This window comes from Cupressus sempervirens, chromosome 1 (genome assembly GCF_028749045.1).
Source record: "Cupressus sempervirens isolate cs-2001-9-10 chromosome 1, ASM2874904v1, whole genome shotgun sequence".
In the NCBI taxonomy this organism is placed as follows: Eukaryota; Viridiplantae; Streptophyta; class Pinopsida; order Cupressales; family Cupressaceae; genus Cupressus; species Cupressus sempervirens.
In genome coordinates this window covers 5,685,374-5,757,462 of record NC_143118.1, presented here as the reverse complement: position 1 = coordinate 5,757,462, position 72,089 = coordinate 5,685,374, and the positions used below count along the sequence as shown (strand labels likewise).

The following is a 72,089-nucleotide window of genomic DNA, read 5'->3' as shown; positions in this document are numbered from 1 at the left end:
ACCTTGACCATGGTTCTCCACCATTACTAAGAGTTTAAAAGCTTCTTCTGCATTTGATTTCGATGAACTTGCTTCCAATCTGCTCCCATGACTTCGAGCTTGATTCTTGTGAACTTAATTTCTATTCCTTTAGATATAGAGATGAACTTTATTGACTTTGACTATTCTCTTCTTGTTGTCATATCCTCTTGTTTTCATGTGATTTTTCTCCAATTATGACCTGTCTTAGAATGAGCATCCATTGAATGTACAGTGGATTTTATCAAATAGATAACTTTCTCTTCATCTTAGGGATATGCTTTACACTTGCCCACCCACCTAGTATCACCTAGCTGACTGATATTGCATTGATTTCCCACTTGGATAGCTTCAAATGGTGTGTGTGTGTGTGTGTGTGTGTGTGGGTGGGGGAGGGGGGCGAAGATGAGAGAGAGCATCCTAGCTATCACTTAGACATGAACCTTGACTTGTTTAGACTTGACTTGACAACAAATAGGAGTTCAAAAGTAGGGAACTGAAAGTGCACCAACAATTGGCTCTGACTTGGGGACTTAGGCATTCTAATACCTAAGTAGGGACCTAGATATCTCTTGGTTTTTCAAAAGAGCTCGGCAAAGACACACACAATAGAGCAAAGATCAGTGCCTAGTACATTGGGTTGCAGAGTCTAAAGTAGCATAGGTAGATGCTATGCATTTGGGTGGTGTGGAAGTAGGGCAGCCAAACACAAGGAAAGAAAACACATAGAAATAAGGAAAGGAAGGAAGACCAACTAAACATAACATACACCTAACCTAAAATATTAATAGAGGTGAGATGAATCTCACCTTATGAAACCATCAACAAAAGATACTCAAGTGAATCCACTTACTAGTTGACTAAAGTAGGATCTCTTCCTCCACAATTGATTTTTCTCTCTAAGCAAGATTCCTACTTGTAGCAATAACAACAAGATGGCAACTCTACTTGATTCTTTGATTATCCGCACTAGTTGGCTATATATCCATTCAGGTCCAAACTATATACACTAATATGTTAGCAAGAAACACTAATCTATTAAAAGAAACAAAGCATCAACTAACAACACTAATATAACCTTTAAGAGAGACAAAGAGGAAACCAACTCAAATGAGAATGTGATCCATTGAAAGGCTCTCTCAATGAGATTGATCTCTTGATTTAGGGATGAGTCTATTTGATAGGATTTGGGATGTATGCTCAAGCTTCTCAAACTAGCTTCAATGGTGTTCTTGATGGATTTTGGCTTGGGTGAATGGATTTGATGTAAAAATTGCTCTCAAAATGGCATTATAACTTTAGCTTAAAGGATTGTGATGATATCGCTTGGGAGGGGATCCAATTTAAAGGCTAAGGGCTTGAGGTTTGAGGGCTAAGATACAAGGATGGGGAAAAGCTCATGGAGGGCTTAGATAGCATGAGAGGAGAGCACATGGATTGTGCTTCCTTATAGCCAATCAGGGAGTGACACATGTCACAGGGTGAGTGGATGGAGGAAAGGGAAAGGATGAGTCAACAAAAGGAGGCTCAGTCCTTAAAGACCCTCATAAATGGCTTGTAAGAGCAATGAATGGGTTTGTAAGAGTCTTTATGGCCTTGTAAGAGCAATGAAGGCTTGATGGTTGAGATATTTTGAGGGAGTTGAGATTGTTGACTTTGCTTGGTTTAGGAAAGTCTTAAGCTTGCTTAGGGAATGTGACAAGGTTAGGGGGGGGATTAGAGGTGATTTAAGATTAGATTAAGCTTGTTAGAGATATGCAAGTGGATGGCATGAGGGTGGGTGAGTTAGTAGCTAAGCTTGGTTAGTATGGGTGGATGGGGTGGATTAGGCTAAATGAAGAGTTAGGGATAGGTTAGGGGTTATTAGATTGAGGGCTTTATTTATCAAATAGATTTATTTAATAAATGGGGATTTTGGAATTAGATAGAAGAATAGGATTTAATTGATAAATGATAAATAATATGATTAATCAATTAGGACTATAGATGATTTAATAGGATTAATCAGCTAGGAGATGGCAAAGGATTTAATTAAATAAGAATTTAATTAATGATGCCTTTAGAGAAGCTAAATAGGATTACCAAAGCGGTGTAATCAAATTTACGTGTTTACATTTTGCCCCTCTTTGACATAGTGTTGAGACAACATTATTTCAAAGAAGTTCAAATATAAATGACACGAGGAAGATGTTTTAGCAACAAAGTTTCCCTAGTCTCGGATAAGAAGAGGAGAGACTAGATTGCATGATGCCCCCTCAAGAAGGCGGCGGGGAGAGAAGACGAGGCTCGACAGTTTCTTGAAAAATACAAGAAATTGGGATGAGCAAGGAGACTCAGATTGGCAAAGAGAAGGGGCTGAATTAGCTCAAAATCTCACTATGGGAGAATGATAAAGGGCTATTAGAGGCACAAGAGGAAGCAAGCTTAAGACTTTAGGGGAGATGGAGGATGAAGGAGCGGAGTGCTATAAAAAAGAATCTAGGATAGGGAGAAGGATGAGGGGATTATAAAGTTGATGCAACAGGATTTCAAAGAGTTAGATTGGCGAAAGATGGTTTTCGGAGATCCCTAGGACTAGGATTGTGGATCTCGAAAGATGAGGCTTGGTGGATTGAATGGATTGGTGGATTCCTAAGACTAGGATTGTGGATCCCTAAAGCTAAAAGTGAAGATTGATTCAAAGAGATACTGATGCATAAGATGGGGTAGGAGAGACAGATGTTGGATATGGATGGGGGATAATGGAGATGAAGGAAATCCATTGAAGCTTATTGAGTGGGGGGCCATGTAGTTGAGCACTAGATTTGCTATAGGACGGTTGGTTAATTTCCAAGGTTACCAAGAACATCAAGGCCTTTTTACCAACTATCCAAAGGACCGACGAACTAACTCAAAACAAACACACAAAGATTGCCCTAGCATCACACATGAGTCTAAGAGGAAGTAGTGTGGAACCGACACTGGGTAATCCACAAGTAGAAAAATAAAAACAAACGAAAGACCTGATCAAGACCTTACACTCAGATTGCCCCATTCACAGTATACCATGATATGGAAGATCGTGGCAACCTTGAGGAGGGAACAAAAAGATTGCTTGGAAAAGATACTTCAAGACCCAAAAGGGAAGATCCCAAATCAAAAGAAAGAGAAAAATCCAAAAGAGAACCGTTTGCCAACGAGATGGGTAGGACAAGGAACTAATGGACCAAGATCGAACATGAGGAAAGCTATATCCTGCAAGGATCTATCGGAGAGCACCTAAGCTAGTGGATTTGGATGAGTGATGCGTCTGGCAAGTGGAACTAAGAAGGATAACACTTTGGTGATAGGAGATCTAGCTAAAGGATGCTTGGGAATAGCTAACCAAGGGTTGTGCGATGTGTGCAAGATGTTGATCAAGGAGGAACTGACACAAAAGCTAGATAGATACAATGGTACTAAGCTAAAGAGGATGTACAAGCTGACGGACCAAGATATGTTACAAATATACAAGGTTGTTCATGTTTGTGAAGGGTGGGATGTTTGTAATAGTTGATAGGCCGATAGGTAGATGGTTTGCGAAAAGCTTAAGGAAAATGGGATTCTTTATGTGCATGTGATAGGATACAAGCTAGGATACAAGCTTATTTACAAGCTAGAATATGGTACAAGCTTTGGACAAGATTTGGATATACAAGCTATGATACAAGGGATGATACAAGATTTACAAGCTAGGGTACAAGATTTACAAGTTGAGGTACAAGATTTACAAGCTGTACAGGAGGTATTTACATGCTTCATTAGATTTTGGATATTTGGTTGGAACACCAAGGGAACAAGCAGGTGTTTTATGGGATGGTGGGTGAATGGATGAGGGATAGGATAGTGATAGATAATGGATTAGTCTTAGTACACAAGGCGCCTGAATTATCAAGTTTTCACCAAGGTATCTATCCAAGGTGCTTGAATTGCCAAGTTTTCACCATTGGACACTTATTTCTCTTTATTATTTTTTGTATTTTTCAAAGGCTGGTTATACCAAGGATCTTCAAGCATAGAACTTCTTGAGATGAATGATGTTAGTAGGATCATTCAAGAGTTCTCCTTTCGGTGTAGATAGCTAATAGGCTCTGGAGCAAAAGGAAGCAGTGACAACATAAGGACCAAGCCATGTAGGTTCAAACTTGCCTTTCTTTTATCGATCTGCTTGGACTTTCATGTTTTCTTTGAGGACCATGTCACCTGGCTGAAAGTGTCGTGGAAGCACCTTCTTGTTGAAATTCCTTTTAAGACGAGTTTGATAGACTGTGAGATGATCATAGGCTTGTTGTCGCTTCTCGTCTAAGAGATCTAGCTAGGTGAGCCGAGCTACTCTGTATTCTTCATCTGATATTTTCCCTTGCAAAGATATGCGCAAGGAGGGAAGTTCAACCTCTATAGGTAGTACCGCTTCGGCACCATAGACTAGGGAGTATGGAGTTGTGCTTGTGGATGTACGGAAGGAAGTTCGATAGGCCCATAGGGCTGGATTTATTTGTAGGTGCCAATCACGGCCGGAATCATTGACAACTTTCTTTAGAATTTTGAGGAGGGTTTTGTTAGTTGCCTCTGCCTGGCCATTACCTTGTGGGAAATATGGGCTAGAAAAGCGGTGATGGATGCAAAGGGAAGTGCATAATTCTTCCATGTTGAAATTTTCAAAGTTACCTCCATGGTCGGTGAAGATGGTGGATGGGATGTCGAAGCGGCAAACAATGTGGTACAAGATGAACTTGGAGACCTGAACTCCTATAGCTGAGACTAGGGGGACTGCTTCCACCCACTTAGTGAAATAGTCTGTAGATGTTATTATCCATTTATGTCCATCAGATGAGAGAGGTGTGATAGTTCCAACTGGATCAAGGCCCCAACAAGCGAAAGGCCAAGGTGGTGGAATAGGTTGTAGATCCTGTGCTGGAGCGTGCACAAGATTTGCGTGCTACTGACATGGGAGACACTTTCTAACAAAGTCATAGGAGTCTTCTTCAATGGTAGGCCAATAGTATCCTTCTCTAAGGATTTGTCGTACTAGGAGAATACCACTCGTGTGGGCACCGCAAAGTCCAGAGTGTACTTCTTTTAACGCCATCACGGCCTCATTTTCATCTAAACATTGAGAGAGAGTATCGTGATAACCCCGACGATATAGGGTATTGGCTATGATGACATAGCGGGATGATTTTCAGATGAGGTTCTAGCATTGGGTACGTGTGAGGTGAGGGGAGATGATACCATCTTTAAGGTAAGCGTAAATCTCATGGTACTAAGGGGATTGGGGACCAACCAAGATACAAACACGGTTTGAGTCATCATTCGCATAGGTAGGTGTGAGGAGATGCTCGACTAAAAAATCATACTATGTAGCTGCTTGGGGAATTTTCAAGAGCGAGTTGATAGTAGCCATAGCGTCTGTTGCTTTGTTCTGCATTCGAGGCACTTGTGTAAACTGAAGCTTTGTAAAATGCTGGGTTAGCTGATCAACTAGCTCTTTGTAGTGTAATAGCTTTTCATCTTTGGTTTGATATTCATTTAAGGCTTGCTTGATGATGAGCTGAGAATCGCCAAAGATTTGTAACTCAGTGATGTTCCATTCTGCAGCTATCTTTAATCCTGCTATGAGAGCTTCATATTCTACTATATTGTTGGTGCTGGGGAATTGTAGCTTAAAAGCTTTTGGAATGTAATCTCCTTGAGGTGTGACCAATAATATTCCTACCTCTGATCCATGAGATGTATATGAGCCATCAAAATAAAGTTTCCACGGGGGCTATTCTTCAATTAGGCAAATATGCTCATCTGAAAATTCTGTGATCAAAGGATATGCATCTACTAGAGGTGCATCAGCTAGGTGATCTGTTATAGCTTGCCCTTTGATTGCCTTTCTATCCACATACTGGATATCAAATTCACTAAGGAGCATAACCCATTTGGCCAAATGGCCTGTAAGTGTTGTTCTAGAGAGCATATATTTTAGAGGGTCGGTCTTGGAGACTAGTTGGATGGTATGACTTAGCATGTAGTGGGGAAGCTTTTGAGTTGAGAAAACAACTGCCAAACAAGCTTTTTCCATAGGAGTATAATTGAGTTCATAACCAACTAGGGTTTTACTGACGTAGTAGATGGCTTTTTCTTTGCCGTAGTCATCGAGCTGTGCTAGTAGTGCCCCTAGAGTAATAGGTGTTGTTGATATGTACAAGATCAAGGGACGACCAGGAACTGGTGGAACCAAGATAGGGGGATTGGCGAGATATTGCTTGAGCTAATCGAAGCCACGTTGACATAAAGGATCCCACTTGAAGTTTTCATCCTTCTTCAGTAAATGTGTAAATGGAGTACACTTATCTGCAAGCTGGGAGATGAAGCACCGAACGGATTGGAGCTTTCCATGAAGAGAGCAAAGTTGTCGCAGTGTCTGGGGAGGAGGCATGTCTAAGATAGCCTTGACCTTCTTGGGGTTGATCTCTATACCTCGTTTAGAGACTATAAAGCCTAAAAGCTTGCCAGATGTGACCCCAAAGACACACTTCTTGAGATTCAACATGAGATGATATTTGGCTAACCTATCAAAGACTTTCTCCAGGTTAGCAAGATGATCCATGAAGGTAAAAGATTTGACCAAGATATCACCCACATAATCCTCCAAAATGCTATGGATAAGATCATAGAAAATGGCTATCATAGCTCTTTGATAGGTAGCCCCAGCATTCTTTAGGCCAAAAGGCATCATGTTGTAGCAAAAAGTTCCCCAAGGGGTAGTGGATGTTGTCTTATGTTGATCCTCTTCTGCAATCTTGATTTGATTATACCCAAAAAATCCATCCATGAGGGATAGAATTTCATGTCTAGTTGTAAGGTCTACAATCATATCTATGTTGGGTAAGGAAAAATAATCTTTTGGACAAGCTTTGTTAAGATCTCTGAAATCAGTGCAGATTCTGATGTCACCGAAAGGCTTAGTGACGGGGACCATGTTGGAGATCCACTCTGAGTAGTCGATAGGTCAAATAACCTCAGCAGCTAACATTCTTTCTAATTTAGCTTTGACCAGTAATGCCACCTTGGGGTGCATTTTTCTAAGCTTTTGTCTGACAGGCTTGATCTTTGGATCAACTGCAAGATGATGAACTACAAGCTTTGGATCAAGTCCTGGCATGTCTTGATATGACCATGCAAATTGGCCAATGTTCTCTCTTAAGACCTCAAAGAGGAGGTCAGCTTGGTCTTGTGATAGTGATGCAGCAATGTGAACAAGTCTGGGGATATGTGAACAAGTCTGGGGATCTCTGAAGAACCGATGTTGACTTCTCTAGTATCCTCAATCAGAATAGAAGACACCTTTAGTCGCTTATCTTGAGGAGGAAATGCTAAATCCTCATGTTCTGCTTGTGACTCTGGATTTTCTTGCTGAGGGGCTCTCTTCGCTGCCTTAGCTAGTCTTGGATTCACCTTAGTTCCAGTTTTGGGTGTATCGGAACCAAGTTGGGGATTTTCTCCAAAATATCCCTTGGGATCTAGCTTATAGATATAGGTAGAATCTGGCTTTGTTTTCTTGTGAGGTGTTTCGGCTCCCATGAATCTCAGAAGTGCTTCCTCTAATGTGAACTCATCAATGTGTATAATGCTTGGTTGGTCCCAATCTATGAGTTGTGGATGGGCGAGTGGTAGGTCAATGAAATGGATGGATAGTTCTTGGAGAACAGAGTCTCCGAGGGAGATTTGGTCTAGGATATCGTCGTAGGCTCTCTTTTCAACTTCCTCAAGAATGTCTTCAATTTTGACAAGGTTGCGGTGAATGTTCAAAAAAGCGTCACCGTTGTCATTGGTGCCCCTAGTTGTGGGTATGCTAAAGCCAAGACCTAACTTCGATTCCCACTTGTGTGCTTCGATGGGGCACTGCATGCCTCTTTCTTTTGGTCCTAGACCATCACCTTGATAGTTCCATTTGTCAGTGATGAACTTATGTTCTTGGAGATACTTTTGGCTGAAGTGATCAAGGCATGCTTGATTTCTTGGAGGTGTATCCTTATGTAACCAATCGTTGATATCTGGAGTGAGCTCCTCATGAAGAGGGATTTTTGAGGATACAAAGGTTGTTGGGCCAAACTGTTTGTATCAAGGAGGTGGAATCTCCTTAGCTTTGTGATATGTCAATCGTCCATGGGTGTGTGGATCAAGTGGGAGTGCCCCGATAGCAAATGCATGTGACAGACTATACTCTCCACAGCCTTTGTTATTGATCTTCACGGTAGGTAGGGCGGAGGCGAGGATGGTTTCTGGGTCATTACAAGTGTGGGATGAGCTGGCGATGGTTGTGCCAATATCAATTCCAGGGCAATGGTTTGTAAATGAAGCTTCAACCGCATTACAGTAAGCAAAGGGTTCTGGATTAGCATGGATGGTTACCTTAGTGCCTTGATGTGGAAATTTGATGCACTGATGGTAAGTGGATGGAACAGCTTTCATGCCATGAATCCATGGGTGGCCGAGGAGGATGTTAAATGGTAGGTTTAGATCAATAACATGGCAAAGTGTTTCTTGGATGAATGGCCCAATTTTGATTGGCAGCAAAATAGTTCCTTTTGTGGTTCTTTCCAAGTTATCATAAGCTTTGATGGTGATAACCTCACTAATGATATCTGCCTCAGTATACCCCGCTTGTTTTATGAATTTTAGGATGCAAATATTCAAGGCTGATCCATTATCTATCATTACTCTTTTCACGAAAAAATTGGATACCATGATGGCTATGCGAAGCGAAAGGGTGTGATCTGGCTCGACCACAGGTATGTCGGTGGGTTTGAATGATAGGGCACATGAGGAGGATAGGTGTCCAATGAGATTATGAAAATTAGTAGTGTTGATATCTGAAGGGACACGGGATTCTATGAGAGCACTGTCAAGGATGCTTTTGTACACAGGACTGGTGAGGAGAAGGTCTAAAATGGAAATTTGGGCTGGCATGTTCCCAAGGTGTTCCAAGATATTGTACTGGCTTTTTGACGGAGTTGATGGTGCTAGTGAAACAGGTGGGCTTGCAATGTTAAATCACACTCTTTGAGTGGTGACTACACACTCATTGTTTGGTCCTTGGATATTGATAACATTGATAGAAGGCTCTTTCTCGAATATACAACCTATGAGGCTACCATAGTCTATATAGAATGAAGTGTGGTCATTTTCCTTCCCATGTTGTTGGTTTGGCTAGTTGTTGTTGGTATTGTTGTTGTTTGTTTGGATAGGTACTTTTCCAGGATTTTGGTTGTTGTGAGGAGGAAAAGCATTTTGATAGATCTGCAAGCCTGCATTGGGAGAGGTTTGTACTCCAACTATGATTTCTTTCCGATCAATGAGGTCCTGCACATAATCTTTCAGCTTCATGCATCTGAGGGTGGTGTGACCTTTTACCCTGTGAAATTTGCAATACTCTTTGTCTTTGTACCATGCAGCTTTGGATTGGCTTGGGTCAATTTGCTAGGTAGGAGGAAATTTGATGAGGTTTTCCTTAGTCAATTTCTCAAAAATGACATCCAATGGCTTACCAAGGGGTTAATAGTTTCTAGGTGCAGGTTGGAATCTGGGCTTTTGCCCTGTAGCTACATTGATGGCATTAGCTTGATTGCTAGACCCTTGAAAGTTGGGTCTTGGATTGTGGCCTTGATAGCTTTGGTGATTTTGTGTTGGTAGTTGATAGCTTGTTGATTGTTTGGTTGATAAGGTGGGTTGGGCTGATTTTGGGAAGGACCAACAATATTCACATGTCTGGTGTCAGTGACGCTGTCTGTTGCAACGTGCTTGTTTTTGTTCCAATACCTAGACTTTTCATTGGAATGTGATTGATCTTGGTTGGCCTCCTTGTAAATATTGACCACACCATCTTTAATGAGTCCTTGCTCAAGGATCATTCCTTTCTCTTTGATATCTTTGTAGGTCTACAAACAGTTCATGGTCATGTGGTGAGCCAAGCTAGGATGAGCATTATCAATAAACATTTTCACCAAATGGCACTCTGACAAGGTGCAAGATATGCGGGTGGTAAGAGTTTTCCATCTTTGCATATATTCGAGAAGGCTTTCTCCACCCTTTTGCTTAGTGTGGACAAGATCAACTATTGATAGCTCTGTTTCAAAAAGATGGGCATATTGGGCTAAAAATGCCTCAAACAATTCAGCAAAAATTTTAATTGTGCCATATGGGATTCTATAAAACCATTCAAGAGCTGGTCCAGCCAAGCTTTTGGGAAAGAGACACAAGAGGAAGACGTCACCGTATGCCAATTCTTGGTAGTGCATATAGAATTCTTTGATATGTGTGATAGGGTCTCCTTTTCCTTTGAATTTGTCCAACTTGGGTATCTCAAAGTGTTTGGGAAATGGTGTCATGGTAATGGCTCTGTCAAATGGGTAAGGACACATATTCTCAAACTTGAAGGTTTTTGGATCATTTCCCTCTTGGATGTTCTTCAAAGCTATCTTCATGGCTTCCCATTTTGAATTAATGGGTGATAGCTGGGGTGCCCCCAATGTAGGAGTGCCCTGAGCTAGGTATGTGCTAGATGGGGCAATGGAATATGGATGGCTTTGAGGTATGGGCTGGTAGGGATTGTACATGGCTTGGGAAACTGAATGGTGGATGATGGGTTGCTGAGGTGGAGGTGGCACATATTGTTGCATGTGTTGTGAGGCTTGCTGTTGATATTGGATTTGAGGTTGAGATTGAGGAACATAAGCTGGCTATGGGATAAATGGATTTCTTTGTGGAGGCAAGGTGTAAGATGGTTGTGAAGCTTGGGGAAAGGATTGGGGAGCTTGTGGAACTTGACTTTGGATTTGAGGAGTTTGACCAATATATGTGGGTTGTGCCCCCATTTGGGAAGGTATCTGCATGGCAAAAGAGGCCAAGTAATTGGTGGTTGGTGGTGGTGTATTTCCTCCTAGAAGTGGCATAGAAAAATAGTTGGTAATAGGAGGTAATGGATTAGTTGGTGGTGGAGGTGGTGGGAATTGAAAGCTTCGGAATGGAACTAATGGGGTTTGATAGCTTGGTGGCTGGATTTGAAAGCTTGGTAGAGTGGTGACAAGAGCTTGGGTCACTTGAGAGCTCAGCACAACATTGGTAGTAGCTTGTGGGGTTTGATAGCTTTGTGGAGTGAGGGTAGTAGCTTGTGGATTTGTGGTTGATGGAACTGAACTCCAAGGACCTAATGGAAATGATGGAATGGTGTTCTGAGCTGAGGTAAACAGGTTGGGGGTGATAAAAGGTTGATTACTTGGCCCCATGGGTGGCATCCCTATTGTATATTGCTGAGGTTGGCCAAAGATACTAGCACTGATTTGGGAGACGGGTGGATTTGGAAGGCTGGGTTGGAGAGCAGCAGCAGCAATAGTGAAGGCAGTTAATGGTGAGGTGTTTTGGGCAAAGATATTTTGGAGTGGAGTGGTATGGACTAGTGGTGGAGTGGTGATAGCTGGATTGGCTTGTGGAATGGAGATTTCAACTTGAGTGGAGGATGGTATGTTTGGGTCTGTAGGATCATAAGGACTGGCTTGAGGCTCTTCTTTTTCTCATATTGAAGATAATTTGAATCATAAGATCCTATGGGTGGTGGTAGCTGCCCAAACAACGGGTGAGATGGATCTGATAATGGAGGAGGTCTTCAAAAGTCTAAGGCTCCTACATTGTCCCTTCGAAAGGTAGCCATGATTGTCTCTTTATTCTTGTCTATGATGGCATCCACCAATACTGCATTTCTTGCTTGGTTCATGAAAGCTTCAATGTCGATAGGTGATGGTGTAGCTTTCTCTGGGCTAAAGGATGGCTGAGTGCTCAAGGGGGGCGATGTTGTTCGATCCAAATGATAGGGCTCCATTGTCTCTTTCTTCTTGGCTAAGTGAGTGACAGGTGGCATGAAAAATGTTCCTAGGGATGAGATGCAACAATGTTGATGGATGCAAAAGGGGAAGGCTTTTCTATGCAAATGATTTCCTAAGTTGAGGCAAAGCTATATGAAAAACCTAAGGAGGATTAGGTTGGGGATTCTAACTTCAAAGATATGTTGCCAAAGCATGAAAGGTCTGCTTTCCTATGTGCAAGCTTGGTGGTGATTCTGTCAACTTAAGGATAGACTGATGATCCTTTAGGAAGAACACGAGATTGACCACTTGTTGATCCCAACCTTTAGCTCAAGGTGATGAGGGATAACAAGTGACAAAGCTAGATTACCCTAGACAAAGCTCTGTCAAAGGGATAACCTTGGTGAGATTGGTGGATTTGGAAGATGTTAGGAATGGAAAACTTTTGGCAAGGCGACAACAATTTTGAAGGCTTAGATGTGAAGTTTTTGGATTGTTGGCTAGATGGTTTGGTTCTAAATGAGATGGATGAGCTAAAATGCTTAAGGGGAGGACTAAAGATGGCTGGCTTACCTACAAGGATGACTCTAAAGTGGAGCTTACGCAAGAAGATGTGGAGAAACAAGGAGGTCTAATCATAGAAATCATGCCTAGTTGGTAATGCATAAGCAGGGTTAACTCCTGGATGTTGGTTAGGAGTTTGGCAATTCGAGGGCTTGGTGTTATTTCCTTTCTGTTGGCTGAAAGTTCTTGGTATGCCTGAGATGGCTTGAGTTTGGCTTTGTGAAACTTCTGTTTGGGTTTGGGTTGTTCTGACATAAATTCTTGAATTTGCTTGGCTTTGAGAGATCTTGGTTGCTTTGCTTCAACTCGTTCAACTTCTGAAACAGGCGGTGACTACACTAAGTATGCCCTAAGCTAGGATTGACCAAGTTTGGCAAACATTCATTCAACAAATAAAAAATCAAGCAATAGATAGGAACATCCAGATAGAAGTTTTTGATTCTCAGAATGTGATACTTGCGCCAAGGAGTGTGTATGTTTTACAAATGTTTCGATCAGTCACTTCAAACACATTAACACCCTAGATGGTTGTCTGCAAGGCTGATAGTTGGTTTAGATAGGGAGTCCTCGATATACCCAAGGTACGTGAGGCCCAAATCCATAGATGAAATTAAAAATATGTCACACATCCGAGAGGAGTGGTAACCCACTTCTCCTCTTTCACTTCTCAAGGGTATAAAGTTCCTTGAGGCTTAGCCCGGTGACAAAATCTTGATTCCAAGAGAGGTGTCTTTGGATTCACCTCTCGATCTTTATACTGCGCTGAAACGTTGGAGTTGAGGTCGTCCAAGGGGTGATGAAATCCCCAAGCAAACCTCCTAAAACTTAAACAAGATTTTGGATCCTAATCTTATGCACCCAAGATGGCCTCGAAAGACGACAAGGGGAGAGAAGACTTGGATGATCTTGGGCTAAAAAACACGTCTGTTCTTTTACCAACTAACTCTTATGTTTTCTGATCTAGACCTTGCAAGCACTCATGATTAAGATACAATGTTTATTCCGACTTGAAGCACCAACAAAAGTAAATCGATCGAAAAATGCAAGCAAGAAGAAGAGTTAGGGTCAACAAAAAAATAAACCTACGCGCCAACAAAAAAATAAACCTACACGCCCGGAGGCCCTCCACGTCAAGTATCGATTGATTTTTCTTTAAGTCATTCAAGATGGAGTGTGAGTTTATTTTAAGCCCAAAAAAAAAATGTGTGAGCTTCAATTTCAAGCACGCGCCCGGAGGCCCTCCACGTCAATTGGTTTTTCAGTTTTAAAAATTCAAACTTGAAGTGTGATCGATTTAATCTAGATTTTTGGACATTGAAGAAATCTTATAAATTTAAGACAAACCCTCAAAAATTGAATTAAGTAGAATCTAATTATGTAACACTTAACACTCTCTTAGGTGGACCCATCCCCATATATGGCATTGAGATTGCAACCAATAGTTAAATTGATGGGTGATTAAAGAGGGTGAGTCCAATGAAGAAACTACTAAATTTGATTTTTGTTGATTTGTTTTTAACTTAACAAATTTCTGAAGTGTTCAAAAATTAACTTTGCCTAAGTTGCATGCAAAAGAGATATTTGTTTGTTCTTTTTAATGCACCAAAAATTGAAGTGTGAGATGTTGCAATGGTTAATTGATCTTTTGCATTCAAGATTGAGTTTGTTTGTTTTAAGCATGCATTCCAAGAAAAATGTAATTTTAATCCATGGCATTCAAGATTGTGTTTGAGCAACATTCATTCAAAGAAAAAGATGGTTAATCATGCAAGTTCATTCTAATAACAACCATAAAAATGCCAAGACGAAAATGATAATGGTGTAGGTGGGCAACAATAGCAGACGGAGACGACAGTTCACCAAGGGTAGACGCCAAACTACGGAGACGCTGAACTGCGAAGATGACAGAGAACCAGGCGAAGACGACAGTCAAGTTTGCACGAAGATAATTAAAAAATAGGCACGGACATTGAAATGCGGAGATGACAGTTGAGGTTTTGCGACGGCAGAGACAACAGAAAAGGAGAGGCGGCGACAGAGACGACAGATAAGGAGAAGCGACGGTGGAGACGACAAAAAGTGAGGCAGAGGTGCTGAACTACGGAGATGACAGATGAGGATGCGGAGATGACAGTTTAGTGGTGGTGCCGACAGCAGAAGACCAGGCGGAGATGCCAAACTTCGGAGACGTCAGTGTGATTGCGGAGATGACAGAGTATCTAGCGAAGACAACAGTTTGCTAGGCACAGATGCCAATCTGCGGAGATGACACTGCGCGAAAAGAATTGAAATGCGTGGGTTTTTTCCAAAAAAAATTATATTTTTGGTTATTTTTGGATTTTAGAGGGTATGTCTTCTTCCCAAGTGCGCCCTTTAACCTGCAAAAATAAGAAAAACACCCTACAACCCACTCAAACAACAACAAGCATTAGAGGGTTAGTTTATAAAAGCAACATGTAGATTGAAATGGATGAATAAATGACCCATAGTGGGGTCCCACCGAGTGTGCCAAAATGTATACACTAATATGTTAGCAAGAAACACTAATCTATTAAAAGAAACAAAGCATCAACTAACAACACTAATATAACCTTTAAGAGAGACAAAGAGGAAACCAACTCAAATGAGAATGTGAGCCATTGAAAGGCTCTCTCAATGAGATTGTTCTCTTGATTTAGGGATGAGTCTATTTGGTAGGATTTGGAATGTATGCTCAAGCTTCTCAAACTAGCTTCAATGGTGTTCTTGATGGATTTTGGCTTGGGTGAATGAATTTGATGTAAAAATTGCTCTCAAAATGGAATTATAACTTTAGCTTAAAGGATTGTGATGATATGGCTTGGGAGGGGATCTAATTTATAGGCTAAGGGCTTGAGGGTTTGAGGGCTAAGATGCAAGGATGGGGAAAAGCTCATGGAGGGCTTAGATTGCATGAGAGGAGAGCACATGGATTGTGCTTCCTTACAGCCAATCAGGGAGTGACACATGTCAGAGGGTGAGTAGATGGAGGAAAGGGCAAGGATGAGTCAACAAAAGGAGGCTCAAGGCCTTAAAGACCCTCATAAACGGCTTGTAAGATCAATAAATGGGTTTGTAAGAGTCTTTATGGCCTTATAAGAGCAATGAAGGCTTGGTGGTTGGGATATTTTGAGGGAGTTGAGATTGTTGACTTTGCTTGGTTTAGGAAAGTCTTAAGCTTGCTTAGAGAATGTGACAAGGTTAGGGGGGGGATTAAAGGTGATTTAGGATTAGATTAAGCTTGTTAGAGATATGCAAGTGGATGGCATTCATGAGGGTGGTGAGTTAGTAGCTAAGCTTGGTTAGTATGGGTGGATGGGGTGGATTAGGCTAAATGAAGGGTTAGGGATAGGTTAGGGGTTATTAGATTGAGGGATTTATTTATCAAATAGATTTATTTAATAAATGGAGATTTTGGAATTAGATAGAAGAATATGATTTAATTGATAAATGATAAATTATTTGATTAATCAATTAGGACTATAGATGATTTAATAGGATTAATCAGCTAGGGGATGGCAAAGGATTTAATTAAATAGGAATTTAATTAATGATGCCTTTAGAGATAGCTAAATAGGATTACCAAAGTGGTGTAATCAAATTTAGGTGTCTACACAAACAACCATGCATGATCATAGATTACTTCATCCTCCTCAGGTCCTCTTATAATCTCCTTCTGATAATCTTCTAGGAGAAGAAGACGGTCACACACCTCCTTATTAGGAGTAAGGTGATTAGCATTGGGGCCTTTAGCTACACTCTTGCCTAACTAGGCTTCATCAACCAAGGTAGAGAAAGGCTTCTCCTACATCAGTTATGTTATTGGATGGGTACTCACTTCATTGCATTCAAGAATCAAATCTCCCTTAGCTATGCAGTAGTCTCCATTCTCCCTATCCTCTAATGCATCCTTATTAACTTTAGGAATGAAAACAGTAGGAATAAACACAGGAGAAGGGGAAGAAAACTCAACCATTAATGGTATGGACTTAACTTGATTAGGATTTATACTTGGGCCATCAAGTCATTCTTTTGTATTGAGGGGTGGCAAGGACTAGCAAAAAACCTCTTTATTTTTGGCAAGAGAACTTATATCCACTATTGATGTAGAAGAGGTCTGATAGTTAGCAACAAGAATTCTTTCTTCAATCAAATCCTACTTAGGAGAGGATTCTTTATCAGTGAAGAGCATTACCTTATCTTCCCAAAGATCCTCTTCGTACTGGCAAAGTTTCTTCATGGATTTCTCCTTACATATCTCCCAGGCTAATGTTGAAGTCTCTCCTCTTGGTTCCTCATCATTGAATAGATGCTTTAGAATAGGATGATGATCGTCTATCTTTGATTTGAGATTTGCTTCAACAGATGTATCTGATCAAGACTTATTATCTCTTTCTAAAATATTAGGAATGATCACCTGCTCTTTAAACATTTGAAAACCATAAGGAATAGATTCAAGTGACCTTGCCAAGGGTTCTTTATGTTCAATTGTCTGCACTTGTTTCATCTTCCTTCTTTCACTTTCTTGTAGGTCCTTGAGTCTTCAGAAATGGGCACAGATGTGGTTCCAAAACATCTTTGACATATGATCGTCTTCTATGTTGATGTTTTCTCAGGCTGCATAGGAGATGCTCTCTCTATATTGGTCAAAAACATCATGAAGTACCATATCATTTGTGGTGTGAAGTCTTCAAGAGTAGGAATGAGCTTCAACCTTTCTTGCTTCAGGCTCAGCTCCTCTCTTTGCATGTCTTTCAGCTTGTGGAATCTGGAGCACACACATTTCCACGAGGATGCAGAAACATGATCATCTTCAATGTTAATATTCTTTTGGATGGCATGGGAGATTTTTTCTTTATATTAAAGTACAAGATCTTGCAACAAATTATTAGTAGTCTCATTGAGTTCTTGGAGAGTGGGCTTAGACCTTGGCCTTCTCCTAGTCTTTGAATTTGGCATAGCCATGTGGATCTTCATAAACCAAAGGGAACAAATCCTTCATATAGAGTTGTCAATCTTCATCCTAGGGAAGACACTTTTAGATTTCTGAGAATGAGAAACCAAGCACTGGTCTTAAATTTCAATCCCAATAGAGTCGTCAAAAATTGTTGGTTAACAATTTGTCCCTCTTGCTAACTTGGCTTTACCTTGACTCTAGATGCCCAAAATGTAAGGAAACAAAAGAATGTCACCAAAAAATGGGTCAATGTATGTTTTATATCATTGTCCTCTGAATTATAAGGTACAACTCCCTTATATGCAAGATATGTAATGAATTGTGTCCTTAATAGATCATTGGAATGGGGGTGCTTTTAACCTGAGAGCAAAAGAGGATAAACCAAATTTTTTGTAAACACAAACAACCTAGGCATGATAAGATTTGGGTAACCTATGGTATCCAGTAGAATAGCTATCAAAAATCACCTTGAACCTCTCTAACATCTACTCCTACTTCTAAATGCATATTAGTCCTATTGAAATGCAATCTAGGAAGAGAGAAGAGATGCACATGAAAGATGAAATAGAATCCACCTTGACTTATAATCCTTTACCAAAATAGAATATGATGAGGAATTAATAGCTCCAAATGCATTTGTCCTACAATCTCATAGAAACTACTTTGAAATGCAAGGTTAGTTCAGCTGAAGGAGACAATGAAAGGAACCTAGGCATGCTAGTCCTAAATGGAATCAGAACATCACATTACCTAACTAAAAACATCATACAAATTCTTCATTCCATCTAACTCTTTGATTCTCACTCAAAATTCATATCATTTGTCACCATATTGAAAATGATCCTTCTCCATGTAGTGATTAACCCAATCGCTATTTTCTATAGTGATATCATACAAATCAATGACATCTCAATCATCGGTCATCACCACAATGTCTTACTACTTAATCCGACCTCTGATAGGATCATCACTATAGGATATAGCAATAATCTCTCTTTTGTGTACCATGACCTCAATCTTCACATCGCTATGACCTATGCTGATTACTTCATCGTCTATTGGTATAACTAAGTTTTCTCATTCAACTTGTCAATAATCGTTGAAGTTGTGGCAATGGACATCTCTCATCGTTGTAACCAAGTTTTGTCTCCTACACTTTGCGATAAGCTTGATCACTATGACCTATGATGATAACTTCATCGATCATCTATTCCTCATTGCTCATTGGTATAACAAAGTTTCATCTCCTACACTTGGTGGTGATCATTGAAGGTTGTGGCTATGGACATTTTTCATTGCTTATCATTGTAACTAAGTTTTGTCTCATGTGCTTGGAGATGACCGGTATGACCTATGGCGATATACTTTTCTTGATGCAAGAAAATATAATATGACAACAGTCTGTGTACGTGGCATTCATTCATTCACTATTGACCTTTCAATGCTCATCCTACCACCTTGACTATGGTTCTCCACCATTGCTAAAAGTTTTAAAGCTTCTTCTACATTAGCTTCTGATGAACATGCTTCCAATCTGCTCCAATGACTTCGAGCTTGATTCTTGTGAACTTAATTTCTAGTCCTTCAGATATAGAGATAAACTATTGACTTTGACCATTCTCTTCTTGTTGTCATATCCTCTTGTGTTCATGTGATCTTTCTCCAATTATGACCTATCTTAGAATTAACATCCATTGAATTTGCAATGGAGTTTATCAAATAGATAACTTTCTCCTCATCTTAGGGATATGCTTTACACTTACCTACCCACCTATAATCACCTAGCTTACTGGTATTACATTGATTTCCCACTTGGATAGCTTTGAATGGGGGTAACATGAGAGAGAGCATCCTAGTTATGACTTAGACATGAACCTTGACTTGTTTTGACTTGACTTGACAACAAATAGGATTTCAAAACTGGGGGACTAAAAGTGCACTAACACATACATACATAAATGCACATGTATATATTCATAAAGCATAAAAACATTTAAATATTATATGTTTCATATTTTTGGTTTTGGATATTGGATAAGATAAATTCACGTGATCAATAGCTATGCAAGGTAAAGAGTTAAATATTTTCCTAAATTTATCTCTTTCTGACATCCAAACCTAAATTCAGTAGACTAATAATACAAATACCTTTCACCATTACATCCAACAAAATATTGTTTGACAAATCATTCTTTCAAATTCTCTTGTGATATACAATTCTATATATTCTACTAAGTATTTAATAGATTACTTGAATAGGAACAATAAACATAATATGCAATGCAAGAAATCAAATGACGAGGATTACAAGGAACCTGTGAAAGGGTCTCTGAATTTGTTAGTGCAAATTTATTGCATCAACATATTAAGTTTATTTATTCTATTCAAGTAATATGTAAAGCTCTTTGTGCATGCTAAAAAGTGACACACTTCTATAAACAATTATTCTCAAAGAATCTCATGAAAGAAGAGACTTGAGAGGAATCATATAGCTTCCTATCTATGACATGGAAGAATAAAAGTGATGTGATGGTGGCTCTCAAATGAACCTTAAGATGTAGACCCTTGTAAGGTGCACCATAGAATGGAAGATTTAAAGGGTAAGAGAAAGAATGCTAGTATCCAAGAATCAAGTGATTATGCAATGCAAGCTAAGTAGAATGAAAGTGCAAGATTAATCTATTATGAAACGCAAGAACAAGATTAGTAAACTAAGCTAACAAGATGGGAGACTACTTTCCTCCTAGTTAAGCTATATGAGTTAAGCTACTATGTAATGAAAGGAAATACTAAGCTAGTATGCAAGAGTGCAAGTGAGTGCTCAAGAAATCAAGAATCGTAGCAGCATAATATTAGCATGAAAATATAAGATATGATATAGTGAGGAGAGAGACTCCTTTTAAGGAGATTTGGATGGTTAGGGATTAAGAGGAAAAATAAATAGTAGAGATTAAGTCTTAGTTGATCCATGTGTAAGAGATTATCAAGAGGCAAAAGGAATGGATGCAATTAAAAGGTAAAAGATGAGTGGTGGAAGTTAAGAGGCAAAAGAGATTTAAGAAGTGGATGAGAGATACTCCTTATCACATTTTTATGTTCTAAAAAAATTAAAATTGGTAAAATTTTCTTTTTCTAATAAAACTATTATTTGTTATGTTTTTGGAAATATTAGGACATAGTCTAATTCATTAAAAAAAAATGGAGGATTAATATCTAGATTGTTCTGGAAGGTATATACTAAAAAAGAAAACAAAGACTTTTGTTTTTGTATTTTTGATATCTCAAATTAATTACCAAAGGGGTCTACTAATTCCACCATTAAGATTCATTATATAAAAATAAAAAAGCATCTCAAATACAAAATTAAATGGGGACAAAAATAAAGAGATTTAAAATTTGTGTGATAAAGATGACCCCATACAATGTATTAATAGGTAAATATTTTCAATGTTTTCTTTAGATTTACATGATCTTTGATTGTGACAATGACAAATTAAAGGGAAACTTTCCCACAAAACTATATGGGAGGTTCCTATTTCCTCGTAGAGGATAGGTTTTAATAAAAAATATTATTATATAAAAAAATGATCAAGGATGTTGTTTAGGAAAATAGTTGACGAGAAGAAAGACATGTTAAGTTATTTTCTATTTGTGTGTGTGTGTGTGTGTGCGCGCATGCGTGTGTGTGTGTGTAATGACTACCCCTACTTTGTTTTTCATATGTTATTGTCAGATTCTTTTAGGCCAGCTCTATGGTTATGTTTTATGATTAGTGATACTTGGTTACCAAGTTCGATTAGATGTTATTTCATATTCAATTGATATATATTTGATGAAGCTACTTGATACTTAGTTATTTCATGTGTTTATGTTTATTCTTTCAATGATGATACTTGTATACAGTAATTTCAATTATCTCATGATGATAGTTAGATGGATGCTTTATATGCAGTTTCTATGGATACTTACCCCATACTTACATTTGTATGGTGTACATGTATGTTTTATTTTATGATTGACATTTCTAATGTGGTTGAGGGAGGGAGTCATAGTCACTTGCTATTCGTGATCTATACGATGCACCACTCCTCGCCATTGCCTATTTAGTTTAGATTATATGTATATGTACATGCTCAAATTTTATGCAGATTTTAGGTACCAGGCATTGACTTCCCTGAGTTGTCAAGATGAGCGTGCCCTATTGTAGTTGTGTGCTAAAATGTTGACACACTTTTATGAGTCATTATATCCAAGATTGCTAAAAAGTGAGGTCTCAAATGGTGACTCATGGCTCTCTATTCATGGAGTGCAAGGGTTTGTAATGGAGGCCCTCAATTTGACCTAGTTTGTGCCCATGCAAGTACACCATAAAATGAGAGATTCAGACATCAAAATATACATGAAAATGAAGATGCAAGCTAATATAAATGATAACAATGCAAAGCAATGCAAGAAAGGAAATCTAACCTATGAAAGGAAATAACAATGCAATATTAGTCTATGAAAACAAATATGACTCTAAGCTAATATGAAAATGCAAGGATGAAGCATGATGATGGAAACCATGGATGCATGAGAAAAGAAGACAAGAAGAGAGAAGTTACAATGAAGCTCCAATGTCCAAACCCTATGCTCAAACTCCTTCTCCAAACTTACTTTCTAAACCTACAATATAACAATACTAATGTAGCAACTAACATCTATTCTTCTTATGAAATGAGAAGGAGAGGGTTTCTTATATAGTCAATTGTGGAGGTGAAAGGCTTCTCGCAACCAATGTGGGATAATAAGGCTTGATCCGTGTGAGACAAAATTCCACCAATGAGAAAAGAGGAGTGCTTGACAAGAAAGTGGAAAGAGGAAATTAAGGAATCTCACTTAGAATTATGTGCATTTAAGTATAGAAAAAAAAATTATTTTTATATTTTTATTTTATATATTTCTTTTTTTCATCATAAGGAGATATTTAAGTGGGAATTTTATTCAATTAAAATCGGATCAAATTCTTTTAATTAAATAAGAGCTATTTTATTTAATTAAAAGAGAAGTTCTCTTTTAATTAAATAATATTTAGAATAAGGTGATCAAACCTTAGGAAATATTGAAATAATTAAATTAATTGCAATTTGATCAAAGAAAATGATTTGAATTGATTCAAAATATTGCAATGCATTGATTCAAGAAATTGATAAATTGATTTAGGAAATTGATAAATTGAAGAATGGAGGCCCATAGTCTAGGTGGCCATTTTAGGATACAAACATTTGCCCATCTTTGACTAATGTGTGATCATTTCGAGAACACGTGTAGTCAAGGAATGCAGTTGAAGTGTGTGGTCGATTTGGGATCACAAAATGACACAAATTTGTGGTCAACTTAGGAACACATCAGGATAAGGAAACAAATTTTGATAACAATTTTGTCTTGACAAAGACAAGGTTGTCCCAAACGAAACAAAATTGATAAAATTGAATCAAGGATTGAAGTTTGATAGCTATTGCCCCCTCGTAATTGAAATCGAAATAAAATAGAGGAGAAACAAAAAATTGATAAATTTGATCAAATCAAACTAAAGATAATGTTCTTGATGTAAGATGAAAGATATAAAGATCACAAAACCAAGGTAGATCATCAAGCATGAAAGATTATGTCCCAAAGTTGAATTATAAGAAAATAAGTGGGGTGAAAGCAAATATAGGATATTTGGAAGCGGTGGAAAGAAATGGCAAGAAGAAAGAGAATTTTCCTTAAGAAAGAGAATGTCTCAAAATCAATCAATTGTTTAAGATAGAAAACTTCGATTGAGACAACAAAAGAAGATAACGAAATGAAGACATGACCACAGTTGATTAAAAGTTCGCAAGAAACATGAAGGAAGACCCTCTCAAACTCATAATGCAGCCTAAAAATGCAAATTAACATGAAGTCTAACAATGCAAGCTACATGAAAATGTAAAGGTGTACTTGCAATAGAGCAACTCTAACATAGGATTTTGCGTTCATCATTCATTAAAAATGTGAAGGGACTTATTTTCATCATTAGGCCATAATTAACGAATATTAAAAAATCACACAATCATCACTAGTCACAAGCACAACTATGAAGATATATGTATATGTATATGTATATGTATATGTATATGTATATGTATATGTATATATATATATATATATATATATATATATATATATATATATATATATATATATAATTGGAATGTAGATATATTCTAACATAAGTATCAAAGACATAAAGGTCAAGATGACTTTGATGTTAGCTTACCCAATTTAATGTAGCAAAACCACACTTGCATCAAGGCATAAATGTTAGGATGACAATAAGAACGGTTGTGCAAAAACAGTCAAGGATGATACCTCAAATCTCCTAAATGTTTCAAGGGGACAACAAGAGACACTCTAGAGTTTTAAGACCACACCCACAAGTAGAAAGCAAAGAAAAATATGCCCCATGCCTCATGTCCTCTAGCTATGCATATTGAAGAGACTTATTAGAAAAGGACACTCAATAGAAATTAATAACATTCAGCACACAAAAAAAAGGTCATGACATAGCTCATGCATTAAGTATTTGTGTTTTAAAAATTTAATTGTGTTATCTAATACTGAGTTATGAGGATAAGGATTGAATGTGTGCAAGTAGGTAAGATCACATGACAAAATTAGTAAGGTAAAACCAATAAGTGTTGAAAAATACTCGATGTCAGAGGTTGTATTGAAAAATAAAGTTAGAGTGGTGTTGAAAAACACTGTTTGTGAGGTGTTCTAAAGACTAACACATCCAAGAGACCAAAGTTAACATAGTTATGCCCCCCAGACAAAGACAAGGACAAGGCGTGATGGAGAAAGGCTAAGTGTCAAGGAAAAACGCTAAGAAATAGGGGTGCAAAGGCCTTAAATAGCACCTATTTCTAGATTTTCACCACTTGGATTTTATTGCAATTTTTTCATTTTCTTTTATTTTGTGATTTTTATTTTTATTTTTATGTATTTTTGGAATATATAATTTTTTTGGAGATATATCAAAGCACCTATTGCTAGTTTTTCACTAAGATTATCATTTTTTCAGGACATTTCCCAATTTTTAGAATTTTTGATAATATATCATCTTTTTTGGATTTTTTGAAATATATCATTTTTTGGATTTTTGAAATATAACATTTTTTAAGGATTTTTTCAGGATCAATAAATATATACAAAGGATGCCCCTAGATAGAACGAACATCAAACTCCCAAGCAAAATCACATCATGTAGTCCCAATGTTTAGCAAGGTGGAGGACAAGAGGGATTAACAAGCTAGTGGAAGAGATGGAAGACAAGAGAATGAAGGAGAATGAAGAGAAGAAATCCTCAAGGGAAAACTCCTCAAGATTACCCAAGCTAGGGAAAATTTTTCATGTAAAGCACATTTGGACAAGCAATGAAAGGCTAGCATAGGATAAGTCATGAAAGTGTAATGCAAAAGAAGGAAAGGATGTAGTCCAAAGGAGTAAAAATGTCAAGAGGCTTCATAGCATTGTATTTTACTCTTTTTTAGTTAGATCAAGACCACGGTGGCCTCCAAAGATGTGTGCTAAAATGTTGACACACTTATATGATTCATTATATACAAGATTGCTTAAAAATAAGGTCTCAAAGGGTGACTCATAGCTCTCTATTCATGGAGTGCAAAGGCTTGTAATGGAGGCTCTCAGTTTGACCTAGTTTGTGCTCATGCAAGTACACCAAATTAGGAAATATTGAAATAATTAAACTAAATGTAATTTGATCAAGATAAATGATTTGAATTGATTTAATAAAATATTGCAATGCATTGATTCAGGAAATTGATAAATTGATTAAGAAAATTGATAAATTGAAAAAGGGGGCCCATAGTCTAGGCGACCATTTTAAGGTGCATACAACAATATCTCAATGGTAAAAGAGGGGAGATAATTCTTAAGTCCAAATCCTAACCTTAAGTCAATTGTCCTAGAATAGGACAAATATCTAATTTCTACCCTTCTGAATTCATCAAGTGACATGAATTTGTGATTTTTACCCTCGAGTTTGATTTAGTATTATGTACTTTATCATTTTTGTATTTAATCTTGTGGGTATGTTGTGATTTTTAGCTATAATTAAATCAAATTAAAAGGTAATTTAATGAATTAATTTAATAAAAAATTTATAAAGAAAAATCAATATTTATTTATATTTAATTAATCCAAAAATTAATTAAATAATAGAATTAAATTTAAATATTTAATTTAAAGTTCTAATTTTGGCGTAATCATATTTATTTAATTTAATAATAATATATTGAGGAGTTTCATTTTTAGAAGAAACTCTAAATATTATTATTAGTTAAATTAATAAATATTTTATTAAAGACATCATGTGATTTAATAAGAGATAGAAAGAATTAATTTAATAAAGTTTATTTTAATTAAATTGCAAAAGGTTGCACATGAAATTAAAATATAGTTAAAAATTTAAGAAAAAGGTTTCGCGTGATTGCAAAACTAAAACCCTAATTGGAAAAGGCTTTGTATTAAGAAATTAGAGCTCATTTCTCCACACACATATTTGGAGGGGCCAATTTCTGAGAAGAGGCTTTTCGAAAGAAAGAAAATTTACTTGCGAGCTCCATGCATCTGTTTGTTTAGCATCAAATCTAGTTAGAATCTTGTGGGTTTTGCACAGTAGTTTCTTTCTTTGAAATATGTGTCTTCTATGTGTTTGTTGTGGATCTATATTTAGAATTTAATTGAAGATTTGAAACCCTTGTCTTGTAAATTTTAGAGATTTGTATTTTTGATTGATTAGAATTTGAGTAGGGTTTGGAAAAGGGATCAAAATTTGATATACAAAATTTGATTGGTTGTTTGTATTTTTCTTATCAGATCTATTATGTAAAATTATTTTTAAAAATTATATTATATAAAATTACTACAATAAATAAATTTATTGTAACAATTATACATATATTGAAATAGTCGTTGAAATTACCAATTAAAAATATGGATTGGCGATTTTAATGAGAGGGGGCTTATGTTTTATGTTTTTATAAAACATATTATAAAAATATATATATATTAAAAAAAATGAGAGGAGAAGCTGTGACCTCCCCCTTGGTTGTGATGGCAGGTCTCGCTGCCCTAACAATGGACGATGCCAAGGCAACAAGCGTTGTCGAGGCAGCGGACTGCCAAAGCAACCAGGCCACACTTTGGCCTCCCTGATTATGGGGTATGTGATATAATCACATTTAGTTTTCTTTAGTTTTTTTTTAAGTTATGTTTTTAAAATATGTTAATATTAATATTATTTTAAAAAATTAATATTATTACTATTATAATATTATCATTATTGTTATTATTATTTTATTTAATAATTATTATATAATTTAATATAATGACTATTAATATTAATAAATTAATATAAATATAAATATATATTATTTTATTGATATTTTGATAATTGTTATTATTAATGATTTAATTAATGAATTTTTAATAATAATATTTAATTATAAGGTTGTTGTAAATATATGTTATAAAAATTAAATTAAATTAATAGTTTATTTTCATAATTATATTTTTAAAGAAAATATTTCTTATTGAAATTTGTTGAGTATTTGAGGTTCTATTGGACTCGAAGACACTAGCAAATTTGAGACTTGACTAAACGAAAACGTGAACCTTATTTGTAAACCAAAATTTATATTTTCAAAACCAAATGAATTATGAATATAGTTGTTAAAATTGATGAGATGTATGTTGTATTCCATGTTGGGTTTCAGGTTTGACTTAGAGTGTTGACCAACTTTAGATGTTTATCAAAGGCCTAGGAGTCATTGTCTTAGGATTTCATGTGATGTCATGGTTTTGTTCTACGATGATGTTATGGTTTTTTTTTTGTCACGATCTTTTATACCTGACCATGGTGGTGTGTTACGTATTTTCTATGATGAGTTTTCTTTAGTGCAAGTGTTAGTGCTCTCCAGTTGCTTGTATAGAACTAAGGTGATTATTGTGATTTTCTTAGTGTAACTTTTGAGTTTCAACAGTTGTCTTTTGATGTTTTCCAGTTACTTCTATAGGACTAAGGTGATTATTGTGATTGGTCTTTAGGTGCTTTCCAGTTGCTTGTAAAGGACTGAGGTGAATATTGTGTTTTATATATAAGTGCTTTCTGGAAACTTGTAAAGGACTAAGGTGAAAATTGCGAAATTATGAGTTGTACTTTTCATGAGCTTAGGGTAGGTAATCTATGTGTACATTGGAAAGTGGCTTGCGATGGAGGTCAAAGCCATAAAGAGGCTACTTGGGTAACCCATTGTAAGTTGTCTTAATAAGTGATAACATTTTATTAAATGAGAGTAAAATGAATTAATAAGAGTCATTGTTTTCCTTGCTCATACCTTGAGTGCTACTACAAACTAGGATGGGAGTAGAGAGGATTCATGGTTGCGACCTTGCTTCGTTAGTATGCATTGTCTGTACGAAAGGATACTAGTGCTGAATAGAAACACTAGGGGCCTAAAGTCTAAAGAGGTTGCTAGGGTAACCTTAGAGTTGGCTCATGTGATGACACTTGTCCACTTGCATTGTAGATTTCCTACGTGTCTTTGTTGCCTCTGGGATTAGATGTTACTTGTGTCTTGGTACCTTTGAGATAGATTGCTATGAGGATTTCCTTGACCTAGATGTTGGTTATGACTTATGGGTTGATATCCATTTGGGACTTGAGATTATATCCTTAGCACAATAGGAGTGGGCCATTTAGGTTCCACGAGGTCAGGTGGTAGTACTTTTTACTTATACCATTGAGATTCGATAGCTGGATGTTGTTGTTGGATGTACCTGTGTAATTGTTCCTTTCTTTTTGACCTTGTATTTATGTTGGATGGTTATATTCTGTTATATTGTACTTGATTCATTAGAGATCTTATGAGATGATTTATTTTATTGATGATGTATATTCTTTGAGCTTTTCATACCCTGTAACTTGTAGAGTGGATGATTATGCATTTTGATTTTGTCAAGTGACATCTTATGTAAAAATATATTATTAAATTGGAGTTGTACTTGTAATAATTCTTTGATGTGGTTTTTTTTAATTTCAGATTTAGTATAAATAAAGCTTATTTATATATGTGATTCATCATCATGGGACCCTTAAGAGATGTAATCTATTTTGGATAGTTGTATGTATGTGAGTTATTGCTTCCACTATGTTTTTTATTAAGTAAAATAGGTTTTATCGGGTGCCTGAAACCCAACAGCTAAATTGCTTCCGCTATGTTATCTATTGATGTTATTATCTTTCAAAAAAAATGTTTGGCAAACTTAGTAAAAATTTAGGTTGATTTGTTTTGGGTTCCCTGGCGGGGAGTTAAAGTGTGTGTGTGTGTGTGTGGAAAAAAGGAGTTTAAATGTAAATAATAATGAAAAGAAATTATGGGTCATGCTCAACCTGGTTGGGCCTTGCGGCACACTATGGGGGACATATGGCATTATCTTACGAAACTAGATCATTATGATTTACAACACACTTACAAGGAAGGCAATGTAGTGGCAGACACCTTGGCCAGGTGTGGATTTGATTTTGTGAACATAAAAAGTTGGAAGAGTATGGAAACACTACTCAAGAATGTAAATTCCCTCATTTGCAGGGAAAAGACCTCACTAAATCAATTTTGATGACCTTCCAACTTTGGAAAATGGACATTTTTGTGAGGCTTGCTATTATTATGATAGCCAAGGTTACCATAATGTTGACAAGACATCTTGCAAAAGGAAAATATATGGATTGCATCATGAAAGGGTGCAAAAAAGGTGAATTAATAAATAATAGTGGCTTTAAAATTAATGCCATTATTGTTTGGTGTTATGGCATGATTACGAGGAAAGCTCATTAATACCAAGGCCATATCATTATGGTATTACGTGCAAAATCGTCACACTCCCTGTAATGATATTTCAAACAAGCTCGTACATTCTTGTATTCATAGGCTCCTGAAGAATAAAAAAGAAAGTTTTTAAATGTTTATTGCTCCATTTTAGGCCTGCCTTGGTGATTTTCTAGGTACAAATGAGAATTACTGAGATTGTGGAAGGAAATTTTATTGAGGAGAAATTTTCCATGGGTGGGGACCTTAATAGATTAGGGCCTACAAAGTTGGAGGATTGCTCCAAAAGGTAGGCCACCTAGATAATGCTAAAGGAAGGAGGGTTTTTCCCCTACATGCAGGCCATGGCTGGGTACAATGAAAATTGTTTGCAACAGTTCATCGCTACTTGGAAGGATAGGCAGGTGACTATCAATGGAATTTCTTTTCATGTGAATGAAGAATCTATTACTATGGCGACGGGCTTGGATATGAAGGGCAGGAAATGGCAAATAATCACGAAGGTGGTGGATGAGGTGAGTGTGTCCAATTTTTTCAAAGAGAATGAGGCTCCTAACTGGTACCATGGTGGCTTTAGGAGAGACAAACTTCCAGAGCCCTGGGATGATGTGTGTTTGATGATAATGAAGTATTTGATGCTAGAGGGTAGACATTGTGTGTATTACTTTTATAATTTCCCTCTACTTAACCATTTTTGCAATAGGGAATTTTTTTGCATTCCTTTCTTTCTTATGCATGCCCTTGAATATAGTGTGATAGATGTTACAAAGAAGAAGAAAAAAGGGGATAATTTCACCGTTTTCCACCAAGGGCTCATGTTCTACCTCTTCCAATTTCACCTCACCCTCTACCCTCCTCATGTGATAGCCATTGATAACATCATCCCCTCTGGGGGGCCCCTACATTTGGAATTTACTAGTGGTAGCTATGCCCCCACACCTCAGCCCTCACCTAGCCAAACCCATGTTAAGGGTAGGGAAAGAAAACTCTAACCCTCAAGTCGACGCCCAACAAAAAAATTAAAATGGACAAGAAGGTGGAGGTTGAAATTAGGGACTTGGATGAGGAAATTTGTGGGGATAGAAGAAGGTCGAGAAGAATTGCTAAGACCTAGGACCGACACAAACAAATGGTTAGTCACTCTCAGGAAGAGGAGGGGGAAGATACCAACTCTAAGGAGAGTGACAAGAATTCAGGGGATGGTATGGATAAGGGGAAAGAAGAGATGGATAAAGATGTGGAGAAATGGGATGACACCCTTGATGGCACTTGGGACTTTGAGTTGGACAACACTACCAAGGACCCCTCCCTCAACCCCACACATGTCTCTCCCACCATCACCCTTCCTTTTGTTGTCAACCAGTAGAACCCCAATATGACCAATGCCTCCCCCAACACTATTTCCTCTCCGATCAATAAAGACGGTCAAGAGAACTTGAAAGGTTAGGCTAACAATCTTGATGTGTAGCATAAGAGGAACTCCTTGATGAATTCTAGCAGGACCCTAAAGCTAGGAACCGAGGAGAATGAACTTGTTACTCGCAAGGAACACCAAGAACTGATGGACAGGTGCATGGCGATGGAGTAGGGATTCAATGTCTTCTCCAAGTTCACTCTTAAAGTGACACACACGGCGACAACCACTCTTCAGCTATTGGCCAATAACTCAGAGGAGGAGAAACTTGGAAAAGAGGACATGAAGCTCCTTTATAGCTTCCTTGTTGATGACTCGGCCAAGGTTCTAATGGTTGGGAAGGGCAAGAAAAAGGCTACTAGTTAGTGGCTCACTGGTGCTTTTTTTTGGGGTACTTTACTGGTCTCTCCCCATTTGTTGTTGATGAATTTTTTTTATATTGAACTTGTTTATGAGTTGTAGGTGGTACGATGCGATGACCACTTACATGCAGGTTGTTAGCTTGTTAAACTTTGTTAGTTTTAAAAGTAAGAATACTAGTAACTTTATATATTGTTCTATTGTTTATTATATTTTTGATATGAACCATTAGGGGAACTGTTTGGTTGTTTGTTGGTTGCCAATTGGTTTTGTGTTAGTCATCAGCAAGTTTAGTGCTGGTTGTTCCACCACTGTTGTAAAGGGCCAGCCCCCTAGTTTTTGGTTTTTTTTTTATCAAAAACAATGAAAACAAATTTGGTAGGTTAATTGTCACTTTATTCGAGAATTATAAATATTGAAAGAATTTTTTTAATTTTTTTTTTTAAAGTATTTTTATATAAACAAATTCTCTTTGTTGAGATTTGTTTTACTTAAATATGTGTATTGGTGACATCTTACAAGGTTAAAAAAATTATCAAGGTTAAACATTTTTAATTGGAGTTAGTTTTGAAATAGGTGGTATTGATTTTTTTATTCAAAATTTTTATATAGGATAGAGAAATTTAGGATGTGCAAATAAGAATTAGGCATCTTAAAATGTGGATAAATAATGAGAAAAATGGATAGACATAGGTATAACATTAGTTCGCATTTATTCAAGTGCATGTAATACTATGGAAGTCATCAAATCGAGTCATGGTAGGGGATCAAATCAAGTTATGGTAGGGGTTGATATGGATTATCTTTCTACCCTTTAGGAGGGTTGGGGTCCAACCACTACCCAATTGGTTATGGATTAATAGATTGCCTACCTAAATTGCTCCTACTTGGATCTGGAGCTATATGTTGTAGAGTTAGTGCCAGGTGCAAACATAGATATGGGGAAAAAGAGTATCTATGTGCATTAATAAGAAATATATAAAAAATCGGAGGCACAAAAGTAGAGAGTGGGAGAATTAGAAAGAAACAAATGGGTATAGAAATAGAGAGGGAACATATGGATATAGAAATATATATTTGGATATAGATCCGTAGATTTACCAATAATGGAGTACAATTAATTATTTGAAAATTTGAACATGGGTCCACTTAATTAGTTTGACAACCACTTTAGATCCAAACTTAAGCGGTGTTATGAATACTTTTAAGAGGGAAAGAATAATCTTACAGTGTTTGCATTCTAATCGAGAGATTATTATACTTTATTTCCTATATATATATTAAGAACACTTTTTTAGCATAATCAATTTTTTTGACTAATATCTTTGAACGCCCAATATAGAAAATCTTTTTTTACATGTAGACATGTTTAAAATTAGCAAGCATGCTATTGTATATCTTAAAGAAGAAAGATGCCATCTTTATGTAATATATAGAGTGATTGGAACCTTACCAATATCAACACAATCAATCTCTAGATCCTAATGTTGTCTACTACAAATGTGATAATCACTTTAACTAGGACAAGAACTTATATTTGTAAAAAAAAGATAAATGTGGCATATATTAGGAAAAATAAAATGGCTCTTAAGAAAACTATGAACTATGTGTGTAATTGCACTATTCAATATTATAAATGTCTAGGAAAGTCAACTGTTCATAGTATCTAAACAATTGACATCAGAGAAATAGAAAGGCAAGGGATAACATTTATATTTGTGTCTAGAATAAAACCTTTAGGTGTTCTTTGTATGTAACCCACTTTTACCTTCGACAAGTATTATATAAAAAATAGAGGAATCTCGCCTGAATCAAAGGGCCATTAAAATAAAATGGATTTATTTTACAAGGAAAGAACAATAGAGTTTATGACTAGGGGAGAGAGGCTAAGGAGAGTGAATAAGATTAATACAATGAAGAGAGATGAGATGGGCATGTGAAAAGTTTGAAACCAGAGAGAGAGAGAGAGAGAGAGAGAGTGTGTGTGTGTGTGTGTGTGTGTGAGAGAGAGAGAGAGTATGTAGATACATGCAAAAAATCAAAGAGAAATAGAGCAAATAAAATATAAATAGTGAGAAGTGAATGGTAAAGAGAGGGGTACAATTAGATAGAGATATGGACATAGAAATGAGTGTACATGTGTATTAAAAAGAAATAAAGGAAAGGATACAGAGGTAGTTATGGATGATGTGTGAATTAGAGAATAACATATAAATAGAGAGTAAGATGGAGAGGAAGAGATAGAGACAATGGGGTCCAAAGAAAATTTTTAATTATTGATTTCAAATATTTAGGTTGTCCATTTTGTATAGGAAATGCAGTTATAGGGATAGATAATAATAATGAGAGGTCAAGGGAGGGGTACGGTGGTCAAGGAGAGTGCGTAAGATGAATAATATAAAGAAAAAGAGGGGTAGAGAACTAAAAAAAGATTGATAGTGATAGAAATAGATAGAGAAACATAAGGAGAGATAGTGTATAGATAGATGGATCAAAATCAGATATCAAAGTGGAAGTTAGTTATGAAGGGAGAGAAAAAGAAGAGGGCAGAGTCGGTAGATAGATAGATAGACCACATACATAAAATAAACCAAAGAGAAATAGAGGAAATAGGATATAGGTAAATGAAAGCAAATGGAAGGGTAAGATAAGATAGGGAGGGAGAAATGAGTGTGTATTTGTGAATAAAAGAAATATTAACATTAGATATGGAAGTCCATAGGAAGAATTTATGAATAAATTCATGGACCCTTCAAAAGCACAAGTTCTAGTCTTAAATACAACTAGAACTACTAAGACTTATTCCCTCAGGGTCCATTTGGTTTTTGGAAGATGACAGGAATTGACTTTTTCAAAACTCGGATTTGAAAATTTGTGCGTTTGTTTCAAAATTTGCAAAATGGAATTAGCATACGCGACTTCCAATTTTGCCTCAAAACTAGGTTTTGTGACTTCTTAAAAAAAGTAGGAATTGAAAATCAAACCCTGGTTTTGTTTTTTAAGGAGTGTAAAAACAATAGATTGGACTACTTTTTGAAATTTACCTTTTCTTAACTCCAAGCTTACTTATAAAAACGGTTTCACTAAAATCTCAAAAATCGGAATGAAGATATACAAAACTTTGATTTGGCTAAACCAAAGTTTGTAGAAATCCGAATTTTTTAAATTCCACGAACCAAACGGACCCTAGTGTTCACAGAAGAAAGTCCGATCACATCCAATCACATAAAGTAAATACTTTGTGGCTTGTTTTCATATAATCTGTAGCGTTCAATGCGGGTGGGATATTAAGAGATTTTTAATATGGAGAAGGTGCCAATCACAATCCCAAAATGGAAACAATTATTATGACGAACCCCGAAAGCTAATTGACGTTAACTCCTTTCGCACGCTCCAAAGTAGTTTTCCCAAATGTATTTTGTTTAAATTGACGGGCGTATGACCGTCTTAGCGCCCTTCACGTTGAAGGAAGGGAGGGAGACAAGTAGTACGTCACATCGACGAGAATGTTCCCATTTTTTTCCCCGTCGCCCATAGCTGTCGGTGTTGACGTCATACTCCACTTGAACTTTTTTAAATGGTTAAAAATCCGTCCTTATAATTTTTTTAAAGTATTTTTCTGTACAAATGTCAAAATTGTGGAGAAACATTAGCTGATTGCCGACCTTTATTCAATGAATTGTTTGCCGTGCATGACACGCCTTTACGGATGTGAAATTATTTTCCCTCTCAACTAACAAAAAAATATAATCGCTGGACTTTTTGAGAAATGGCAAGAATATCGATTATCTTTTCAGACTATGAACATGAGACTATCATTATTATTCATTATTTCTTTGATTTGTGTATATTCTAGCGTTTGAGCCTTACCATCCAGCTCGACTGCGTACTTGTTTTTGTTTTTATCCACGGCAGCTTAACCTTTATAGCTACTTCTTATACTTCTCATTTTTATCATTTCTTCATTTTGTGCAAAAACATTTGATTTATGACAAAGTTTATGCTATAGGTATAGGGTTGAATTTAAATTTAGATGGTGTGGAATTTAAATTTTCCATAATTCTTACAAAATATTATGATATTCTTATATTTAAATGTTGCCTTTCAAATGTAAGATAAGAAAGAAAAAGTTCTTTTATATAGTTCATAAACGGACCAGTCAAAATGAATAATCTGCCCTCAACTATAGATAGTTCTTCCTTTTATTGTTGGTCTAGTTTTTGGGTCTACATATGGTGACACTAGTATGGGATTACCATATACCCCTTGCAATAGGTACACAATAGTGCTACAAATGAAGCATACATACCCTACTTTCTATGGAATTTGAAAATGTGACCTATCTTTGAAGAGCATAAGTTCTCCACCCCTAGGCCAACTTCAATTGTAACTCAAGTTGTATGTCGTCGTCTTACATATATATGAACATATTTATATGCTATCCATATCAAACTATTTAATAGCCATATTGTGATTTTGGTTTCAAATTTTCAAATTCATTTTTGGCTCTTAGATCATTGGATCCTAGAATACAAAAGTGGGTTTGCAACAAAAAGGATAATTATAGCTGCTAGTATCGAAGTCATGAGAAAAACTAATTCATTATTTTGACTCTCTTTTTTCAAAATAAAGTGGCAGTTTTTCTATGATCAAACAAAATTATTGGCTCCTTTCTTCATCTGAAAGCGTCAATTCATATTCTTTTCATATACGTGATATGCGAAAATAAGTTTGAAAATGTCTGAATTAGAAAAGTTTTCCTTGCAACATGGTTTTAACTTTGGGCTATTCTCTATGATATAATAAAATGGTATAAAATCAAGGTCAATCTCTTAGTGTACATTCCTTCTACATATTAATATTATCTATCCAATAAAGACATTTAAAATTATGGATATTTTGTATGATTTTATTTTTCTAGATTAGACAGCTTGAGAAAATATTAAGAACATTTTTTTTTTTTAAACAACTATTTTTAAGGTTTTGTCTTTTGTCTTTTTTCTTTCCTTTTTTTTAAAAACATTGGTTCTTAAAAACCTTGTATAAACTTGTGCACTCTTCTATAATGTAATTTCTCAAGAATTAGTTGCAATTGCCTAATTCCAATCTTGTTGCTTTCTTAAGGAAAAGTCTAAGTATGAAAAAGAAGTGCTTGTCAATTTGGTCATAAGGAAATTGAAATGCTGGAATTTTACTATGATATCATTTTTCAAATAATTTACTTGTGTTACAAGCATTTCTTCAAAGAATGTATGAAGATTAGTAAGAGTTTGTATGAGATAAAATTTTGAATTCTTCATTTTCAATAAAAAATAACTTAATTACAATGTATGTTAAAGCTCAATGTTTAAGAAAATAAATTTGTAATCAGATTTCTAATAAGTTTATTGGCTTTGGGGTCCATTTCTTTTTACCTCGAGCCCACCATGAGTTATGTTGAGTTGATAACAACATTTATTTTATTTCCTTTGTAACATTTTTGTTGTTAAATATTGTATAATTTTTGCATTGTTTGATATATATATATATATATATATATATATATATATATATATATATATATATATATATATATATATATATATATATAAAAGCTATGTTTGAAGGAAAACTCATGCAATTAAAAAGAAGAAGAAATTATTGTATATTAAGTCCACCAAGCAAATATAACATAATATATTAAATAAGAAAGAAACTCAATATAAAAATAAAATAAAAATATCATTAATAATGATGATATCACAATCCATCTGTCGTTGTAATTCATTGTTTCAATAGTGTTACCTATAATCTTAATATAAGAAAATTAGCATCGTAGAAGAGAATTGTGAGGTATTAGGGATAAGGTTGGTTTGGTTATATTTCAAATTTTTATTTATTGATTATTAGTAAGGTGAGTTAATGTTTTTATATAGTAAGTTAAATTTACAAAAATTGGATAGTGTATAATGTTAGTATAAAGCATTCATTTGAACAATCACATTATTACAAATATTCAGGTACAAGTTTTTAAGAGATTTTCTTTCTTAAAATTATAACATGTTAAAGTAAATGGATAATTAAATAATGCTGGTAATTTTACAATTCAAAAATAAAGTTTTGTACGTTCTTGAGTTTGTAGTGGAAAAAAAAGAGAGCTATATTTAATGTATATAGGTTTTGAAAATAAATCTAAACATTAATGTGGATTAAAAATTTATATAAAAATGAAATAAGTTGACATAAAATAGGAAAAATAAAGGAATGGGGGTATTTTTGTAACTTTAGGTTTAGGTTGATTTCAAGTTTACTAAGACAAACTTATGTGTAAAATGACCCTCAACAATTAAAAACTTAGAAATTAAATAAAATTTGTCATTGTCACTTATACTTCTAAAGGATTTTTCTTAGGTCTTTGGAACATGATAGTTTCACTAGCAAGTATACATAGGGATGTAGAGTATGTTTTGCTAAAGGAACAAATATGTGTGATTAAGAGAAAGAGAAAAATTTATTTGTTCTTAATTTGTTGAGGTTGGATGAAGTAGCAAAGAACAACCATTGTAGTATGCACTAATTTTTATCTATTAATTATATAAGAAAATACTATCAGTGTTTGTCTTAAATATTGAAGTTATATTTTCCCCTAAAGGGTCTTTATGTAAATTCTTGATTAATTTAGATTTATTTATTTATTTTTCTAGTATATTTATTTTGTATTTTATATAATATTTATGCTTCCATAAAATATAAAATATTGTTAGTTGTTAGCATAAATAGAATAGTAAGTCAATTGTAAATTTTGAATTCTTTAAAATTTTGATTTTTTCCCATCATTTCATTGTTATAGTGGGTTTATCTTTGTGAACTTTACAAGTCTATGTTTTTATGGATGAACTCAATATATAAGGGACAAAATTAGAAAGTCAAATAAAATCAGCCAAAGAAAATCAACAATTGTTAGTCTAACAAAAGGAGTGCATATCAAGACAACAAATGAAGATAGAACAAGAATAATTTTCATAAATAATTTGACAGAATCTTATGACAAAAAATGGTACAAGAGAAAGAAGAAAAAGAAGAAAAATAAAAGATTATAAAATGTGTGTGTATAAAATTTTAATAAATAATATTAAATATTAAATAAAAGTTTAGACATATTTATTAACCTAAATAAAATTAATAGAATATATAGGTATTATTTTAACTATCTTTAAAATTTATAAACTTAAAAATTAAAAACTATAACTATAACTTATTAAAAATATTTTATATTTTATTTAGGAGAAAGTAGATTAAAAGAGTGAATGCTAAAGTAGATATGTGTTTTGTATAATGTCTTTATAAGTGGGAATTAAATTCCCGTCCAAATCCTTTGTTAGAGTAAAAGATTAATTTCATTTTATTTCATTTATTAAATTACCTTTAATCCCTTCTTAAGATTTATCTTTATGCACTTGCATTTCTATTTAATAATTAATTAGTAATTATTAAATGACATTTACCTCTTAGGGTTTCCCTTTTAGGTTTTTGATCTCCTTCTATAAGGATTGATCAATTGTAAATTTCATCTTTATCTTTTCAATCTATAATATATTTGTCATATTTTCAGAGCAAAACTCTAGCCTCTTCTTTGTCTTTTCTTCTCTATGATAGGTTCTTGCATACAAGTGTTCTTCAAGTTTTGTGGATTTGTATTGCTCAAATCCTACATGGTATCAAAGCCTAACCTGTTGTAGCTTGTTCTTATTTGGAGAAAAAGAGGAACGAAGGTTTGATAGAATAGATCTAGCTTTTCTCGAGTATTTTATGTAAAAATAGGGGGTCTCTAAAATTTGGAGCACTTTGAGGCCAAACAAACCTCATGGTTGGATTTAAAAGACATCAAAATCCCTATTTTCATATAAAATTTGTCAATTTTGGACAACATCAACTATAGAGGCAAAAAAAAATTGTATACTAGGGTTGTACAGCCTCTGGCATGCATTACGAGGCATACACGTGTGATTTTTTAAAATATATATATAAACCACGATGTAAACACTGCTACGATTATCCTAACCATAGCGGCCACCATAGGTGATCGACTTCACTGCATGTGATCACAACAGTGTCTCCGTCGAATCTCGTCATCACCATCACCTCTCCTCCGCCTGAGCCTTGTTGTCTCTCTTCTACCTACATGCTACCGCCAAGCCACTTCTACCTCCCCCTCCTAGCCTGTGGTCATATGGGGTGTCGGGGGCTTAACTTTTAGCACCTTTTTCAAATTTTTGTAAGGGTTTGCAATTTTTTCTTTGATATAGAGGCCCTGAGAGTCTTTTCACTCTAACTTGAGCATACGAAGGTGTTTTTTGGATCCAAAAGAAGTGTCAAAATTTTGATTCAGAGAAGGAGATGATGGTGAAGGTATTCTTTAGTTTTTTTTCTAATTTAGTACCTTTTTTTGCTCAAATTTAGATGATGCTTTTTATCTTCCTGGGGGCATAACTTGCTCGTTTTAGCTCTATTTTGTGATCTGAAAGAAGCATCAAAAAGATCTTCTCAAGCCCTATCCATATTCCCTATTACTTTCATCATTATTTCTCAAATCTAAATGTGACTCTCAAATTGAAGTATTTTTCTCTTTTCTTGTATACGCATTCCTTCTAGTAGTTGGGGTTCAATTTTTTGCATTGTGCGGGATGTTTTGTATTATTGTTTCTATTACTTACATCAATAAACTAGAACTTTTTCAAAAAAATCCAACACCTTATAAAACAATGGCTAAAACCTCTTCTTTTCTAGAACTTCTGACCCCTCATAACTATCACACATGGAAGTCCCTGATGACACAGTTTCTCCAGTCAAAAGGGTTGTGGTGTTGTTTAGATGTAGTGCAACCTGTTTTATAGAGGCCTTTTGAGGTCATGTAGCATAGGAACAAAATGGATGAGGAAATGGGGTTGATTTCTTCACAGGTATCAAACAGTCTATAGTTTCATCGTGATGGGTGCAATACCCCTCTAGCTATGTGGACCATGCTTGAAGGCTTGTTTGGTATAGTGGATGAGTTTAGGGCACTTCAAATTGAGGTAGAACTTACCTCTCGTGTACTAGATTCTTTTGCTTCCATTGAGGACTTCTTGATGAAGTTCAAACAATAGAGATCTTTATTGCAGGATTGTGGGAAAACCAAGACTAACACTGGATGTATTTACCTAATTATTTCTAAGCTTCTTGGAAAATTTCAAATTTTTGCTTCTACCTTCTATTCCACCAAGGATGGCTTGGGTACTATATTTACCATGCCATCTTTTGAGGTTTCTTTTTATCATCTAACTCGAGAGCAAGCTAAGCTCTCTCACTTGGATTCTCTCACAGGCTCATGGACTTATGCATTGGTAGCTCGATCATCTTCTGGGACGCAGGAGAAGAAGTTGAAGTCACATCCTACAGAGTCTTAGATTGATTCTAGCCCTCACATCACATCAAGCCCTGTAATGTCCCCTCTTTAGTTCGACATGACATTGATCATGGATTTTGCCTATTCCAGACTCTCGTAGGCAAATGGTGTGGAGAGAGAGTCAATTCTGCGGATCAGATGGTCATATCTTGCTCTTGAAGAAGTGTTAAGAGGTTATATTTTATTATTATGTGTTATTGGGGCCTACATGTTATAATTTTAAGTTGAGTTGCACTTTTTATTTTATAAAATTACATTATAATGAGATTTTATAAAGGATGTTTCTAGAAGTTCTAGCAACTTCTTAGAAAAGTGAATAAATAGAGGGTTGGGCCTCTCATTTTGGACATGCTTGGATTTGAGATTTCTTCTACTTCTTCCATTGTGGAGCAAATTTGTAGTCTCTTGGGTCTGCAAATTATTATTTGATCTTTGGGAACGAATCACTCCCTTGGATTGGCGACTTTGAGGGTGTGAAATATCACCTGAATTGTTGCATTTGAGGAGTTGGTAATTCAGCCATCTCATTTGGACTTCATTGAGACTCAGTTATAAGGGTTTACTTTGGTTGGAATAAGGGTTTCAGTTGTGCCCTAGCATTTGTGGATTGATTAACAGGGTTTGAAGACATAGTTGTGCATTATTTTCAGACTGCCAGTCCAGGGTTTGGACCCACGTTTTTGCTCATAACTCCTAATTGGCTTGACGGATGAATTTCATATTTTAGGGAGTTATTCAGCAACCCTAGGCGCCCAGATTTATTGCTTTTGGAGTGACAAAAAATGCTGCAGTATTTTTATTTAGCAGTCGTACCAAGCCGTACTTGTACGGCCCTGTTAGTTGGGCAGCAGCAGCAATTTTGTGAGTCGGTTTGGGGCAGATTGTGAGGCATTTTTTCAGCATTCATATCTGGCAAAATTGGAGCTATTTCAGGTGCAAAAATTGAAGTTTTGATTGCCAAAATATTGCATGTTATGGATTAGACAGTCAGCACTGTCATTGCATAAATAGTTATTTCCAGTCATTAATAACTGTTGTAAAAGTTTCGTCATTTGCATTCCAAATCTGAACTGGGTTATTGTTCATATCATAACATTGCATTGTCAAGAGCTTGATGTATTAGAAGTGCATAGTTGTGACAGTCTCTCATTGTAATCAGTTCTATTTGCTGTCATAAAATCAGAATTGCATTGGACTTCATATTTGAGTTTCATATTGTCATCTATCTCTTAGATTGGTAGTGTTATAATCTAGAATTGTTGTTCATACATTATTGGCATCATATATTGAGGTTTCGTTGTACAACAATTAGTAATATTGCAGCCTTATTCGGTTACATGCCAACTGTTTGACAAAATTCCTAAGTCCAGTTTGAGGGTTTCAGTGGCCTTTATAGTAAGGGTCTTTACAAGCCCACCTTCTCCTAAGGGAGATAAACCAAAGCCAAAAAGATTGAAGTGAGCTTATTGTAATAAGCTCAATCATGATGAGTCACATTGCTATGAGAAGAAGTTAGATGGCTATGCCAAACATGTTTTAGATTTGACAGCTCTCCTTCAGAAGAGTAACATTGATATGCCTTCTAATTCTCACAGATCTTTATCATCATCATTTCGGTCAGATGGTAAAGACATATCATGCATTATGTGCAACTACTACTCCACATTCTTCATTGCTGGATTCAAGTGCTTCACACGATATGACATCTTCTCAGGATTTGTTCTCTTCTTTTGAGGCTTCTCCTACTCCAGACATTTTGATGGGGAACAACATTGCTATGAATGTATGTGGGAAATGTTCTATTAGCATTTATGATGGTACATATCATGATGTACTTTGTGTTCCATCTTTGTTCTCTAATTTTCTCTCTATTTATCAGATTACACACAGTAGGACAAGGAAGATAGTTGAGTTTACACAAGATTCAGTACACATCAAAGATAGTGAGACATGCAATATTATTGCTACAGGGATTGTTGATCATTCTTCCCACTTATACTCTTTCTCTCATTTTAGTCCACCATCTCCATTATTGGAGACTCACTCTCCTTCTTCACGAGAGACTACTGAGGTGATGTCGGGTCACTTGAACTTATGTGTTGTTCCTAAGACCAATATTGTGACTTCTACACCTCCACCTCCTATTCAAATTTTATCTATTGCATAGGATTACTCTTCAACATTGCCTACCATTGCAACTCTAGTCATCGATCCACCTACTGTAGTTGTTGAGGATATATCAGAGGACACACATCTCCTCTCAGATGATAGATTTAGCACACCTGCTATCCCACCTATATTGGAGATTCCATTTCAGGATTCTCATGCATTTTGCTTTGAGCATCAGCTAGGACTTCCAACTTCACACTAGTACATTTTGACTCTTTTTTCGATGAAAATTGGTCAAATTTTTGACAAACTATTTCCTCACTATTTTTGTCATAAAAAATTCCACCAAATTGCTGATGACTGTTATGTGTTATAGTGATAAGCCTCCTTTTCGCTTACCAAAAACACTCATCACAATGACTTATAGCGATTATCTCCTCCTTTTCAATAGAAGAGACAACTATATGTTATAGCAATATCTTCTCCTTTTCGATCACCAAAAATACTCATTGTCGTGGCTTATAGTGATATCTCCTCCTTTTTGATAGAAGAGATTGCTATATGTCATAGTAATATCTCCTCCTTTTTTATCACCAAAAACACTCATCGCCATGACTTCTAGCAATATCTCCTCCTTTTTTATCACCAAAAACACTTATCACCATGACTTATAGTGATACAACATCTCTATCGCTCATCATTGTAATGATTATATTTGTTTTCCATTTGCCAATATATGTTATAATGATAAGCCTCTTTTATCACTCATCGCTATATTATTTTTGCATTTTATTTGCATAGCGATAAAATGGATCGTTATATGTCATAGCAATATACTTTCCTCATCAATAAAATCGGCTTATCACTATAATCTATAACAATCCTTCTTATAGCCATACTACTTTGTCATCATAACACATAGTGATATACATCTCTTCATTGCTTATCACTATGTCATGTTTACACCAAACATGGTGTGCGATCCTTTTGACCAATTGCTATAATATATAGTGACCTATACTATTTTGTCATCATAACGCATAACGATACATGTGTCTTCATTGCTTATCGCTATGTCATGTTTACTCCAAACACGATGCGCGATCATGTATTTTCTATCGCTAATCGCCACAACACAATCCTCCCCTTTTTGATCATCAAAAACACTTATCACTGAGACATATAGAAATATAATATCTTTATCACTCATCAACAAGATGACTATATTTAATTTTTTCTTGCTAATAATCGCTAGGTGTTATAGCGATATATCTTCCTTGTTGCTCATTGCTATGTCAATTTTATGCTTTCTCCACATAGCGATAGAAGAGATCGCTACATGTTATAGCGATATAACACCTAAGATTTCTTATGAGCATGACATCATTGCTATAGTGTATATCAATTCATGAAGCTTTCTCACTATAGCTATAGCAATATATGAGAAAAGTATAAGACAATGGTTATGATGACAAAACCTTATGAAACTGTTATGCATATAAATTTATCAAATTATATAATGAAAATATGGACAAAATTATCATAATTTTTTGATATTATGACTCGTTAACAATGCTATAGTAATAAGATATTGCCCTATTAATTAAATCATTTTTATTTAATTATTAAGTCACTTATTATCTCTAGTTTACTTAAGCTAAAATTTAGGCATATAATAATTAATTATTTTATTAATTATTATCATGCAACCTAGGTTTTACCCTGTTAGGGTTTTGATCTCCTTTTATAAGGATTGATCTCTTTGTAATTTATGCATTCACTTTTGATAATAGCAATTTTTTTTTGCTCATCAAAAATGTCTCATCTATGGATCTAGTAATTTCAGCCTCCATATGTATATGAGCAATGTTAGCATGCTAATAGAAACCAAATTTAAATAAAGCTTCTACAAACTAAACAAAATTCATAAACTTCAAGATAGACTAAGATGAACTCTCAATTGAGAATATGAGCCATTAATGGGCTCTCTCAATGAGAAGCTCTCTTGTTGAGTAGCTTTGTCTAAATAGATAGGATGTATGCTCAAGCTTTTATGCTTCAAAAAGGGCTTCAAATGGAGTTGCAATTTGGGTGTGAGTGTATGGTTTTGATGTAAAATGGCTTCTCAAAATGGCATTATGACTTTACTTCATGGATTGTGTTATTTTGCAAAGGGAAAGGATCCAATTTATAGGCAAGAGGCTTGAGGGATTGAGGGCTAAGATGCAAGGATGGGAAAAAGCTTATGGAGGGCTCAGATTGCATGAGAGGAGAGCACATGGATTGTGCTTCCTTATAGCCAATCAAGGAGTGACACATGTCACTGGGTGAGAGGATGGAGGAAAGGGGAAGGATGAGTCAACAAAGGAGGCTCAAGGGATAAAATCTTCATAAAGACCCTCATAATGGCTTGTAAGAGCAATAAAAGAGCTTGGAAGAGTCATTTATGGCCTAGTGAACTTCATAAAGTTTTATGGTTGAGATATTTTGAGGGAGATGAGAGCAATTTTGACTTGGGCTTGATTAGGAAGGTTTTAAGCTTGCTTAGGATTGTGCAAATGATTAGAGGATGGATTAGGATTAGCTTAGGGATAGGCAAGTGGATGGCATTTAATGAGGGTGGGTGAAGGAGGAGATATTTGTTAACTTTGGCTTGAGTTAGCAAGTCTTAACCCATGTTTAGGGAATGTGACAAGGTTAGGAGGGGATTAGGATTAGTTTTAAAGACATCTTCTAGAAGAGTCTAGACTTTGGATGAGGATAAAGACTTTCTAGAATAGTCTAGAATTTCCTAGGATGAGGATAAATTAGACTTTTAAGAAATAAATAAAGTTTTATTTATTTCAAGGGTTTGGGTTGAGGAGATATTTATTAAAACTTTTTTAATAAACATGAGGATTAATATTTAATCTTAATTAAATATTTTGAGTTGGGATTAGGGGTAGGAAATGATGGGATTAGCCTTTAATCAAAATTAAAGAAGGATTAGAAGATTTTGGAAGAGGTTAGTGGTCTTAAGGAAATTGGCCAAGTTTTGGGCAAAAAATAAATTTTTTATTTATTTTAGGATTTTTGGTCAATTTATTAATTAAATAATTAATAAATAAGGAAATAATGTTTAAATAAGATTTAAACATTTTTGGGAGGGATTCCTTAATTAAATATTTTTAATTAAGATAAAGGGATTTAATGGCATAAAAATTAATTAATTAATTAATGATGATGTCATCAGGAATTTTTTAGAAAATAAAAATACTTTATTTTCTAAAGGTTTTTAGGTGTCTACACCATACATTTTGCTTCTCTTTCTGTGACAGGTGTTTGCATGCAGGTGATTCTTGGGAGCTATGGGGTTGAGCTTTCATCAACTTCAAAATGGTATCAAAGCTCCAGATCTTCATGCCCCTATTTTGTTTATGAGAAGTTTGTCTTGCCTTTTAGATATGTGTTTTTTTCTTTCTAAGAGTTTCAATTTATAGAGTTATTTTGTATTGACTCTAGGGGTCACTAATTTTTGGGTCACTTTGAGCCCAAACAGACATCACCGTTGAGCTCAAAGCACCCAAAAACCCCTATTTCCATATAAAAGTTTTCAAATTCAGACACAGTTGAAATTTGAGGCAAAATAATATTATTCGTCAATTTGTGGCCAACAAGTTGTAACTAATTTTAACCCTAAAGCAGAAAAAATACTTGTATAAAAGGGCTTAGGGTTAGGGATTGTTTCATAATGTGTGATGCAAAATTGCTTATTGCAGTGATATTGAGCTATAAGGGATTACATATTGTAATTGGGTTGTAATCACTGGAATGTAGTAATATTGGACTTATTGTTTGGTGGATGTAGCCTAGGGGTTTGGGTGAACCACATTAAATCTTGGTGTCTCGTGTTCTCTTCTATGCGATCTATTATTTTCTAATATTGTTTATATTTGCATATAATTTGTATTTCTATTTGAGGTTTAATCCTAACAAAAGTATGCTTTAGAAAAAAAAATTTGAAAGACTCCAAGTATTTTTCTAGGGACATTCTCGTCATTTAAAATAGGGTTTGACTTTATTTAAAGAAATCAGACTTTAAAAAACTAAGTTAAACTTGACAAAAAGGTAGATTTTAAAACCCAATGAGACCTTCGAAGCTGAGTGAGATGGATTGTTGGTGCATGTCTTGGGCACATGTGCACATTGTTGTGGGTGGGGTTTCCTTTTCCTGTTCACTACAAATAACACCTACTTGTTGGTGTGTGTCTAGTTGGTTTTATGCATGGATGTGGAGGTTGTTCATCCTTGATTGTCCTTGCTATGAGTTTCACTTTTGGTGGTGTCAAGAGGAGATATGGATTTTCTTGAATAGATCCTAGTTGTCTAGTTGTAATCCTCACCCTAGTTGTGTGCTATGGTCTACAAGCCCCCGTGTTTGGCTCTCCCCTTGGTTGCACGCTTTCTTTGGGAGTTTTCAAGCTCAACCTTGTAACGGGATGTGTGCTTAGATTAGATGTATGCCTTCTTTGAAGAGTGCTCCCCATGCTGGGTGCTTGGAGGGTTCTAAAGATTGTGGAAGTTCTAGTTGGGAAATAATAGTGACTTGGTCTTGTTGGTTGACAAATAGAGTTTTGAGGAGAATTCTTGTGTGGAGGAAATGGTGGTCCCCTTGTTTTGGATCCTTCGGTCTTAGTGCTCCCCATGTCTTGCTACTTACTTTTTCAAAAAAAAACTTCGTTCTAGAATAAAGATAAAAACATTCTCTTGCCTTTTATCATTCTTCTAATAAAAACATGTTTAAGTACGTCTTGAGGGTTTGTTGTTTTGCGAGTTTTGGTTTTTTGACTTGTTGGCACATAATTTTGTTTCAACTTTATGTGAAATAGTACACATAGGTCTTGGGATCCTTTCTATTATTTCCATTTTCACTAAATCTATGATAGTCTTGTATATGTACATTCTTCAATTCAATTTATCTTCTAGTTCATAACACTAATCAATCAACATTATTCGTATTTGTTTAAATTTAAGGGCTATTGAAGGGTTTTTTTTAAAGTCTTCAATAAACTATGTTAGATAATGGCTTATTAGATATTTTCTTGTTACAAATTCATCCTACTTGAAGTGCACTTGAAAATTTGTTGATTAATGAGAGCAATATAATTTTTTTAGGCCACATTTATTATATAGTTTATGTTTTATCTCACATTTTTAATTTAAAGTTAAATCATTTGGAAATCTTATTTGGTGGTCTCAAAAAAAAGGATAAGGATAATAAAAAATTATAATAAAGGAGGATAGGAAGATGGAGAAAAGGAGTTTAGAATAGAGATGAATGTCATCAGGACAAGTCGTCATAAAATCTTGTTCAACTATATGATGTTAAATATGTCTCTGAACAAGTCTTTATTCAAGAGTACATTTGATCTGGATTGCGAGACACATGTTCAAATTGAAGAGCAACACAAAGAGAACCATAACAGAACAAATGTAAAGAGCTTAGGAATTTGTTTATCACATGCAACCAATTCCATAATCTTAAAGCTACTCTACAATCCCCCACACCTATCAGTTATACACTTGCACCCTGCGACGGTGCAAGCATTGGTACTTATTACGTTTTTCTTTGGACAAAAGAGAGGATAAAATGTCGCAAGAATTTCATCATGGTCGTTTTTAATCATAAAGAGTTTTTAGGCGAAAGAAGATAAATTTATTAGTGATTATGCAATTTGTAGTATGTTTTGAATGTTGTGGTTTAGGGTTTGGAAGTTTATCTAAGATTAAAGTTGATATGGTTATGATTATTAGATCATATGAAGAAGTATTTACATTTGTAATTTTGTGTATATAATTAAGTTGATAGACTTTATGTAGGAGATTTATTTTTGAAGTTAACTTTTTCTTTTTGGAAATTTGTCAACCCTCTTCCTAAAAAATTCCTTTTCTAACTATAACTTAAGTTATTTTTTCTTATTTTCTCATTATTATTTTTAAATTAACAAATAATTTCAAAAAAAGCAAGTTAATCTATTTTTCTTTTATCTAAATTTGATTTTGGTCTTTTTGAATTGATTTAGTTTTCAATTTTACAATTTATTTTAGTTTTTTTTTTAATGAATTTAGTTTTTAACTTTTTAAATAATTATTGTTTATAGCTTTTTAATTTTTGTTTCTAGATTCAATTGTGTAAGTTTTTTAGCATCAACATTTTGAATCATACTATCCATCATCATGATGTTCTTTATTATCCTTCTCTCTGATTTTGATGTTGGATCACAGATGTGAAATATTGATGTTAAAAATCTTACACAATCGAATCCAGAAATAAAATTTATTGATTAGAAATGGAGTGACTATTGCTTTTTAAATTTATTTAGTTTTCATAATTATTTTAGTTTATTCGTTGCTATCTTCATTCGTGCTTTTTTTCATGTTATTTGTCTATTAATTTTTTATGTGATGACTTTTCTAGATGGTCATTTTATTCATATATGATAAATTAAATATAAATAAATAATATTTTTTAGTCTAATTAAAATATTTATTTTAAATTTTACTTTACTTAAATTGAATATTAATTATATTTTAATTTATTCACATTAAATTATATTTCAGCCCATTGTTGCAAGCACAAAAAAGAGTGCAATTGCTAGCTATTAGTGTGTGGATCATTTAAGTGTATTTGTAGTACTAAGGGCCCTTTTGTTTGCTGGAATTCAACTAGAATAGGAATTAGAAATTGAAATTTATTCTTAATTCTCAATTTGGTGTGCCAAATCAAAATTGGGAATTGAAATTTGTCTTCCCATTTTGGCCCAAAAATGAGAATTTGCAATTCCACCAAAATAAGTATTATTAGAATTACGATTCCAATTCCCATTTTGACTTTCACAAATTTGATCAATTTTTCCAATCTGCGAAATTGTGTAGGTTTTCCACTAGGTCATTAACGAACTTTTGCAAACAATTTCACAATGACAAACTTTGATTATCTTGAACAAGGCATCGATATCACCTCACTTGGTGAGCCCTGCAATCCATGTTCTATTATTATGGACATATATTTCTAGAACACAGATTTTATTATATACATGCATGCCCCTATCCATACCATAATCCATATATATACAGATTGAATCTTTCATTTCATATTTCATTTTCCATTTCCCCATTCAATCTTTCATTGAACATTTCATTCTCCATTCCCCATTTTGGTGTTGACCTATTGTGCATCAACTTGATCCATTTTAGTTTTCATTGTGCAGTTCCCCACTAGAAACACGCCTTTTGTTGAGTTTCCCTTAAAGCTCTAATAAAACTCTCCTCTACAAACCAACATTTCATCACATATTTCTCGAGGTCTTCTTGTCTTGAAATCTACTTATATTCGAGGAATTGGAGAGCAAATCCTCCTCTACTAGTTTGTGTTTGTTGGTTAGCTTGGATTTGGGGGAAAAGCATGTTTGGAGTATAAATATGAGGTGTTTTCAATCTTGTTAATCGACTCATGGAAGGTGTTATTTTTATTGTTAAATGCCTTCCAATATGCTAGCCATGGAGTCCTTGTCTCTAGTGTGAAGGAGGGGCAATGGCGGAAATGAGGCCAAGGTCATTAAATCTAGAAACTAGACGAATGGATGAGAAAAGCCTCAATGATTTGGCCCTCATAGCTCATTTCAATAGCAACACCCATAAAGTAGGATTGCATTTTCAAGCTTGATAAGATTGAGTAAATCTATGCTCAAATAAATAAACAAATAAATCAATTTCAATTTCAACTACAATTCCATTTTAAATTTTGTTAAACAAACAAGTTTGGAATAACAAATTGTTATTCCCAATTCCTATCTCCTTGCCAAACAAGACCTAATAGAATTTATGTTATGATGATTAAGAGTGTAGAAATGGTCTAAACATTTTTAGAGGTACTATAAACAAGTTACTTGTTAAAACATGCATATTTGTTGCATCGTACTCACATTATTGTCATATATATTTGCACACTAGCACATTACATATTTGTGTATATGTTCATGTATAATTGAATATATGTGCATATAGATATGCTTAGTATAAATTCATTTAATGGAACTTCAATTGAACCTAATATAAAGTAGATGGATTTTAGCTTTCTATAAAACAATTTACTCTACAATGTAACTTTAATCTATAATTTTTTTTATAGAATATATATATATATATGGGAAAAAAATCTTACTGCTTTCTATTATGAATGGATTCAATCAGGAAACAATTTATGGATTCAATCAGAAAAAATTTATTGTGCACAATATCTTTGATCTATATTTTTAATTTTTTATAAATATTTCAAATTTTTATTGCTGTTTTCTATTATGAAAGGTGTCTATTATATGATGTATGACCTTCCATATATTCTTCATTTATTGTTTGATCTTACATGTTTGTATTGAAGAGTTCAACATTGAGAGGCAATGTCTATGTCAGCATCAAAACGGTAATTTTTATTAAATTTAAATTTATAAAACAGATTTTAAATGATTTTTAATTTAATTTTTAAAAGCAATAAAATGCCATTTTGATGCCGGCATAGACATACCCCATAGACATACCCCAACCATGTGGGAAACTTTACCATCACTATTAAAACCAAAAAGTTAATATTTAATCAAAACATCAATTGTCAATAGAACAAAATAACCACCAACCAAAACGGCAGAGTGCGGCATATGCTATGTAAAGTCTAAATTAATACTTGCGCACCCATCGATTAGCTGAATGATATTTATTATTTATACAGAACTAATTCGTTGTTTTTTATACATGTTCTTGGCCCACCTGACCGTCCATGCCATCAGCATCCAAAATAAAGAGAAATTCATAAAGCTAGACCCGGCCCACATAAATACTTTAATAAAATTTAATATTGATCAGAATTTAATAAATCGAGACCTCGTTCCCACAACATTTGTGTTCCCGCCGTGCTAAATTTTAATTTTAGTTTCACTATTTGTGAACTACAATTCTTTAATGTATTTTGCTCATTCGTTAATTGAATAATTAAATAAAGAAACCAGGGTGCCTGGCATGGTACAATCATATATCTCAATACTCCAACATAGAGATACCATTCTAATTGGGGACAGTGAATGAATGAGACGAACCAATCTCTCCACCCGATAACACTGACATGTACACGTGGTGGTAAACATGACAATACATTCATACAACTCTCGTAATAAGACAAATTGTAATGTCTCTGATCTGACAATAAAATTGTGCCCTCTGCAAAGTAAGTAACTATTCGAATGAGATGATTATGCCTCTTGACAAAATTACAGCGATGATTCTCATTCTCATCACTTGTGTACCTGTTAAATGCACGGCCCAATTCTCCTCCACATGATGCTGTAGAAGAAATGAATAAGCCCTCCATTGCTCTTCTGAGTAATCCATCAAGAAAAGTCCTACAAATCTGGGAGATTCCAGAGTAGAAAGGGAAGAGCAACCACTGGGTAAAAAATGGGGTGGATTTGGAATCGATGATGATGAGCAGAACTTGTGGAGCTATTGCTGATGCCGCCCAAAGTAGATGTAGAATTGACCGTGGCATTTGTTGTGTTCGTGCTACTGCTGCAAAACAAACAGGAAAAAAATGTGTGGGAATAGATTGTGATATTGCAATCAAGATTCAACTGAATAAAGATCATTAGTCCTGCAAGAAGGGATTTTACCAGTACATCTTTACTTCATGTAATCTTTACCATAGTAAACTATTATATATATATCAAGGTTAGGCAATCTTAACACTAATAATAATTATATATATCAAGATTAGGCAATCGTAACAGGCCAAAATCACACCATGTAGTGACTACCCAAAAAAACCCCATCATATTAAAGGTTCTCCTTTCATAATTGTAGTTGGAGGAGACTGAAACTTTTGCATTGAACACAAGGAAATTGACACAGTACCAAAACAGAGACCCGCGAGTATCCAGATCGCTGCCATGCCATGATGGTTGATTGCTCATAACCATCCTTGGTATAGACAGCTCCTGCAAATGTACACTTACAGGCACTTAAAAAGCCAACAGGGCTAAACAAAAGAGGAAAGAGAATCTGTCAGAGAGCTTAGTATCAATCATAAACATGTAGAAGCATGGATGGCACCTTACATTTTACAAGCAATGCTTAGTATAGCACTTCAAGTTGTGTACAACTACAAACCCCTCTTGATATGTATAGACTGTTCCAAAGCACATTCGTAAGGCTAAGGCTAAAACCAATTAGAAAAATAAGCACCCTCGGAGACAAAGGGTGCAAGAACAGTAGACTTTTTGAAGCTGCTTTTTAAAACTATTCTTTGACAATTAATGTTGATCACTAATTTTGCTGTCCTGTCTGTATTTCCTGAAAAAGAATACCCAAATTGCCTGTTTCTAGAATAAGATAGTTTTTTACAGGAAGGGATCCTCAAGTCCAATATAATTTTTCTAATAATGATGGGTTACGTCTCTGTGATTCCAAATGTTAAGACAAAGTTCAATTTAGATTCTAAACCAGTAACGATGATGATCAACATTAAATCTGATTGCTCTTAAACCAGCTTAATTTTGAGGAAAGGAGACCCGTGAGATAGCTTAGAAAAAAGTATCTCAGGAGAGGCGTTTTTTACAAACCCAGAAGAGGCTGGCAAATTTTTGTTCCTAAGTACGATCTGTCCCAATTGCACAATCGACAGAAACCTTTATTATAAAATAGCATGTCAGAATGCAGAATTTACAAACAGTTAAGGGGTGCACTGCAGCACTGACATTATACAACTCATCGGGCACTAAAAAGAGAATACCGTGAATCCTATGCTGTGAATAGTAAAAGAGAAACAGATCAAATGCCCCATGGCGAATAGATAGAAAGGCATTCCAGATCGAGGCGATTATTCAAATATTTGAACAATCATCAACGTCAGAATGCACTTTACTCCACTACAGACCTCTATCATCGGAAAATTCATGGACAGGATTCAGTAAAACAGTCGAAAAACAATCGGACGACACAATCTCGGGCACAGTTCAAAAAATTTAAATCGAAGGAATGCCTCGAATCAAGGAGAATGAAAGAGAAGAAAATCAGGGAAGCCTGAGCTACACAATACGACATACACTCTCAGACAGTAGCACAAGACACATGACCGTTAAATGGAATGCAAGAGTGTATAATAGGACTACAATTCAGCTTTCTACAAAATTGCTAATCCAATGCAACAGAGTGTATAATAGGACTACAATTCAACTTTCTACAAAATTGCTAATCCCCACTGAATCTACTGAAGTCAATTTTTGGTTTCTGCAATCATACTAATACAGAAAACTTTGAAGCTACAAGAGTTTAAGAGGAAATCGGGTACTATTACCTGCCGGTGAAATTACAAGAATCGTGGCCTGCAAGATAAGAAAACAGAGTGCGCCCATTAAGCCCAATTCGCTAGACACGAGAAGCTTAAGACCTGAGATGAAATCACCTTAATCTAAAGAACTGAAAAGGAACCAATAAAATCCCCAACTTACTTGGATCATTGGGAGTAATCATGGCAACCCCGTTGAAAGAACAAGACCCAGTTTGCATGCCCATCTTGTGATAATAACTGTTGAAGGCATAAGAAGCATGATCCGCAACAGTATTAGGCTCATAACAACTCCCGCCGTCCTGAATAGCCTGGCAATCAGCTCCGCCGCTCCCGCAGGCCCAATCTAAGGCCGCCTGAAGAAGCTTAGCATCCGTCCCTGAAACGGCCACACAGAAACTCACGCCGGTGGTGTCGTTGGCGAGAATCGAAACCGTACCAGTGAGAGAGTAAACGGGCGTGCTATTGGCTGCAAAAAGCCCCCAATTTTTCTCCGATTCAGGCCCACTCCTGAGGTCTTCATTGAAGAGCTCGTAGATGTATGTGTTGACGGTTATGCCGGGGTGTTTTGGGGTTCCCGTGTTGTTAAGGACATGGACAACGAGATTGCTGTTGTAGGTTTCGGCGTTTTCGACTGTTGCGTCGGTCTCGGTAGGGCCACCATTAGAGGGCCATCCGGTCTCTGTAACCCACACTGGAATGTTGGTGAAATTCATGGCGGCCATGGAGAAATAAGCTGCGTCGATCAAGGAATCGAAGACGTTTGTGTAGTGGAGCAGAGTATTGGAATCGACAGCTTCTTTGTTGGCGGGGAGAGCGCGAAACAGAGCATAATCGAGCGGGAAAATGCCATTGGATTGCACATAGACATAGTAAGGGTAAACATTGAGACTGAGGAAAGAATTCGAGTCGCGCAGAAAGGAAAGCATGGGCGTCATGACACGGTTCCATGAGGAATTGAAGACCGCGCTCGAGGGCGGGAAAGGGTCGAGGATTATATCGGTCGCCTGGGGACTTGTTACCTTGACCTGGCCATCAAGATTGGCTGCAACAAGTGCACTGTGAAGGAATTTCATGGCTGGAACCAGGACCAGAGCAGCGTTGGGAAGGGTTGTTAGAACTTCGCTGCCCACTGCAATGGCGGTAATGTTGGTGTTGGGCAAAAAGGCGGCCACATTTTTGTTAACCCAATTGGCTGCCGATGAGCTCGACTGGCCGATGCCCAGAAGCTGATTGTTGGGCACGCTCACCATGACTTGAATGCTGCTGTTCGCCATCGCCAGAAGCATCTGACGATCCGCGTCGAATAGGCGGACATGAGTAATGTTCTGTTTCTTCAGCAGCGCTACGACGTCTGATGCCGACGGCATGTCTGAGACATCTGTGCCGATGTTCACTCCCACGAATGCCCCTGCAACCACAAATCCCATCAAATCAGAAGATCAGGTTCAGAGTTCGAATCTTATAAGTTACAAAAATATAAAAACAACAGAAATACTCGATCAGGTCCCGAGTTCGAATCCTATAGAAACGCTCTATCAGGTCCCGGGTTTGAATCCTATAAGTTACAGTAGCATAACCATTAAATCAGACATGCTCTATCAGGTCCCGAGTTCGAATCCCATAAACAAGAACCACTAAAGCAGAAATGCTCTATCAGGTCCCGAGGTCAAATCCTATAAGTTACAGTAGCATAACCACTAAATCAGAAACGCTCTATCAGGTCCCGAGTTTGAATCCTGTAAACAGTAAAATACCTGCAATACTGGTTCCAAGGAACGAACAGAGCAACAGAAACATCAGCTGTGCCCTGCTAACGCTGAGCCTCATCTTGGCCTCGCTCTTCCGATCGACCGCCATTAGTTCTTGCTGGGCATCACTTAAATACACTCCCCTGTCAGACCAATTTTCTTCTGGATCGAATGTGACATTTATAGCGACTCTGAAAAAACCATTTGGGGAAGGCCGTGCGACCTTTATAATGCGGGCTTTTAGACTGCGTTTTAGCTACCTTTCTTTTTCTGTCGCTGTAAATTAATGGTCGACTAATTATTAATACTTAATGGAAAGGAAGATTTTTATTGTAGTAATATGGTATCTGTAGATAATTTTTACAAGCTTCACGCGGTTTTGGATTCACCCGCGTGTAGTCCGTTTTTAAAATTTCCAGTTCAGTTTTGAGAATGGTGCCCCTGTTTGACGACATATATTAAGAATCGTACTGAATTGTTTCGCATGAGGTTTTGTTTTTGGTTCAATTTCAACAGCGCTGGTCCCCAGTCATCATGGGTTTCAACCTTTAAATTTCCCCCCCACTAAATTGTGTTCTTGAACAAGTTTACTGTGAACGTTCACACCTGATCAAGTTACAATAAAATCTACTATTTGTTCCGACAAGGCTCGGGGAGGCTTGCCCACCTCGGCATCCTCTCCCTCCTCTCACTATTTCATATTTAATTAATGTTGATACAATGAAAATTATCACTTGTTCCAGAGAGAGGTGCAAGAGGTACGTCAATTTTTTTTAATAATTAATAGTCATTTTTTATTAATAAATAATATACTAAGATTACAATTTACAAAATAGTTTTTTTAAGAAAAGATAGATTAAAAAGATGTGAATTTAAAAGAAATATATTAAACTGGTAGCGTAGATTATATATATAGAATAGAGGCATATACATTTGACATATCTTTTTGGAGGTTCAAAAAATGTACAACTATAATATTTGATTTAATGTAGGACATCTTAGTTAAAGAGTTGATTTGAATTGCAATTTTTTAAATTTTTTTGAAATTGTAAATAGAAATGTAATAGGAATCTTATTTGTGGCAAGGCAGCAAAAACCTGTATGTAAGACAAAAATAAAATTAATTCTTAAGAACAAGTAGATATGAGGCAATTTTAGTAAATATAGATGTAGTGAAATTCTAGAAGCAATCAAAAGAGCCCTGAAATACCTGAAAGTTTCTTGAGCATTTTTTTGTGTATGAACACCTTCTTTGAATCCAATAAGTGTCAACCTATAGAAAAGAGTAGTGAATTACTTAGGAAGCCATGCAAAGACACAAGTAAATGAAAAAAATGGAAATTTGTAGAATGGCAGATATTACCATTTTCTGTAGAAGTAGTTTCAAAGATATGGTCTTGATGTGAGATTGAGTGCAAATGTGCTTCTTCTTTCTTTATAATAATGTTGTATGGATTCTTTTTCATCTTACAAGAGTGCTCAAAAGAAAAGGAAGGCTCTATATGAAGGCCTTAGATAGATTTGACTCTAGAGATTGTCAAGGTGAGGCCTTGTCTTTTAGTTCTACCTTAATCAATCGTAGCCCTACCTAAGGTTAAACCCTGTGATTTGTGTATAGTGATAGCCTAGGTTGTGGCAAGAGGTATTTGTGTATGATTGCCTCGAAAAATGGGTTGTGTCGGAATGATTTTTGGGTTTTTAGGATCCCAAGGTGGACCAGTATAACTACTGAACTCTATAGTGACATATGAAGGCAACAAATGAGGTTTACATCCTATTGGATACACTATATCTTTTACCTCTCCAAGAGATCCATTAACAAGACCAGCAGTGACCCAGAGGTTTGTTGTAAGCAAGACATGTTGAAGTTTACATAATAAAACGTCTCTGGGTAATTGGTCATCATCAATAGTTTCCTCAAGCCTACGATGTGTATTTATTGCAATGCACAGTTGATCCAAGTGGATCTGGAAGGCCAAAAATTCAACAGTCTCATAATCTCTCAAATTCAGCATCAGTGCAAAGAGCTCAAAGAATGGAACCCGATGCAACTTGAACAGGCGAAAAAGGAACTTGTATGCAGTAGTTACGCTCGGTCAAAGTTCTAGTCAAGAGGTAGACCAGAGGACTAGATAAGGGGCAAAATCAGACCATCTCGAAAGTGGTCAACAATGGATTTCAAAATGAATAGCACGATGAAAGCTTTCCAATAGTGTTCGTTTCATCAAAAACAGAGATCGAATGTGAAACTTATGATGGTTTGAAGGTTAGATAAAAGTGTGGATTCTGATGATGTCAGCATTGTATACACTAATCTAATGTGCTAGAAATACTAATTCAATGAAAGCATTTACACATTAAACTAACATAACATATAAGAGAGACAAAGAGAAGACAAACTCAAATGAGAATGTGAGCCATGGATAAGCTCTCTCAATGAGATTTGTTCTCTTGTTTTTGAGATGTGTCTATGTGTAGATTGGGGATGTATGCTCAAATACTCAAATGTTGCTTCAATGGTGGAGATGGGTAAATGGCAAATTGGTAGCTTTGTGAGCTCTCAATTTGGCATTATAAGGGTATGAGTATGGATTTTGGCTCTCAAAAGGGCATGATAACTTTAGCTCAAAGATTGTTGTTTTTTAATGGATTGGGAGGGGATTCAATTTATAGGCTAAGCGTTTAAGGGATGGAGGGCTAAGATGCAAGGAGAGATGAAGGCTTAAGGAGGGCTAGGATGCACTCAAAGGAGAGCACATGGATTGTGCTTGTTTAGCACCAATGGGAAGGTGACACTTGTCACGAGGAGGATGAGTGTGAGAGGGTAGGGTAAAGGGTTGGTTAAAGGCATGATGAGTGGGGTTGAGTATGTAAGAGGGATGTAAGAGGAATGAGTGTGGAAGAGGGAAGAGTGTGAAAGATGGGTGTAAGAGTCATGAGTGGGCTTGTAAGAGTCTTTTATGGTTTGTAAGAGCACTCATGACTTGGTGGTTAGGATTTTTGAGGGGAGACTTTGATTTGGTTTAGGAAAGTCTTAAACTTGTTTAGGGAATGTGACAACATTAGGGGGTGGATTAGGCTTGGGTTTAGGATTAGATTAGGGATGTTAGAGATGTGCAAGTGGATGGCATTAATGAGGGTGGGTGAGTTAGTGGCTAAGCTTGGTTAGTATGGGTGGATGGGGTGGATTAGGCTAAATGGAGGATTAGAGATAAGTTAGGGGTTTTTGGATTTGAGGATTTTATTTATCAAATAGATTTATTTAATAAATGGAGATTTTTGGAATTAGATAGAAGAAAAGGATTTAATTGATAAATAATAGGTTATTTGATTTATCAATTAGGACTATAGATGATTAATTAAATTAATCAGCTAGGGGATGGCAAAGGATTAATTAAATAGAAATTTAATTAATGATGCCTTTAGAGATGACTAAATAGGATTACCAAAGCGGTGTATTCAAATTTAGGTGTCTAGATTTTGCCCCTCTTTGACATAGTGTTGAGGCAACACTATTTCAAAGAAATTTGAATGAAGACGACATGAGGAAGATGTTTTAGCAACAAGGTTGCCCAGTCTCAGATAAGAAGAGGAGAGACTAGACTTAGATGATGCCCCCTCAAGAAGGCGGCGGGGAGAGAAATGAGGCTCGACGACTTCTTGAAAAGTACAAGAAATCGAGATGAGCTGAGACACAGGTTGGCAAAGAGAAGGGGCTGAATTAGCTCAAACTCTCACCACGGGAGAATGATAAAGGGAAATCAGGGGCACAAGAGTAAAACAAGTTTAAGACTTTCCAAGATTGGGGGGGGGGGGATGGAGGAGCAAAGTGCTATAAAAGGAATCCATGGTAGAGAGATGGACAATGGAATGATAAAGCTGATGCAACAGGATTTCAAAGAGTCAGATTGGCAGAAGATGGGTTTCGGAGATCCCTAGGACTAGGATTGTGGATCTCGAAAGATGAGGCTTGGTGGATTGATTTGATTTGGTGGATCCCTAAGACTAGGATTGTGGATCCCTAAAGCTAATCGTGAGGAGTGATTCAAAGAGATACTGATGCATAAGCTGGGATAGGTGTTGGATATGGATGGGGGATAATGGAGATGAAGGGAATCCATTGAAGCTTTTTGAGCAAGGGGATACTTCAAAGAGAAGTACCACCATGTAGTTGAGCACTAGATTTGCTATAGGACTGTTGGTTAATTTCCAAGGTTACCAAGAACATCAAGGCCTTTTCACCAACCGTCCAAAGGACTAACGAACTGACTCGAAACAAACACGCAAGGATTGCCCCAGTATCAGACATGAATCCCAGAGGAAACAGTGTGAAAATGATACTAGGGAACCCACAAGCAGAAAAAGAAAACAAGCAAAAGACATGATCAAGACCTTACACTCTGATTGCCCCATTTGCAGCATACCATGATATGGAAGATCGTGGAAACCTTGAGGAGGGAACAAGGAGATTGCTTGGAAAAGATACTTCAAGACCCAAAAGGGAAGATCCCAAATCAAAAGAAAGCGAAAATCCAAAAGAGAACCGTTTGCCAACGAGATGGGTAGGACGAGGTACTAACGGACCAAGATCAGACATGAGGAAAGCTATATCCTACAAGGACCTATCGGAGAGCACCTAAGCTGGTGGATTTGGATGAGTGATGCGTCTGGCAAGCTGAACTAAGAAGGATAACACTTTGGTGACAGGAGATCTAGCTAAAGGATGCATTGAAATAGCTAACCAAGGGTTGTGCGATGTGTGCAAGATGTTGATCAAGGACAAACTGACACGAAAGCTGGATAGATACAATGGTACTAAGCTAAAGAGGATGTACAAGCTGACAGACCAAGACATGTTACAAACTGAAGCTGACCAAGATATTTACAAGCAGGCAAAAGCTCAGGATGATAGGATAGTGGGATGGTTCGATGTTGTGCAAGATGCGAAAGCTAAGGATGGGGTGATAGCAGAAGATATGAATTTGGGGAGGATGCATCCTAATGATGATGAGAGATTTTGTGACCAAGGATAGCTAGAGGAGCTAGATGAGATGGCTGGATAGGACGGTAGATAGCTAGGATTATGATGGATATAAAGAGATGACATTGGGTTTACATGAGGATAGCCTAGAGCTAGATGCCAATGACAAGGGAGGATGGACAAGACAAGATCTCCAAGCAATACAATGCCCCTAGTCAGAAGATGACATGTGGAAGGAGGTCTTATGATGGATGTGATAGGATTGAAGCTAAAATGGAAAAAGCTGAAAGTGCTAGGGAGATGGATGATAGCTATGATGGTTGGCTGAAGCTGCAGGAGATAAGTGGATGGTGTGAGATGGAAGTTGGAGGGTGGAGGATATGTGGATAGATTGGAAGATGGAGCTGGATGACAAGATGTGACCAAAAGCATGAGGATGATAGGCTAAGTTGGGGAAGGCTGGATTACACATGATGCTTGTTTGCCAAGTTTTCATCATGGTACTTGTCCAAGGCGCTTGAATTGCCAATTTTTCACCAGTGGATGCTTTATTTTTATTTTATTTTTTGACTTTTTGAATTTGGAGTTAGCTGGAATGATTTTGGCTTTCTTCAACTATTTTTGGCTTTTTCCTTGGGATTTTTCACTAGCTATTGGAATGTTCAATTTTGTTGCTAGCTGTTGGTACACCGGATGTGTGATTTATGTAATAGATTGGATTAGATGGGATTGATGGTAGGATATGGAGGGATGAAAAGGTTGGAAAGGAGCATGAGATGGGGATGCTTGCAGGATCAACATTGGCACATGTTGGGACAAGTGTGAAAAGAGCATATGGGGGATAGATGGTAGATGTGGGCTTGATGGAGGATTTGTGGAAGCGTGCTTGGGGATATAGGCACCCAAGATGGAGTTAGGAGATGGGGGACACGAGTCACTGGATGGGGGATTAGCAATGGTGGATGTTATTATGCATTGGGTTTCAACTTTTTTCTTTGGGATCCACATGGTTTTGGATTTTCTTTTCATAGGCTTTTGCATTGTTTTGCATTCTTTGATTGGATTTTGCCTTTTTGGAGTATGTCTTTTAGAATAGACATATGATTGCCTATGATGTGGATTTTTAGCTTTATGCATTTTGAATTTGGCATTCACATTGTTGTGGTAAGCTTTGGGAAAATGGTTAGGAGAAGTTTTGTAAGATGGAGAGGGTATGGAAGAGCGTGTAGGGGGATGATGATGGATGATGTGCCCTGATATGTGCCTTTGTTGATCTTGCGTAGGAATGGATGGAATAGGATTTTTATGACGGTTGATAGGAGGATGGAGGATGGTAGATTTTGGGACATAGGGACCCAAAATGGATTTAGCAGATGAAGGGGGGATATGGTACATTGTTTTGGGTTGCAAAGATGGTGGAGGGGGGATGACATAAGATTTCTTGAAGGAGTGATGGGAGGCTGGCATGGTGGGTTTGGAGATAGGCTTGGTTTGGGGGTGTGGTGTACCAACACTTTTAGATGGTGAGCCTTTGGATACATATCCAAGACCATGAAATCCTGGATTCTTTTGTGCAATAATAGGCGTTCTGATTCCTTGCTCTTGTGGTCCTAAACCTTGACCTTGATAATGCCATCGATTGAGCATTTGAGCTAGCTGAGGATATTTTTTTCTTGCAAAAAATGGTGGAAGTGCTTTCTCAGATGTACTGCAACGGGGAGATATTGTTCTCAATTCTTCTGCTGAGAGGAGGCCACCATGGATGAATGTAAGTGAACCAAGAGGATAGATTATAGATGGTGGAATAGCTTGGATAGGTGGTAAGATGGAAGCATGGAGTGGAGGAGATGGTAGGATAGGATATTGATTTAGCTGATGGGATGAAAAGATATCCTATAGTAGAGGAGGTATGGCTTGAGGTTTTGGAGATGGTGCAGATGGTGACTACATTATGGATGGAAGACATGGTGCGAGGATATCTTCGTTTATACTTTGGGGGATGTCAATATGCTTTTGGGCAGGATCTTGATAGGATTGGATTGGGATGGATGGTGCGATAGGAGGTGAAGGGATGGATTCTTCAAAGGCAGTGGATGGATAGATGGGAGATTCAGTAGTGGAGATGGGTGAGTAGAAGATGGATGCATAAGGGTCATTATGGGAGATTTGGGAAATGCTTGGAGGTGATGTGGATAGGATTTGGAGGGATTTGACAGGTGGTGGGATTTTGGTACTTGCGGGAAGTGGAAGGATTTTAAGCAATTTGATGGATGGTATGGGGATGATAGCTATGGGAGATGGAGACGACATTATGGATGGGGAAGATTCATCACTGACTACTTCACATGATTGGATTAGATGACATGGCTTATCGACTGCTGGAGGCTACTTTTCTTGTCTTTCCTCTAGGAGATTCCTTGGAGACTTGTGTGTCGGAGGTGAATTGATAGGAATAGCTAGTGTGATGGGGGTGGAAGATTGTAGGCTTGGTTGATTGGATGATGGAGGAGAAGCTAGGATATCAAATGGCATGACTAGATAGTTTGGAATAACTCTTGGATTTTGGGGGATGGTTGGTGGAATGTTTCTAAGGCTCTCAAGATACCCTTCATAGTCAACAAGATTTTCATCATCATTGTAATAGGAGGTGGCAGGAGTAAGGACAATACAACCGAACACATCATGATAGGATTGGTACTTCATGCTTTGACGATGAGTTTGATGGGGATGGGGTCTTGCATATGGATGAACACGGAAGCTCATGGTCGGATTTGGATTAAGCTCAGATTTTGGATTGGCTGATGAAAGATTTCCTAGGGAGAGTCAAAGCTGTATGACAGACCTAAGGAGGATTGGCTGGAGATTTTTGGCTTTCCTGTGGATGGAAGACTTCAAGGGCATGTTGTCAAAAAGTGAGAGTTTTGCTTTCCTATGTGCAGGATTGGTGGAGATTGTGTCAACTTAAGGATAGACTAATGATCCTATGGGCATGACATGAGATTGACCACTTATGGATCCCAACCTTTAGCTCAAGGTGATGAGGGATACAAGTGACAAAAGTTGGGTTACCCTAGACAATGCTTTGTCAGAGGGATAACCTTGGTGAGATTGGTTGATTGGTAGGATTGATTGGATAGCAAATTCTGGCAGAGTGACAACAACTCTTTAAAGGCTTGGGTGTGATTTTGGATTGAGTTTCTAGTTGGCTGGGGGGGATGATTTGGATGGACTTTGGATTTGAGGTTGTTCTAAAGAAAAGAACTAAGGGAGCTTGGATGATTTTCTGATGAGGCAGTGACTACGCTAAGTATGCCTTGAGCTGGGAGATTTCTGCTTTTCTGGGATTTTGACCAAAGTTGGCAAACATTCATTCAAAGGCTATGAACAAACAAGCAGACAAAATTTTGGAGTAAGCATTTCAAACACACCAACATCCTAGGAAGCTTTCTATAAGGATGAAACTTGGTTTAGCTAGAGAGTCATCGATATACACAGAGTATGTGAGGCCCATATCTGTAGATGAAACCAAAAAGATGTCACACAGCCGAGAGGAGCGGTAACCCACTTCTCCTCTTTCACTTCTCAAGGGTATAAAGTTCCTTGAGGCTTAGCCTGAGTGACAAAATCTTGATCCCAAGAGAGGTGTCTTTCGATTCACCTCCCAATTTTTATACTCCACCGGAACGTTGGAGTTGAGGTCATCCCAAGGGGTGATGAAATCCCCAAGTAGGCCTCCTAAAACTAAAACAAGGTTTTGGATCCTAGTCTTATGCACCCAAGATGACCTGTAAAGGCGACAAGGGGAGAGAAGATTCATATGACCTTGGGCTAAAAAGCAGAGTTCTTTTCCAATTGATGATTTAGATTTTGTAAGCTATGATTGAAGACACTTGTGATTATGGCATACAATGTTCATTCCAACTTGAAAGCGTCGTCAACATAATGGAAATCGAGAATTCGTAAGCGTAAGAAATGCGAGCGTCATTGAGATGCGCCAAAACCATGCAATGTTCATTGATTGTTAGGCATTCAAGATTGTGTTAGAGTGTTTTAAGGTCAAATTGGAAGTGTGAGATATTGCGATGATTAGTTGATTTTTGGCATTCAAGATTGTGTTCATTGTTTTAAGCATGCATTCCAATAAAAGGTTGACTTTTATCTATGGCATTCAAGAGTGTGTTTTTGAACATTCATTCAATGAAAAATGTGTTTAACCATTCAAGTTTATTTTAGCAACATGCATTCAAAGACAAATGATTAAACATTCAAGTTTATTTTTTAGCAACATGAGAACCTGCAAGAAACATGATTAGTGTTTTCATATGTGCTCCAACCTGCAATGAGACAAAAAAAGCAATTTGATTAGTTACTCAAAATCTTCAAAAATGAAAGCTTAACTATGGAAAAAAAAAATTTATTTTTTTTTTGTTGTTTTTCCTATGCGTAAAAATGCTTAGAATGGTCTAAATCCTACGGAACCACTAAAAGTCAAATTTTGATTTATACTCATTTTTTTTCTTTTTTTCTTTTTTTATAAATAAAAAGTGCAAGAACTGATATGCTAAAATGAAAATGCAACATAAACAAGCAGAGACGACAGTTTATCAGGTGGAGACGCCGAAACTCGCAGACGACAGTTTGATGAAGAAGGCAGTTGGCGGTGTTGGAGACGACAGTTGATGGCTGGCGGCGGCGGAGATGACAGTTTGAGTTTTTGAAGGCGGTGCAGATAACAGAAGCCAGGTGGAGATGCTAAAACTCGTAGACGCTAATCTGCGCAGATGCCAAAATTCACAAACGACTATTCAGGTTTCAGAGCATACTACCAGAAAACAGGCGGAGATGCCGAAACTTGCAGATGACAGTTTGAGTTGGCGTAGATGACGGTTGAGCTTTCGCAGACAATGTTCTGCGCAGACGACAGGTGGAGATGCCGATCTGCGGAGACGACAGGCGGAGACGCCAATCAGCAGAGACGACACTGCATGAAGTGAACTGACGAATGCGAGTTTTTTTCAAAATTTTTTGTTTTCTTGGTTATTTTCAGATTTTAAAGGGCATGTCCTTCTCTTTAGTGTGTCCTTCAACCTAAAAAAACAAGCAAACACACCTTGCACCCACTCAACAACAACAAACCATTACATTGTTAGTTTGTAAAAGCAAAATATAGATTGAAATGGATGAAAAAAAAAAATGACCCATAGCGGGGTCCCACCAGGCGTGCCAAAATGTATACACTAATCTAATGTGCTAGAAATACTAATTCAATGAAATCATTTACACATTAAACTAACGTAACATATAAGAGAGACAAAGAGAAGACAAACTCAAATGAGAATGTGAGCCATGGATAAACTCTCTCAATGAGATTTGTTCTCTTGTTTTTGAGATGTGTCTATGTGTAGATTGGGGATGTATGCTCAAATGCTCAAATGTTGCTTCAATGGTGGAGATGGGTAAATGACAAATTGGTAGCTTTGTGAGCTCTCAATTTAGCATTATAAGGGTATGAGTATGGATTTTGGCTCTCAAAAGGGCATGATAACTTTAGCTCAAAGATTGTTATTTTTTAATGGGTTGGGAGGGGATTCAATTTATAGGCTAAGGGCTTGAGGGATGGAGGGCTAAGATGCAAGGAGAGATGAAGGCTTAAGGAGGGCTAGGATGCACTCAAAGGAGAGCACATGGATTGTGCTTGTTTAGCACCAATGGAAAGGTGACACTTGTCACAAGGAGGATGAGTGTGAGAGGGTAGGGTAAAGGCTTGGTTAAAGGCATGATGAGTGGGGTTGAGTATGTAAGAGGGATGTAAGAGGAATGAGTGTGGAAGAGGGAAGAGTGTGGAAGATGGGTGTAAGAGTCATGAGTGGGCTTGTAAGAGTCTTTTATGGTTTGTAAGAGCACTCATGACTTGGTGGTTGGGATTTTTAAGGGGAGACTTTGATTTGGTTTAGGAAAGTCTTAAACTTGTTTAGGGAATGTGACAACATTAGGGGGTGGATTAGGCTTGGGTTTAGGATTAGATTAGGGATGTTAGAGATGTGCAAATGGATGGCATTAATGAGGGTGGGTGAGTTAGTGGCTAAGATTGGTTAGTATGGGTGGATGGGGTGGATTAGGCTAAATGGAGGATTAGAGATAAGTTAGAGATTTTTGGATTTGAGAATTTTATTTATCAAATAGATTTATTTAATAAATGGGGATTTTTGGAATTAGATAGGAGAAAAGGATTTAATTGATAAATAATAGGTTATTTGATTTATCAATTAGGACTATAGATGATTAATTAAATTAATCAGCTAGGGGATGGCAAACGATCAATTAAATAGAAATTTAATTAATGATGCCTTTAGAGATGACTAAATAGGATTACCAAAGCGGTGTAATCAAATTTAGGTATCTACAAGCATGACATCATAAAATCTTAAAGAGAGGGAAAAAATTAAAATTAAAATTAAAATGATTATTTAATTCGAATTAAAAGAATTAGTTGATGGGAGTTGAACTCTCAACCATTGCCCTCCTAAAAGTAAGACCAACCAATAGGCTATTTATAATATATTAGATGTTGGAGGAAGAATTTTAATATAGCCAAAACAAACAGCCCGCCCATTATTTAAAATAAGGGTTTTTGTTCTTTTGTTATAACTTTTAAGAACAAAAATTAGTAAAGGCCAAAATAATAAAAAGGCTAAAGGGGTTAAACGAAAATGTAATTTGTTATGAGGGAGTTAAGGGGGTTATTTTGTTATTTCAAATTGGGCTATGTAATTATGGTGATGGTTATATAGTTTTAAGCCATTTTTGGATACAATCATGTATTAAAAGGGGTATAGTCCTTTTCTAAAGGCATTCTTCAATTAAAGATTGGAAGGAAAATTTGTTGTTGGGAGAAGTTTTGTAATTCTTGAGAGAGTTTTTAGGTGAGAGATTATTGTAAGCACGAAGTTATTATCTTCAAGTGCGAAAGAGAGAGACTGTAAAGGCTGACACTTGGATGTTGTAACAAGGCATATTTTGCCTTGCGACATTAATAAAGCGATCCTCGAATTGAGAAGCGGGCCCAGAGATGTAGTCCTAATCGGATGAACTCTATTATCAAATTGTTTGCATCTCTTCTATCTCTTTCTTATTTCTCTCATTTTTAAAGTTATGTTCTTTATTTTATGTTATTAAACACATTATTAATTTTAAGTGTTTAATGCATAAATCTTCTTGTAATTTCAACGGTTTAAGATACATAGCCATGCATTTATTGCCTGGATCAGGAATTTAAATTTGATTAATAGGATTAAGTCGTTAAACTAATAGATCCTAAATCAGATCAAGTTTGGTATCAAAGCTTGTTTTGTAGATAAATTGTAGGTGGTGAATGTTAACCAGGTTGAGATTAAAACAAGGAGAAGTTGAACTTGTAGAGTTCAATCTAGAAATTGGGAAAAGAAGGAATTTTCCTCAATCAGAGATGGCATCTGAACAACATGTTCCTAAGTTTGATGCAGAACCATTTCAAAGATCTTTTGCAGAATTAAAGGCTTTGGTCGACATTCTTCTCCAAGAGAGACATGAACGAAAGTTGAGGAAAGCAAATAAAGCTAAGAAGGAGGAAGCAAAATCCTCATCAGATGATGCGAAAGGTAAATGAGTAGGAGCTAGTAGTGACCCTCCTGAACCTCTGTCTCTGTCTTCCTCTTCATCTTCTTCTTCGTCTTCTTCATCTTCTTTTTTTACTTATTCTTCAAAGAAACCTGAGCCTGTTAATGTGCCTTTGTTAAAACTAGATGTTAAGTTTGATTTGCCTATATATAGTGGTGAATTGGATGCAGAGAAACTGGATAATTGGCTTAAGCAGATTGAAATGTACTACAGGATTCAGAAGATTTTGGATGATTCTTCCAAAATCTAGCTTGCTACTCTTAGGATGGGACGTACTGCATTAGTCTGGTGGGAGAGTAAGATCCAAGATGATCCTGCTACACATGGTAAAATCATTTCATCTTGGTATGAATTTACTTTTACTTTGAACAAACAGTTTTATCCATTGGGTTATATGCAACAAGCCATTATGGATTGGCAAAATCTAAAGCAAGGTAAAGGATAGTCAGTACAAGAGTATATACAGGTGTTTAGGAAGAAGGCATTAACTCTTGGAATTCCTCTTTATACGCAAGATACTTTGTTAAAGTATATAGGTGGAATGCATTCATATTTGAAGCATACAATATTGATGTTTAGCCCTTCTAACTTTGATTAAGTATGTGTTCAAGTGACTCAAATTGAAGCAGGTGGAGAAAACATGAGTTTCGGTTCTAAGAAGGAATTTGCTCCCCCTAATAGCATCAAGAAAGGAAAGAAGGCAGCCATAGTGAAGAAAAAGAAAGGTGACAAGCCTACATGTTCACATTGTCAGAAGAAAGGACATGCAAAGAGTAGTGTTGGAAATTCCATCTAGAATTGAAACCAAAGTGGTTTAAGAATCGCAATCATTCAGGATCTTGGATCAAATTCTGGTGATGAAGCAACAATATCAGCTATGGGTTTGAGAAGTAAAGCTTTTGTTGATTGTAGCTATCACTGATGTTTCATGTGCTTCTACTTCCAAAAGTCATGTTGTTCCTAAAGATAGAAAAAGATCTAAGCTTTTTCATATAAGGGTGATTTCTAATAACACTAAAATCAATACATTGATAGATAGTGGTTCCCAAGTTAATCTAATTTCAGAAGAAGTTGTTAAATAGTTGGGATTGGAAACTAAGCCGCATAAGAGACCTTATCCATTAGACGGGGTGTGCAATGATAACAAATTGCGAGTTACTAAGCAAAGTAAGTTAAGATTTGCAATAACATTTAAGTTCATAGATGAGGTTGAGTTTGATGTGGTTCCATTTGATATCTATGGGATTGTGTTGGGTAGCCCATACTTATATGATAGGAAAGCTATCTTCTACAGGGAACATAATAGATATCATTTGTTTAAAGATGGAATTGAATATATTATAAGAGCTCATTGCATGAAGAATGCAGGATCGATTGTAAACACAGGACAGTTGAAAATGATTGTTAATGCAAGCAGTAAACTCACTCTCATGTCTGCAACAGCTAGTGAGGATCAAGTGGAAGCAGAATTAAGTCTTCAACCAATGATTGTAAAAGAGGATTTGACAGGTTCATTTTCTAATGTTGTTTCTGTACAAGAGGTTTGACATGTTGATACTTTTTCCATTTCATCAGTTATTTTAGTTCTGTTGCTTCTATTTCTACTTGTTGGTACTATGTGGGTGATGGATGTAACAATGAACACTGGTGCATATATGGTCGAGTGTATTAGCAATTTTATGTCATTCTTCATAATGTGTTTGATGGTTCAAATATTTAGAATTTTAGCAGTTTGTATAGGTGATACTGGACAAGTGAGGCAAACATGCCCTCATTTCCATTCTATGTAATATAGAGTTTTGGAGGTCCAACAACTTCTTAATGGGGAGGAATGATAAAGGTGGATCCAGAAGGCCAAAAATTCAATAGTCTTATAATCTCTCAAAATCAACATCACTGCAAAGAGCTTAGAGAATGGAACTCGATGCAACTTGAATGGGCGAAAAAGGAACTCATATGTTGTAGTTACGCTCAGTCAAAGTTCTAGTCAAGAGGCAAACCAGAGGGCTAGATAAGGGGAAAAATCAAATCATCTCAAAAGTGGTCAACAATGGATTTCAAAATGAAGAGCATGATGAAAGCTTTCCAACAACGTTCGTTTCATAAAAAACAAAGATCAAATGTGAAAGTTATGATGGTTTGAAGTTCAGGTAAAAGTGTGGATTCTGATGATGTCAGCATGACATCATAAAATCTTAAAGAGAGGGAAAAAATTCAAATTAAAATTAAAATGATTATTTAATTTGAATTAAAGGAATTAGTTGATGGGAGGTGAACTCTCAACCATTGCCCTCCTAAAAGTAAGACCAACCAATGGGCTATTTATAATATATTATATGGTAGAGGAAGAATTTTTATGTAGCCACAACAAATAGCCTGCCCATTATTTAAAATAAGGGTTTTTGTTCTTTTGTTATAACTTTTAATCCTAAAAATTAGTAAAGGCCAAAATAATAAAAAGGCTAAAGGGGTTAAATAAAAATGTAATTTGTTATGAGGGAGTTAAGGGGGTTATTTTGTTATTTCAAATTGGGCTATGTAATTATGGTGATGGTTATATAGTTTTAAGACATTTTTGGATAAAATCATGTATTAAAAGGGGTGTAGTCCTTTTGTAAAGGCATTCTTCAATTAGAGATTGGAAGGAAAATTTGCTCTTGGGAGAAGTTTTGTAATTCTTGAGAGAGTTTGTAGGTGAGAGATTATTGTAAGCACAAAGTTATTATCTTCAAGTGCGAAAGAGAGAGACTGTAAAGGTTGACGCTTGGATGTTGTAAGAAGGCATATTTTTCCTTGTGATATTAATAAAGCGGTCCTCGAATTGAGAAGCGGGCCCGGAGACGTAGTCCTAATCGGACGAACTCCGTTATCAAATTGTTTGCATCTCTTCTATTTCTTTCTTATTTCTCTCATTTTTGTAGTTATGTTTTTTATTTTATATTATTAAACACATTATTAATTTTAAGTGTTTAATGCATAAATCTTCTTGTAATTTCAACAATTTAAGATACATAGCCATGCATTTATTGCCTAGATCAGGAATTTAAATCTGATTAATAGGATTAAGTTGTTAAACTAATAGATCTTAAATCAGATAAATAGTGCAATAGGGACATTGAGTTTTTTTAGCATTTTCTTGTTGTGAAGTGAAACTCATTCATTGGTAGCAAACAAATTTGTTGCATGATCAAACCAAGCTGTTCATTTGGAGTGAGGTTGTTGTTTGTGTGAGCCGTTAACAAATCCCAATCATGTAGCATTGGTTCTGCATTATGCATATTGTGTAGTGCTTTGGGAAATTGTATTTGAAGTGGATCATCACGTTCCTATCTAAATATTGTTTCTAATGGTACCATTGTATTAAAATTGTGCCACAACTTTTTTGCATTTGTGTGAGATGCATAAAGTGGTTTATCCATAACTGGTGGAATTTGGGCTAGGTCACCTACAAGAATCATTGACATGTCACCAAAGCAAAGGTGTTGTTTTTGGGGAATAGCTTCACATAGCCTGGAGTCAATTTTAAGAAGTAGTTTGGGACCTATGAAGCTCATCTCATCTATTAGAATGTATTGAATATTTTTCATGTCTTCTTGGTATTTTGTTAATGCTTGACCTTGAAGTGATTTCATTTCTTGACTTTGGATTTTGAGGGCTGCATGTATGGTTGATGCATGGATATTG

At 36.2% G+C, this 72,089-nt stretch overlaps 1 protein-coding gene across 2 annotated transcripts; it reads right to left on the bottom strand.

The window, feature by feature from the left end:
- Window positions 1-51,633: 51,633 nt before the first annotated feature.
- LOC149575859 (glucan endo-1,3-beta-glucosidase 3-like) lies at window positions 51,634-55,874 on the bottom strand. Of its 2 annotated transcripts, none has more exons than XM_089815808.1 (4): window positions 55,775-55,874; window positions 54,181-55,428; window positions 54,027-54,054; window positions 51,634-52,243 (listed from the first exon to the last, which is right to left on the bottom strand). In XM_089815808.1, the coding sequence occupies exons 1-4, from the start codon at window positions 55,845-55,847 to the stop codon at window positions 52,078-52,080; spliced, it is 1,515 nt and encodes a 504-aa protein (XP_089671934.1). In that variant the 5' UTR covers window positions 55,848-55,874; the 3' UTR covers window positions 51,634-52,077. The 2 variants fall into 2 exon arrangements, with proteins under 2 accessions (XP_089671934.1, XP_089671935.1); XM_089815809.1 differs by having other exon boundaries at window positions 51,634-52,240.
- Between the last annotated feature and the right edge of the window lie 16,215 nt (window positions 55,875-72,089).

Bases quoted from the DNA above. Each gene is read 5' to 3' on its own strand.
- LOC149575859 (XM_089815808.1), bottom strand. From the start codon at position 55,847: ATGAGGCTCAGCGTTAGCAGGGCACAGCTGATGTTTCTGTTGCTCTGT. The intron at 55,429-55,774 runs GTATTTTACTGT...TTGTGGTTGCAG, and splicing joins CCTTGGAACCAGTATTGCAG to GGGCATTCGTGGGAGTGAAC. The intron at 52,244-54,026 runs GTAATAGTACCC...TTTGTTTTGCAG, and splicing joins TCTTGTAATTTCACCGGCAG to CAGTAGCACGAACACAACAA.